This window comes from Phaethon lepturus, unplaced genomic scaffold (genome assembly GCF_000687285.1).
Source record: "Phaethon lepturus isolate BGI_N335 unplaced genomic scaffold, ASM68728v1 scaffold15548, whole genome shotgun sequence".
NCBI classification, from domain to species: Eukaryota; Metazoa; Chordata; class Aves; order Phaethontiformes; family Phaethontidae; genus Phaethon; species Phaethon lepturus.
The window spans coordinates 10611-73793 of NW_010559839.1; the positions used below are offsets into that span (position 1 = coordinate 10611).

The 63183-nt window shown below is 46.6% G+C and overlaps 2 protein-coding genes across 2 annotated transcripts in view; both read left to right on the forward strand.

The window, feature by feature from the left end:
• Positions 1-812, forward strand: part of NSDHL (NAD(P) dependent steroid dehydrogenase-like) — a 10145-nt gene extending 9333 nt beyond the window's left edge. The window contains exon 7 of the mRNA XM_010293512.1: positions 312-812. Within this exon, the coding sequence (XP_010291814.1) occupies positions 312-647 (336 nt within the window). The 3' untranslated portion in view covers positions 648-812. The remainder of the gene's footprint in view (positions 1-311) is intronic.
• Positions 813-33317: 32505 nt separating this feature from the next.
• ZNF185 (zinc finger protein 185 (LIM domain)) lies at positions 33318-60496 on the forward strand. Its single transcript, XM_010293513.1, is given in 27 exon segments — positions 33318-33343; positions 34003-34083; positions 35133-35216; positions 36391-36429; positions 37055-37138; positions 38731-38805; positions 39495-39575; positions 40022-40090; positions 41641-41724; positions 43344-43392; positions 43765-43907; positions 44736-44822; positions 45311-45409; positions 47027-47125; positions 47785-47898; positions 48553-48639; positions 50259-50339; positions 50548-50649; positions 51206-51361; positions 52695-52808; positions 53075-53170; positions 54349-54450; positions 55916-55984; positions 58087-58167; positions 58503-58605; positions 59174-59272; positions 60099-60496. Coding segments are annotated over 26 exon segments (2304 nt in total). The 3' UTR covers positions 60099-60496.
• Positions 60497-63183: the final 2687 nt, after the last annotated feature.

Here is a 63183-nt window from a genome sequence, read left to right on the forward strand (position 1 = left end):
CACGCGCTGTACATACAGCTAGGATGCTTTAATGTGTTTGCGTTGTGTTGTGTCATTCAGTTTGTTTGACCATTTATGAGTAACGTTAACCTCTGGCGTGTCAGAAGTACTGGCTTTCTTAGCAGAGAAGGGGTTCATCACTTTTCAGACAGAGGTGGTTGGTGCAGAGCAGTTTCTCACGAAAATGTGTTCTCAGCCAAGTCAGGGATGTCAGTCTCCTCAGCATGAGCATGAGATGGGCCATCACAGGGACAAATTTGTGAAAACTCTAATGACTTTATCATCTGGCTTTTTGTCTTCCTCTCTTTCAGGCATTTCATATCACAAATGATGAACCAGTTCCTTTTTGGGCTTTCATGTCCCGTATCTTGACTGGCTTGAACTATGATCCTCCCAAGTACCGTATTCCCTACTGGCTGGCATATTACCTGGCCCTATTCCTGTCTCTAGTGCTGTGGCTGCTAACTCCACTGGTCACCATCAAGCCCACTTTTACCCCTATGCGGGTAGCGCTCGCTGGAACGTTTCACTACTATAGCTGTGAACGGGCCAAAAGAGACATGGGCTACAAACCAGTGGTGAGCTTGGACGAAGCAATAGACAGGACTCTGCAGAGCTACCCCCACCTACGCCGGGCTAAGGCCTGAGAAGTCCTAGATGGATTTTTTTTTTCCTACTTGATATTCGTGATCGCTTTGACATCTTAACATGAACACTGAAGCAAATTTCACTAATCCTTTGGAACAGAGAGTTTTCCCCGAAGTCCCCCTTCCTCCTCACCATTGTCAAGACGGCTTTATCTGGGTTGAAAAGAAACTCACGTAAGAGCTGTGCTAACAGTTCTTTTCTTTGATGTGACTTCTTGTTTTGAAACAGCTGCTAGGACTATGAATAAACACCCTGCTGTGCCCTCTTCAATCCCAGCCCAGCACATCAACATTCCTTCGTCTTCTCTCTCCACCCTTGTCCTCTGTTTTGTTGCTCTGGTGATAGCAGCCACCTTTTCTCATAGCTGCAGACTGGTTAATGAAATACTTCTCATGACTGGTTCCTCTCTGTGGTTTGGATTTTTTCTATACAAGAGAGGCTCATGTCAAAAAGGAGTTCTGCCACCATCTCTTGAATCATTGAAGCTAATTTTGTTATTCCCTCCATGATAGGTGGGTGATTTGGCTTCTTACTGAAGCATCAGAAGGAAACCTGAGAAAGGCATGCTAGGCCTCTCTTTGTAAGGAAGCATGTGCCATTGTTTCTGCAGGAGCCTACTTCTATTAAAAAAATAACCCAAATCAAGAAGAGATGACTTCCTAATTTTGTGTTCCACCTTTGAAGCGGCAGATCCCATTCTGAACATCTCAGCATAAACAGGGTTTTAATCATTCCCTTTCTGAGGGGAAGAAACCTTTGCTGTGGCCGTTGTTGGTCAGCACCTACTATTTTACTGTAGCTTGCTTGCTTCCCATAAGAACTACATTGGTTGGAATATCGTACTGCACAAAGCTCTCATCTTGTCTGACATGTTATTTCTGGTAACGGTGGTTTTTATTGCTTTGACCACTTAATACATGAAAAAACCCTCTTTTCTACTAGAAAATGGTTGTCATAATACTATGTTCACCAGATGGCTTAGTCTGACATTTATATTAAGTGTACTTTACCCTATAATCTTTCTAGAGTGCTTCAGTTCTGTTTTGTTTTTAAATTAAGAGTTTAGATTAGAGTTAGAACTTCCCTCTGTGCTGGTTCCTGGCTCCCCAGGAGTTTTGGTGTTTCAAATTTCAGAAGTATGGGAAGTGCCTCACTTAATGAGCCTTAACCTCATCTGGGAGCTCCATATGCTGCTTCGAAATTAGTTTTATTTTAACTTCTGATTATTTTCTGGAGAACTTTATGTTGTGTTTTTTTTTTTTCCCCTGGAAATTTGTATTTTCTGCTTTAACAGCTACCTTGTTTTACCAACCTTTGCCTTGCCTGATCTTGAAGTAAATACTAGCTAGTTGCTTGGGCCAGTTCACAGAGTTCTGGTTTGCACCAGTCAGCCACCTCGGCCTTTTTTTGTGGTTTTATGGTTTTTTGTGAATTCACAACCCCCCATCTTGTAGGGTTAAATATTTAAAGCTTGATTTCTAGACTGCAATTCTTCAGCAGTGTGGTGTTCAAAAAAAGAACCCTGTGGTTCCTAGGTTTTCTGGAATCTGCTTGTGTCATCCCACATCCCATTTCAGTGAGAGACAGATGCTGCTTTCAAAGACCTAAGCTGTGTTAGCCTCCATGTGATGCATCAATGTGCCGGCACGAATTCAGTGTTAATGGAAAGACCCCTTCTTCCTGTAAGTGTGTACCAGTGAGCCATCTATATATAAAAAAAAAAAAAAAAAAATTGTGATGTCTAAAAAGAACACTCATATGGTGAAACCATGCCTGGCTGAGAGACATGACTTTATTCTCAAGGTTCTGTAAAAGGCCAGGCATCTCACCTGCTTCAATGGGTGAGGAAGGACTGGAATATGTTTGTTCCTTGCTTCTTTCCACAAACCTGGGCCCACTTCTAGTTTTTGTAATGTAAGTCGGCTGCCACTTTTCATAGCTGAAAATGGACAATTCAGACACACCTCTGCCATGTGCCATAGAGGTAGCTGCTAAACCCAAGCTGGTAAGTACAGAAAGCCCCAAGGGACAGCATGTGCTAGCTGAGATGCAGTGCTGCACAGAAAAGATGGTACTGCTTTTGGGACTCGTGGTGCAGCACAGCAGAGAACTTCAGCTCCTCATCTGTGAAGTAGGGCTAACACTGCCCTCACACAGAGAAGCGGTGAGGGATTCGGGTTGTACCAAAGTGAAAGGAGCAAGCACTACGATTATTTCAAGTCAAAAATAAAAAATAGGTAAAAGCACATTTTTGGCCTCTAGATGGCATTTCCCAGCTAGATCTGCCTTGCAGCTTCAGTCAGTCACAAAAATGTGCCCTCTCAGTCCTTGGACACAGCTCCAGTGGAGGTTTACTCATCTCCCTGTGTCTTTAGAGTACTGACAAGGTAGGAGGTGAAGGTAACAACCAGAACGTGCTACAGAAACAAGAGGCACTGGAAGTTCAAGTCTGCTGGATAAAAAGCAGCAGGCAATATGGTTTCCCTCACGTGTCTGGTTAATACAAGAAGGGTAAACCAGAGGTTTGGTTGTATGAGGGCGAGCAGTTTCCCAGAGATGGGCATGGAAAGAAGCATTGCATCATGCTGAAGTTGGTTTGACTTGGTACTCTCTATATAATTAGGTCAGCTCCCAGCATTTCTTCTGGCAGGCTGACTAGGTTCTGTTTTCCAAAACAGAAATAAACAGGCATTGCTGCTGTGGTGGAGCCTGACGTTGCTGTGCCTGTACCCCTGGCCACAACAGAGGAGGAACCTTGCTTTATCCGTAGCCTCTTCTATCCCCGATCAAGCCTCCTCCTCTCAACTCATTTTCTCATCCTAATAAGCACCTGCATAAGTCCCATCTTTTGTTTTCTGGGCAAGCCAATGAGATCCTACTGTACTTTCCTGCCTGTGATTTGTCATGCCACCTCTTCACAACCTGTATCTTGTGTGTGTCAGCAAGAAAACAGGAGCCTACAAAGCAAAATTGCCATTATCAAAATTTCCTTCCAAATATCTAGGGTCAAATGCAGTTGCAATCTGTTGTTCTTGGTAATGCTCAACAAGAACTGCTAGAGACTTCAAAGACTTTCCTAGAAAATTCTTGTCAAGCTTCTTATCTCTCACTTTGCTTTCCTGGCTTTTTCTTGCTGCAGCTCCTAGTTTTGCTGACCTGAGACTGTGTTTGGTTTGACAAGCAGTGGCAGAGATGGAGGAGATATCTTGTGTTGCTTAGCCTAGAGAAAGGAGAGGGTGAGAAAGAGAGAGAGGAATAAAAGTGCTTTTCTAGGTGGAGTAAAGGTGACCAAGAACCTCATTTCCTCCCTTACAGATTGGAAAGGGGACGTATGCACAGGGGGAGTCTTACAGTCTATGAAATACCTTTCAGTCTTGCCCTTAGAGTGTGGGGGAAGCTCTTACGAAAAAATACCAAAAATGAAAAAGGGTGGCTTGGTTGTAATTACTTGAAACAGGTAAGAGGAGCAATTGATGAAAAAGCAGGTCAGAAATTATCTTGCATGTCCAGCGAGCAAAAAGCCGTAGAGGCAAACTTAAGTCAAGCCTGAGGTGGATGTGTAGGAGGTTTCAGATGGAGGATAATGTTTGCATCAAGTTTGCTACCACTGTGGAAGCTCAATACCTTCAGTGACTTAGAAATACAGGGACCTGCGATGCATTGCAGCGCTCAGATGCAGCCTTTTGTGAAACTGTGAAACAGGGCACCTTCTGACTCAATAGATCCTTGCATATCTTATTCAGATCCGCCGATGCTGGTGATCACCAAGCGCTAGTATGAGTTGCCACACCTTTGAGCACTAGGGCCAAACGTGGCATCAGTGGGCTGGACTCTGCTCCATGAGAGAATTGTTTACCAAGTTTCGCTAATGCTTGTGCAAGCCTTTGGAAAGTGCCAGGTCCACAGATGTAAGTGATGGTGCAACTTGGTCCTTATTATGGGAGAAGGAAAGCAACTTGTTTGCCTCCGAGCCCAGAGGAAGCTTGCTGAGCTGGTGATGAGAAATAAATAGGCATCTCCCTACTTGCAACAGAGCATGTTTGAGGTGTTTCTGTTACCAGATTGCACATGTTTTACTGTCTTAGCAATGCCATCAGGCTGGCACTTAGCCACAGCCTCTCTTTTGCCCCGTGTTTGCTGACAAGATCACTTCTGTCTCAGCCCTGAGAGCTCCTGACCTAGGATGCAGGTGTGTCTTCGTGACCATGGGTGAGATTATTGTATTCTAGCACTAAGCAGTCAAGGATATACGATTCTATTCTGCTACCTGCTATTAGGAAGGTGAGGTCTGGCATTTTGGCAGTGCTTTGTAATGACACCTCATGAAAAACCAGTTTGATTCCCTTGTAACAAATGGGTGTAGTGGTTTTACACCCTTCTACTCATCAGAGCTCTGCTCAGTCTCTACTGAGGCTTTGATTTTCTGTCACCTTGGCAAAGGCCCAAAGGATTGATGGGTTAGCTACCTTCCTTCCACCATCAGTGCAAGGATGGGGACTAGATAGTTACACAGGAGAGAGTGTTATCAAAAAACCAGGAAATGCTCCAATGGCGTTTGGTGCTCTGGAGTAGTGACTCAAAATCTTTTTTGTTACTACAAAATATATTGTAGTAACTGTTCAGATACAAGCTGGACTAGTGAGGGAGGCTGCATGCCTCTGGGCAGAAGTCCATGGCTGTCATAAGAACGACAAGAATTGCTATTCCACTCGGTACAACCACCTTCCCATAAAATTGCTGCCTGGATTTCGAGAGTTTAGCAGGTTCCTACCTCGTAGACATCACTGTTTCTAAAGGTATGTGTACCGCGCCTCTGGAAAGGAATGTACTGTAGAGTTACGCAAACTGGTTTTAAACTGCCTGTTTCTGGAAGTGGTAGCAGTGTGCCCATGGCAGCAGAGAGCTTCGCGCGGGCTGATTTACCCTAGCAAGAAGAGACTACAGCGTAGGCATACCTGCAGTTCCCAGCCAGGCAAACCTGCCAGCCTGACCTTCTGCCGTGCTAGCTGTGAGCTTTCCTGCACCTACCTCTGTCCTGGGGCTTGGCTAAGGGATCCCCTCTGGGACAGCTTCTGGGCTTCAGGAAACAGAGCGCTCATCTGTTGACGTTTCAGGGCACTGGCAGTGTTTAATGCTCATTGCTTTTCCAAAAAATCCCTGAACCAGCCCATCCCCAAACACGAAACTCTCATTGGAAAGTGTCTAGTTTGCAGCTCAGTCCTCAATTTTTCTGTTTTTATTTCTCTGATGCAAGTGCCCTTCATACTTGCCACATTCTCTACTAGACAGTTCTCTTACACTATGTTCAAGTCACTTCTGTTTCTTTTTTTTTAATTATTTTTAATTTTTTTTACCTCAACGGTCTGAGTCCTTTAAATCTTTTGCTGTTAGGCATTCTCTCTGGCCTGCGAATGGTTTCTGTGGCTGCAGCTTCCTTGTGTGATGTAATTCTCATGTCTCGCTGATTCCTAATGATCTGCTTTGCAATGCACTGAGAATATAAAGGAGGCAGATAAACACCCGTGAAAAAGCATCAACCAGTGCTAACTGTGAAACATTGGTACGAGAGGTGCTTGTGCTTTTCTCGTAAAGGAGATTCGGGGACAATCCATCGCCTGGTAAAGTCAGGTACTCCAGGCTGAAATTAACCTACAGCTTTTACAGAAAAATAATATTTCCTAACTGGAGATGGGGAAAAAAGGCTCTTGCGACCTGCTCCTCTCTCCTTGCCTGCTGCAGGAGCGTGTGTCTGTCCCTGGAGAAGGTTGGGTTGTTGAAACAGTGATGGGACATTCCTCCTGCGTTGGGCTGGGCTGGCTGCTCTGGCACACCTGGATGGCAGCCTTAACGGCACCTTTGGCCCGTGGCCTGAGGAGGGAGTCCAAATCTGCAGCAGGGTGGGTGGGGGCTTCAAGCCAGACTCTCTTGGTTTTAACCTGGTACAGAAGCAAAAACCATCTCTCTTGGATTCTGCTTCCGGACTGATGAAGATAAGGGATATTTTGGTTTTGTTGACTTCAGTACGTGCAGGGTTTGCTCCAGAGGTTAACTGTACTGTTTCCAGCTGAGGCTGATCTTCGTGGTGAGACTGAGTTTTGTGGCTTTCTTCTGAAGCATCATGAATTTGTCAGTATTTAACCTGTAGCTGCTAGCTTGGAAAAGCTGTTACTTCTTGCAGTGGTAAGAGTTACGCTTTCGCTAGCTTCAAAGTAGTATCGGAGTGTAGTTGTCCCTATATATATATATATGAGCAAAAAGACCCTGTTTCACACACATGTGCACACACACACTGCATATTGAATGGATTCCTAACAGAAATCTAGAGTCTTTATCGCTACACCTCTTCTAGAAGCCAGAGATATGATGTTCCTGATCTGATTGTCTCAGTTAAGTGCCTAAAATGGAGTAAATTGACTTCCCTACAGACTTACTGGCCTCTGGTCTGGAGTGACCTGGTGGTGCTGCATTTCAGTGGCCCTGTGGTGTGTCTTCTGGTGTGGCACACAGGCCTGCCACTTGCTGGCAAGAAAACTTCTGCCTCTGGCCACTGCTGTGATTTTGAAATGTCATGTCATTAAAAACTGAATATGCTCCTCTAATTATGAGGAAAAAAACCACTCATCAGGGTTTCTGTGCCTGCTGGTGTGAGTGACATCCAGCTATACTTTGGAAAAAGAGTGGTTTATCTAAGACCTTAATTGGGATAAAACCACAAAGACTTGTTTGGGACTGATTGTCCCTAACTCTTTGGCTTCTGAGCACTATAGATGTACTTGCTGAGCTTTGTTTGGAGTATGGGAGTACTGTGAACTGTGGCGATACAACAGCCCTGGAAATCTCCAGTTCAAGGTGAGCTGTCTGCATGGCTGGCCACAGTTATTTTCAACTGAACAAAGAGTATGAAAAGCCTTTTCTACAGGGGGAAAAAAATGGAGGAGGGGGGGAAGTCTGTTCCTGTCCTACTTTCCTTACTGGGAAATAAAATGCAAAGCTGTATTTTACATTAACATACTTGTATACTAACATGTATATATATATATACTACATTTCCCATGGTATCTGTTTCTGACCCTCTGGTGTTGTCCTCATCCATGTGAGAGAGAAGGTCCCTTTCCAGTCCTGGGAGACAACTACTCTTGAGACTTCCTTCTTTCCAGGCTCTTTAAAGTGCGTTCTGTCTTGCTGTTCATCGAGAAGCCCACTCCCTGAGAGGTCCGTGACGTTCATGCTGCCCTTGGAGCATCCACTTCTCTGCTCCTTTTTAGCAACAGCCATGGCTGGAAGAGTTTCCCTGCTTTACTCTTTCTGCAGAAAGTGGTGTTTGGCAGCCATGTGCTAAATGGTGATGAGGGTGCAGTGTTTTAGGGACAGGATGTTGCCCTTGGTGATCCTTCTGTGCAGACCTTGAGCCTCTGAAATGCATGAGCTTGATTCTCCTTGCAGTTACAGTACTGCAAATGAAAGTAACTCCCCTGAAATAAAGGGCTACACTGCTTCAAAACAGATGGGAGAGAGACAACTGGAGCTGCTGGGTAGGTCTGAGGTTTAATCGCCATGATAAGTCAGCACCTTTCATGCAAGGTACCAGCTGAAGCGCAGGCGTTGTGGGCGCGATGCTCTTGCAGGAGGCGTGGGTACCTCAGCGCTGGAGGGACCGTGGACGTAAGGGGAAGCAGCTGTGTGTTGCTGCCCCTCCCTGGGACTGCAGCTCACGAATGTGTCATGGCTTCTTAAATGAAACTGTACCCCATTTAAATGGGAAATTAGCTGAAAGGGGGAGTAGATATAGCAGATAAAGTCCCTTTTATTCTGATGTAGGCTGTCCATATGTGGTAGTTGCAGTATCACAGTTCTCCCTTGGCTTTCCCAGACAAGCCTTAACTCTCCTCTTGCTTTACTCCCAAAAAGCTGCCTGTGGCCAGCGTGATACACAGTGGTGAGTAGGCAAATGCTCTCCTTCACTCAACAAGTGCTCCTGAGCAACAGCCTTAACACCTCACAATGGTGTTATCCAGAAGCTGAAATTACACAGGTAGTGTTTGCACCAGAAAACCATGGTTAAATTAAGTGAAATAAAATGTCTCCTTTTGACCCTTCTCTCGGGAGCATTGCCACAGGATTAGCACAGCGTGGATAACCCACTATGGGACTGATACGGATTTCAGACTGGAGTAGCAAGGGAGTTGACTCTTGAAATAGAGGAAAGCTGTGTAAGGTCAGTGCTGAATCAGCAGGGCTTTGGATGGCACCAGGAGGTTGAAGACAGAGGCTGAAGATTGAGGAGACTTTAGAGAGTCGATTTTGACAGGGCTTGAATGGCATTTCTCTGTATCTCACTAGGCTACGTGCTGTGCAGCGTGTCTTTCACTAAGAGCTTGCACATCCAAGTTGTTGTGATGGAGCTGCCAGCTCGGAAATACCTTCTCTGCTGTTCTACCTTGCCACCACACCCCTGACTTTAAGACCTGTCTTTGGATGTTTTGTACATATGCTTGGACCTGTATTTTCAAGCTAATAACAAAATGTTACTTAATACTGCACCTATCTCCTCTTAGTTAATTAGCAAAGCAATTCTTTGCTGTCTTCCTTTCCTCTGAGGAAGAGAGCAATGCTGATAGGCAACTAATGTTTTAGCCTGAATATGTGCCAGTTCAACAAAGTATTTGTCTGCATCTAGTAAAACAGCACTCAGCTTCTGTGAGTATTGTTTTAGGATCTCCTTATTCATTTCTTACGGTGTTTAATATTAAGGTGCTCATAATAAGTGGGGCTTTTTGTGGGTTTTTTGGGTGGTTTTTTTGAGCATTCGTTGTGGAACAGTGTGTTCACACTGGGAAAAAAAAAGCATAGTCCTTAGACCCTGGTGTGTCCCTTCTGCTTGCTTGGCAGAGGACCTATTGTACCCGAAAGGCTGGCCAGGCTGTTAGTCACTATTATTTCAGGAAAGAACCTGAACGAACCTTCAGCAAATGATGGGATGACTCAGGGGTTACTGAAAATAAAGCTGCACTGTCAGCTGGAGCCCTGAAGCAGAGGATGCTTTACTGAGGTAGGGTCTGTATTTTAAACAGCCCACTTTAAACATTTTAAATTTTCCTGAATTGGACACCCCTCTGTGCCCACTCCGAGCTCAGGGTGTGGTTTTGTGAACGTTACATCTTCTGTCCTGTGCTTATCTCCGCTGGGATCACGAGCAGCCCCTGGGGAAGAAAGCTCAGCTGAGCCTGCGCCGCTGCTGGTGTTGCAGCATGAGGAGATCAGAGAGAAAGATCTGGGATCGGAATAACAACGTTGACATCAGGGCTTTTCAGGCATTATCTTCGCTGTGCCGCTGGGAGCCAGGGCTGGGTTATTAGCCCTGTTACAGCACATCCCAGCCCGCTGGTGGTTTGCCCATCATCCTACAGCAGAGCTGCGAGGAGAGTGCCCAAGCGCGGCTCTCCAGCAGCTCACCTGCTACAGGCCTGGCGTAACTTCTGATCGGTTCATAGGGGTAGGAGAAGGTGTGTGCTGGTGGGCACAGAGGTGGGGAGAGGTCCTGATAGATGCTTGGTCAGGGCTTCATCACCACCTTCTTGCCAACCTGTTGCAGTCCTGGGCTGAAGCCCTGACTTCTCAGAAGTGCTCTAAACTCACGTCCCCAACCACCGGTCTTTAGGAATTGGCAAAAAGTGTATCCAGGGGTCTTGCTGTGTCCATTCAGAGACTCACCAAAGCTGGGTCTCGGGGATCTTGCGGTGACCACAGCAATTAGAAGGGGAAATAAACTGAGGAAGATGAGAGTACGTCGCAATTTCCTCTGCAGTGAATAGCGATAATCACACCTGTGTACCTCATATAATTAGTTGGAACTAGACAATCACTGTTAAGTGCTAACTGCAGTGCCAGTCCTTGGTGCTACCGGGGTACCAGCTGCTGTAAGTGGGGCTCAAGGGCTTGCTGATGCCTGCATAGCAGTGGGGTGCCCGCCCCCCCTTCCTGCGGGGCAAGCCTGTCTGGCAGTGCCTGGCTTGCTGAGAAGAAATTCAGTGGGGTGAGAGCTGGGGGGCTGCTCTCTGCTGTCCCATTGCTGGGACAGGGCTGGGGAACATGGCATTTTCTGGAGAATGCGAGGAATGTAGAGGAGAGCTTGCAGGGAGGGGAGACCATGCCTCTGAATGGAGAAACCTGTTTGATTCCCCTGAAGGGCAAAACACACCCAAGTCTCCTCCTCAAAACAAGGCTTGGCTTCCAGGAGCCAGCCCTCGCTCCGCCTGGCAGGTAAGCGCTCAGCCTCGCCCACAGCCGCCTGTGCTGCCAGGGAGGATCCGAGACACCCGCTGCGAGCCCTTGGCGAGCAAAAGTGCCAGGAGATTGCTTGCAGACTGCTCCACATCGGTCTTTTGGGGGGAAGCCACAGCTGAGGAGCCCCTGCAGGTAGGGCTGGGCAGGGAGGCTGGTCCTCTGAGCCTTGCAGTGGGGCAGCTGGGGTGCTGCTTCTCTCTGTGCTTCACCTGCTCGCTCTGCGTGGGGAGGAGGCGGCAGAGGAAGGCTGTCCTTTCCTAACCTGTTGATGCATGGACGTGGCGGGGATGAGGGAGACCTGAACAGATACCTTAAATCCTCCTCCTGCATGGGAAAATGAAGCTCTCTTCTGTAGTGTGTTGAACCAAAGTGTGGATCTAAAACGGTACGTGAGTACTGCAGGGATGGTGTTAGTGCAAGTACACAAATGAAGCAGAAGAGGGGAGGTTTGGGTAAGGGTCTTTGTTGCTTTCCTCTGTCTGATCACTGAGTTCCCTCTCTGCACATCTCTCTGAAATCTGTCCCCCTCTTAATTTCCTAGGTAGAGCAGAGGGCATGGCAGTGAGCTTACTGGGGAAAAGTCTGTGTGTGGGCAGGAGCGAGCAGAGTCTGGACACCACGGGTAAATTTGAACCTGTGACCCCTGACGGCCTTTTGAGAGGCTTGGGGTAAGCTGCACCATGTCCTGCCTCTCCAACCCCACCTCCCCAGGACCCGTGGGGGACAGAAGGGGGTCCAGAAAGAGATCTTTCTTTCTCTCCTGCTCTGTTTTGTTTCTGAATTAGTATGAAATCAGCACCCTGGAAAGGAGGGGATGGCAGTGGTAAAGCTGGTGCTGAGGAGACGAGCTCCTCCTTCACGCCTTGCTTCATCCTACCTCCAAGCCTGGGGAATGTCTTCTCCATTTCGCCGTCCCCACCCCTCTGCTCAGCCCTTGGCTGCTCCAGAACAAACCCCTAACAGGAGGATGAGCTGGATTCAGCGGGACAGGTTGCTCCACCGCAAGCTGGGGAGCAGAGATGTCCTCTCTCATCAGATTGATCAGGGTGTTGTACTTAGGCTAGTTTATTTTATTCATCAATTCAATTTTTCATTTCAATTATTTCATTCAATTGCAATTCCAATTTAATTGTAGAATTTAATTTAATTCCACAAATGACAGATTTTAGTTTTCTTTTACAAAAACATTGTTTTTTCTTGGCAAAGCTTTGTGCTTGTTTCTGTGATGTCATGAAGCTTCAATGGGATTTTCTGTCCTGCTCTGTTTGTGGGTCTGTGATACAAATGCAAAGCTCTGCCTTTGAAAGCAAAACGAATTTTTCTTTCCTTCTTGCTTTCATCTTTAGACATCAAGGCTTAAGGTCAATGGCATGTGGGTGCGGTAAACACCCTTTACATCCTTCTTCCTTTTCAAATACAGAAATTAGTTGAGCAATTAGGAATTAATGCCTTGTAATTAGAGTAATGAAACTGTATACCCAGTATAGTGAAAAATGATCCAGTAATTTTTGGCAGTAACAGCAGTGAGTTTTTGTGTTTGGGGGTTGTCATGCTGTGTAGGTTTGTACAGCTCCTAGCACAACAGGGCCCCAAGATGATTTCTCGGGATAAGCAGGTTTGTGTGCTGCTCTAATTAAGCTTATGCCACACTTTCCTGACTTCAATAGCTCAAGTCTTTGCCAACTTCATCTGGTTGGACTGAATTTTTTTTTTTTTTTGTGGGGTATGTGGTTGCAAGTGAATTAAAAGAAATTATAATTGTGCATTTATAGCTTTACAGCTGTTGTCTCGGACACGGCTGAAATGTGTCTGTTGCTCGCGTTAATGAGTTCTCTGCAGGCTTCCCATTGCAATTGTAGGTTTTCATCTCTCTTTTTCCCCATCCTCGGGGAAGAAGAGGTGTTTGCTGTCCCCAGGTAGTGGTGACCAAGATCCTAAGGAGCTTTTGTGCCGGGCTGAGGCTCTTCACAGAGATCCTGCAGAGCCAGCCAGGCTCCGCTGCAGCTGCAAGTGCTTGATGATTTTGCGATTCATATTCAGGGTCATGTTGGCCGCCCTGAAAAAGGTGGGTGCACAGTTTGATGACCGTGATGCAGTTTAAATTATTTGACTAGCGTCATGGAAGAACTGTGGCAGGGGCATATCACCTGCAGCAGAGTAACCATCCATCCTCTCCAGCTGACACCCGACTCCTCAAACACCTTGAGCAGTGCTTTCTGGGGAAAAGCGCCTCCTCTTGTAGCCTGGCCTCTCCTTAGGGTGCCTCTGCATGGGCTGAACAAAGTAGTGATGAGCTATTGTATTGCACAAGCCTAGAAGGGTTGATTTAAGGTTGCCTGGAAATTCCTGATCGTTCGCAAGCTTGACTTTAGAAATCTCCTACTGCTTCTTAAATATCACCAAGTGTGTATGTTACAGTGTCACTGTTAAATAGTCACTGCATGGAAAAAGGGGAAGGCAAGAGTAAAAAGCTGGTCCTTCAGAGAAGCTAAGTATCGTCTAAAATGTGAGGACTTACCGCCCTGCCTGTATGGATGGCCGTTCAGCTGGGGTTTGGCACTTTAAACCTTTCTGCTGTTCAGAGGCGGTTATGTGTGTGTTTATCTCCATTTGAAAGCCCACGGCCATCCAGTTGCTCCTAATACTGAGCCAATATCAGGACCATGAGTGATTTGCCATTGAGGCTCAGTCCAAGTCCTGGAGTGTGCCTTAGGCTGGGGGTCTGGACTTTCAGAGACCGACTGACAACCTCCCACTTCAAACACATTCAGCCACCTGCATGCGTGAGGTGGGATGAGATCCTAAATTGCAGGTTGTGAGTTCACAGTGTGAAGTCTGAAGTGTAATTCCTGTTGCTGCTCATTTCCCCAAGTGCAGACAGTGGGATGGAAGTGTCCGTCCTTCCCAGGTGTGGAATGTCATTCGGGTCAGAGTTCAAAGGTGAAAAAACCCTAGTCTTAAGAGTGCTGGCTCAAAAATGTCATGGCCACTGGGCATAAAGTGCTAATCCAGCATAAATTTTCTTTACGGGTTCAAATTTGCTGAAATGAATTTAAAGGGTTAACTTTGTTCTGGCAGGGTTTATGCTAGACCAGGTACAGTCTATCCACGCTGCTCTCACTGCACAGCAGATCAGGTGACAGCTGACATAAAAGCATAACATTGGCACAAAGTTTGCATTGTGTGCTCTGGCTAATGCAAGAGAAATGCAAGTATGTGCCCACGCCTAATCCAGATCACTGGAGGGCAGCCTGACAGTGCACAGGTCTGGATTAGCTGTCCTGCAACCTGGATATTGCCTTTCTGAGGCAGCATATCTCGTGGCTGCATGTATTCAATGTGGAGAAGCTTTCTCTCCCTTGCTGTCCTTCCTGTGGGTTTGTAAAAGTTGGACTTGATCTGCTGACTGTTAAACCAAGGCCCCACCTTTCACCATATGGGTTGGAGAGTAGGGACTTGGACCCTGATTAAGGTCAAGGTGACAAAATTCACAGCAGAGTTTAGGAGGTTCAAATGAAGAAGGTTCAAACCTTTTGCAAGCTTTAAATACATTTTAATTTGAGGACCATGGAGGTCAGAATAGGCATCAATTATCATTAAACCAGGATATTCTTCCTCATGACTGACCTCAGTCTGTTGGTGGCCAAGGACCAGCATTCAGGTCACTGGAGGTCACTGGCCAAGTCCTCCATTAGTTCACGAGTTCCTAGCTGGTGAAATGAGTTTTGTGCTTCTACCCAGGGACAGGAGGAGCACGTGAGAGCTCCTTGGAAAGCAACGTGACAGCATGGGTGGTCTCTGCTAGCAGGCAGCAGAGCCCAGAGCTGCTGGCTGCAGGTCCTGGCTCACTGGAGCTGGAACAGGATTGCTTTGCAGTTGGTGGCATAAGTGATGCCACGTGGGCTTTGGGGAGAAGGAAGGTAACACTGGTTTAGGACACGCTTTGCTGTCTATTAATGACCCTTCTGTGGAGGCACCAAGATTTTAACTCCCTGTTGCCTGGACTAGGGAAGGCAGCAGTGCGTGGGTCAGCTGTGGGGTACCTGTCCAGAAAGCGTCTGACTGATACAGCGTTTTCTGGCACAGAGCATCTCATCGTGCAGCTCTCGCAGGGATCAGCACAGTAAAGTGAGCCTGGTGCCCCGGACATCAAAGGGAGATCCATCCTGAAACCGGTGAGCGAGGGACTGGGAGCAGGAGCGCTGTAACATGAACTTGGTGGCTGGCCTGGGCTGTGCGGACAGTTCAAGAGGCTAAAGGCACCCCGTGGCACTCTCCAGGGAAGCTGTATTTACAGGATCAAAGCAGCTCTGCTTCCTTTCCCAGGGCATTCATTTAGTCCTCAGAACTAGGTCCAACGTCGGATCCAGCTCATCACTGAGATGAATGGAGGGCAAGGTGGCTATTAGGCGCAAAGGGGCTATTACCGCAAGTGCCCTACAAACTCCTGACAACAGCAGGCTAAAAAATTGTTATTAACATTTTAAAGTTGCAGTTGAGCCATCAAAAAGGAGGATGGCTGGCAGGTTTTTCTTCTGTGCGTTTGCAGGTAATAGGAGCTGCAGTCAGCTTTTAAAGAATAGTAAGTGTTTCGTCTCCTGAGGTGTAATTATATCTTTTTAAGTGGCTTACATGGAAAGCAGAATCATTCCCAATTAAGTGATGGGCTCCTGATTTCAGGTACTTGGAGAATTTATTAGCAAAGAGTGCTGGTCTGGCTGTACATCAGCTCCTTTGCAGAGGACTGTATGAGTGGGCAAGGATCTATCACCCTCTCCCTCCACCAGCAGCAGCCTCCGTAGCCTTGGGAAGAGCAGTGGCCATGGGGACAGACAAGAGCACAGCTGTAGTTACTCCATTGTTCAGCCCGCGGGCTGTGATCCGTAGGGATCGCTCCCTGCTAAGAGTAAGAGAGGAGTCTGTGGTGCCCGAGCCATCTCTTGGCTCCTCTGCTGGTACTGCTGACGATGGTGCCCACTGTCGTGGTCGTGTGTGTATATCGCCTGCCCCCGCGCAGCCAAACTGAGCTCTTCAGCTTGTTTCGCATAGCACAGCCGCCTGCTCGCCTGGCAGAGAGAGGGTCTTCACCAGGAGCCGCTCTCTGAAGCGCTGCTGAGAGACAGAGACTCTCTATCCCATTAGCAGCAGTGACATACCTTGAAGCCGCTTTAAAAACTCAAAGCGTGTTGAGACACCCGAGGCAGGGCAGGGACCACTGCAGCACCCGGGAGCGTGCGGAGGGAGAGCTGAGCTGGCTGGCTGCCTGCAGACGGACGCGCCCTGAAGATTAAAATCTAAACAAGGTTTCAGCTCCCCTTTCCTTATTAAATAGCTTGTAATTGCTTTCATTCACGTGATGAGCATCTTCAGAGTTAGTGTCTTCAGTGGGAGGCAGCATATTGGCAGGCACCGTGCCCTGCCTGCGTGCAGTCAGCAGATTGACTCCAAAGTGAGGGCTGTCTGCCTGTCTAGCTCTGTAGCAAAGCTGCCTGTGCACCCCATAACCTGTGTGTGATTTTGAGGGCCATGCTTGTCAAGGGTGGTGCTCCGTGCCTTTGAAAATCAGGGCTTTTGTATAAATAGTTATCATGGATTTAGCTAGCAGCTCCATTTGAAGCAAGCAGTCTCAGGACACAGTCCGATAGTATTTTGGTCCTGTGCAGGCAGAACATTTATTTCTTGTGCTGGGCTGCTCACATTGGATGCTTTGTCAAGAGGAATTTAGCCATTGTGACACCCGTTTTTATGGGTCTCCTGTTGCCTGATACATCCCAGTGTTTTATCGCAGAGGCTGGTGTTTGAAAATTGAGCACTACTTGCAACTAGCCAGCATATAGGCTTGAGGGACTTGAGTGAGTGTTTTGGCCATATTATACTAGAAGCATGAGTCTGAGCTGGGCTGTAAATCACAGATGATTTCAAATATCAGAAAGAGTATCTAGCTGCCATGTATCCTTGTTGCCCAGGGACGGGCATCCAGCTCCCTGTATCTTGATGCCACTTATAGGGAAGGGCTGGAGCGAGAAGTGAGATGAGGGTGAGGGGGGCAGGTCTGGAGATCCTTCTGGCTTGCGAAGTGCTCTGCGGAATTAAGGAGACTGTAAACTGTCATAACTGGGCCAAATTCCTCCCTGCTACTCCCCGAAATCAGTGCTGCACAGCTGACGGAGGAGGAAACCCAGCTTATCAATAGAGGTTCTCTCAGTAATATCACTGAGAGGATCAAGCTCACCTTCTGCAGCGTACTCAGCACATAGCTCCACCTGTGCTACACACCTGAGACCTGCTATTGTGGGGAGGGGAGAAGCCATTTGGGTTTAATTGCCTGGAACCTGGTCAGATCCTGACTCATAAAGGGCTCATGAGAACTTGGGGAGAGGAGATGAATTTAAAAATTGCTCTCTCTCAGAGGCCAGCTTGTAGCTTTTCCCCCAGGTAGGACCAAGGCATTGGTGGCAGTTTCGCTTGACCCTGTTTCTCCGCTGTTATGATCCGGGCTGGAAACCCCACATGAAGTCAGAGCCTCAGTAAGGTGCCAGCCTATCTGAATCTTGGCCGTGGGCAGATCCAGCAAGAGGGAAGGATGGGTCTGGGAAACAAGGAGATAACAGATGAAAGAGATGACAGTGGTATCGGGGCTAAGCAGCACACCAGCGGTGAACATGGAGCAGAGAAGCCTGCAGCAAGCCAAGAGGGCAAGGTGGAAGATTTGGAAGAGCAGACTCGTCTATTTATCCTGTTGTAGCAGGATCCTATTTTGGAATGGTACACTGAGATAAAAGGCTGAATGGTCCATGCTTGCTCACCTGGCATCCAGTGCTGGGTGTGAAGCAGGTACTGAAGATCCAAATTTCAACAGACTGTTCCAACTCTGCTCCCGAGGTGGACTTTCACCACAGGCACTAATGAGGGCGCAAGCAGGCCACCACTGGGTATTCCTGCAAAACACTCCCATGATGTGCTGCTCCTGGCCAGCATCTGGGAGAACAACAGTCCTGTAGCAAGGATAAAGCTTCACCTCTCGCCTAAGAGCAGAGCGCGGCAGGGAGACGCATTATTTGGAGGAGTGGAGCGGAGACCAGCTGCGTTGCAGCAGGTATGTCCTTAGGATCATGTGAAGGTATACCCTGAATTCAAAACGTGTGCTGTAGGTAGAGCATTTGGTGAATTTTAATAGGGGAAGGGTCTTCTCAGGGGCTTTCAGGTTGTTTTTTTGGCGAGGATCATGGTAAAGGAGACATTTGGAGTACTTTGGGAAGGCTGTAGCTGCCAGCTGCTTTGCCTTGTGAACTTGGACTGTCAGTGATTAACCTGATACAGCTCTGTGGTTAGACTTGCAGAGTTGTTGGTTGTGTTTTTTTTTTTTTTCAGAATTAGCAACACTGAACCCTTTCAAAAACATGCAAGTTTTACGAAGTTTTTTTTCCCAAGAGAAAAGAAGTTAAAAACTGAAACAAAAGGCTAACTTAAGCCTTTTGTAATGAAAGATTTTCATTTTATGTTTTGAAATAATATGGTTTTTTTCCTCAATCTTCATTTAATTTTCTTTAAAACATATATAGCAGCATTATATGTAACTAAATCCTTTGGCTGATTTGTCATGATCTCATCTGAATTTTTCTATTTGCTGAAAGCTCTGTTCTCATGTCAAACCAGAACAACTTTTTCTCTGCTGGAACCGATCAGCAAATAAAAACATCCTCCATCTTTTGCCTGTTCCTTGATGATGCCTGAGAAATGAGTAAGCCCATAACCCACTAACTTCCCACTCCTCTTAACGCTGCACTGCTACATTGAAAAAGCAGGTAACGGAGAGGGAAGACGAGTGCCCCCTCCCCACCTGCCAGCAGCGGGGCGTGACTGAAGACCCCCGAAGGACGCCTTTGTGCAGGGCACGAACGCGCTCTGGGAGCCGCGACGGCGATGCCACCGGCTCCGCTTGCTGACGCCGGCCACGTCAGCGCCTCTCAACAAAGAGGCAGGTGTTTTCTTCGGGCTGCGTGCGGCAGTGAGTAGCGTGTTTGGCCTCTTCTTTTATCCTCTTTATTAAATAGACTCCGGTGGCACCTGGGGGCTTGGTTTTCCTTTCCTTGAGCTAAGGCAGTCAGGAGTTAACCCCTCTTATAACAGTGCTGCTGCCTCTGTGACAGGCTCCCAGTCACTTGTCGTATGGCTCAGGGCTCTTCCCTTCATTAGAGAGTGAACCTGTAGGCTGGGTTGGGTTTTTTTTCCCCAGCTTTTTCCAGTCTGCAGACTGCCTTTCCTATGGAAACACCTCCACTGCTTAGGGACTAAATGTGGCTGCAGCCTTTCCAGACTTATTTTCAGTAAGGGCTTGCTCTTGTAAGCTGTCCACAGGGCCCTGGGGGTTTTGAGGATCAGAAGATGAAAACTCCTGTAGGCATTTATCCTGGTAAAAAGAATCACTTTGAGTCTGTTACCTCCCATTAAACCTTGTTAAACAGACGGGCTTTTGTGAAGCCATGTCTTCAGAAACTCAGTAGCTGGTTTGATTGAGCCCGTGAGGGGTCTTCTGCGGTTAGGTGTGTTTGCTCACCAGGTTTGGGATTTGTTTCTCATGGCCACAGGTGTTAATAACCCCTGTGTCCAGCATCACTGAGACTGGGGCTTACCGTGACAGCTCTTAGAGGTTCCCCTGGTTTCCCTTACTGTTCCCAGCTAAGGGGTTTCTCTCAGAGGCCTGTGCTTCTGCAAGTAAAGCACTTACACCTTCATTTTATTTTAAGGTAAAAAGTGTGGTGAAATTGGCACATTTTTACCAGTCTATTTTTTTTCTGAAAAGATTTTTTTTTTTTGAAGGAAAAAACCCCAACAAAACCAAAACACTCTCCAAATATTATTCTTAATGCTTGCTGGAAGAACACAAGTCCCAGTGTTGTGTACCATTTGAAACATCCATTCAGAGCTGCGTGTGCAGAAATACAGGTGTGCAGTGACTCTACTGAGTCCAAAGAAAAAGGAAGTATGTAGAACAGGAGAAAGTATAATGTCTTTATGCCTAACTACAGATTAAGGCACAGAAGGGATTCAGCATATATATTCTTGGTGTAAGGGTCTGTGCACTGCATGTGCTTGTAACCCAACAAACATTACCGTGAACGGGTATGAAAGTAGGTGGTATTTGAATTTTCACCCAGTTGTGCTCTGCATGAACGGTACACATGGATCTGAGAGTCATAGATGTTTTAAAATAGATGAAATCTAAAAAATAATTTAATTTTAGCTCAGGAGAAGTCTGTTAGAAGGTGCAGGAGGAACTGAATTCTGTCCCTCATATTACCTAGAAATTTTCCATGGACTTTGTATTTGACGTGATAGGTCATGGATGGAGGTAGCAATGCCCAGCTGTCCCTGCTGAGGAAGGAATCTCTCCAACAGGCAGGTTTAGGCACCATGGTCAGTCTGGGTTTTTTTTATTGCTTGTTTGATGTCTCTCTAGTAGGTCATGCTCACAAGTTCATGTTGGTCCTGTCTCTCTCGCTGCCCAGGTAAAAGACTTACTGTCATACACCACAGTTTCCTGTAAGCCCAAGTGCCAGGACTCCGTCCACACGGAAATCATATATATAATTATATATAATATAATATGTAATATAGTATATAATTCGGAAGAAATATAGCGCCTGCACTGGCTTTGCTTCAGGAAGGAGTTGGGGCATGGCAGGAGCACAGACCTGAACAGGGTACCTGGGAAGTCCCGAGGTACAGATGCAGCCTCAAGCTGCTCAGCAGCAAAGGGAATAAATGGACATCTCTCTGCAGCCAGGTGCAACCCCTCACCTTCTGCGACCGTTTTCAGAGGCGATCGCCTCTCGGAGCTGGTGTTATGCAAACCCATCTCGTATTTATTTCAGGATCCCAGGGCACTTTGCAAACATTAAGCCCAAGGCGGCTCTGTAAGGTTGTCCAGGGAAAGGGTGTTAAGGGAATCATCCTTCAAAGCGCAGAACTGGGCAGTGCTTAATGGTGCAGCAGAGCCTGCAGTAACTGTTTGGATCAGGAAATGAAGAAGGATTATTGCTCATTTACATAACGATGGCACCCAGGGGTGCCAATTAGGATCAAGAGCCTATTGCACTGGTGGTGTGCAGACACTTAATAGGAGGCAGTTGGCTCCAAAGGGCCCCCACTGGACTTCTGAAGGAAAACCTGCTGTATAAATAGGAAGGGAATAGGGATTTTTATTCAAATGAGGGGGTTTTTTTGTCTCAGATTTTATATCTGTAGTCCATGTTTGGGAGAAAAATGTATATTCCTGAACAGCTCTGGTGGCTAAACCAGAGTGACTTGGTTACTTAGTGTATATCCTGTTGTAATAGAGATGTTCCTAGTCACACAGCAGAAGCATTTTGTGTTGGGTAATGAATAAACAGAAGACACGAAGGTGTGTCCAGACCAGCAGAGCTTATTTTCTAACTATAAGGCAAGAGGGAAGGGATGGATCTAGTGAGGCAGAAGAGGTTTTGGTCTAGATGAGAGGTGGAGATCTCCATGTTCGGTCAGCATGGTGATGAGAGCTTGCTGCTGTGTGTTTGGAAACGGGTGATTACAGAGATGGGGAAGTCACTGTGGATAGGGTTTAAAAAAAAAAAAAAAGTGGAATTCTGTAGTGGTGGAGAGATGGAGAGAGGACTGTGGGACAACGAAGGACAGAAATGGTTGAGGGCTGTGTGGGGGCAGGAGTGAGAAAGGTTACAAACTCTTCAGCTGTACCTGTTGTCTTTCATCCAGTGCCTCAAAATCTGAGACCTGCTTGTTGGTGACTGGAGATAAGGATCCCAGAGGTTTTCAGGGAACAGCCACCTTTGCATACCAGTAAAAGAGGAAGCGAGTTGTTTGCTGTCCTAGTCCTCTCCAGTGCTACGTGCATTTCTGGGGGGCTACAGGTCTGGAAGTTCCTGTGCATTCTGTCAGCAATAGGATGCTGTAGACATGGGGACATGGAGTGGCTGAAATACAGAGGGACCCATTGCCATATTTCCTGTCATGAAGCATCATTTTTGGGCCATGTCAAGTCATCTGAACTGTGTTCTTCCCTTTTATGTCCCATTTTGCCACAAGTGTCAGGTGCTGGGCTAATGATTGAGTTGTGTTGGCAAGAGGAAGCGAAGGAACAGCATGTCTTTGCCATCTTGCATAGAGAAAAGGGTTTCTTCTGGTGTTTGTTTTTTTTTTTTTTTTTTAATAATCTGTCCTGAACAAATAGCTGCAGTGGTTTATAGCTGGAGACTCTGCTCAGAGCCAGCTCCAGAGATTCACAGATAACCCTCAGCACTGCCAGAAGAGAGGTTCTTCTTTGCTCTCAAACTCATGGGCCATGCTCCTAACTTCTAAATGACTCTCACAAGGTGGAACACTGCTTTTGGATCGTAAAACCTCCAGCAATACTATCCACTGCAGTGAAGCCTGGGACTTAATCCACTGGGAGAAAAAGCATTTGTCTTATTTAAAATCTGGAAATGCTCAGAGCTGAGGAATTGCAGACCACAGGAAGTTTTCTGAGTATCCATGCTCAGATATCACCCCTCACCTGCTGAGTTCAGATTACCAGGCTTCATTCAAGTGGCAGATAATGTTCTTGTTCCCCAGGTGGGAAGTGGAGCTGTTGGGATCAGCACTAGGCGAGTGCATGTGTTTCTGTACCCATAGAGGAAATTGCTATATCCTATGGCTGTAGCTAATAATTCCCAAGTAAGCTATACCAACAAAAACGCTTTTTGCCCTTGTAACTTAACATCAAACATGGAGGTTGCAGTAGCATAAAAGCATGTTTTTGAAGAAACACATTCCCTAGCAACATTTTGGTAAGGAAGATACCGGAAGTGCTCCATGTTGGCTTGTCACAACCTTTCATGGGAATAATGGTAGCCAAGCGTTAACAGCTGAAGACACCCCCTCTAAATGTAGAACTTTTGAAGTCTTTGAGATTTACTGTACTGCAGACTCAGAAAGTTTTGAATATAAAGGCAAAAATGCTTTGAAACGTGTTCTGAGGTCCTATAGCACGTGTTGAAGCCTGAACCCAAATTTTGCTGACAAGGGGAAGCTGTTTCAATTTCTAAGCCGTCCTTGGAGCGGTGAGAAGCACCTTCTTTCCCAGGAGTGTTGTATCAGTGTTCTAGAGCCAGACACCCTCTTGCTAATCCTCTCTGGCCCCATAAATCCTGTGCTGCTTTCTGCACAGCAGTACAGTTTGAGCAGATGGACTGGGATGTGGTCCTGTTGCAGCCCAAGAAGCTATGTCTGCTGTTTCTTACTCTAACCACCAACTGCTGGAATATCAAGATATGGACAAATACAGTTATGAGGAAGATGCAAGCATTTTTCCCAGCAGTAGTTTGCCGATCTGTCTGGTTTTGGTTTGGGTTAGTGGGTCCAATGTATCTCTCTTGTTCTTGTTTCTTCATCACAGCTACTATCTTGGCATCCGTAGATGTCAGTTTATCTGCCAGGTATCACTGCCAGATAGCTTTAAAACAAGAAAATGAGCTTTTCGTTTCTTATGCAAGAAATGCAGAGTTATGCTAACTGCAGGTTTCACAGTATAGCCTGGGTTGATTTATCTTTTAATGTTCTAGTCACTGAGCAGGCACTAAGCACACATAAGGTCAGCCCAAAACTATACCAAGCCCAGTGTCCTAAGTCCAACGGGAGCCTACAGCAAGTGATTAAAAAATATGGGCAAGAAATAGGGTACTTGAATTGCTCTTGTCTTGCTGAACCCACTCAGCTTCTGGTGATCTTGCTTAGGCTGTATCGCCTTGATCCTCGGGTGAAAGGTAAAAGTAGCCGTTTGATAGCCTTCGTTAATGAAAGAGAGAAAACTGTGTTATAAGGAAGCAAAGAGCTGGCTCCTCTCGCACCCCTGTGCATCTGTGACAGAAGGTTTGCCGAAAGCTTCATTCTGGACCCCTTCATTTCGGCGTGGGACAGGAGGACAGCTGTCTCTAACCCCCAGCGCTTTCTGCCTGTCAAGCGGTAACGACATCCCGATCTGTCACGCTGCGCGTGTACGCCGGCTGGGCTGCTGCTGCCGTCGCATGTTTCATAGCTGGAAAAAGCAGGCTGGCAGAAAACATCTGCCAGTCCCCCAAAGCCAAGCCCAGCGAGCACCACCAACGTGTTCCAATGCCTGTTTGTCAAGCCCGAAATATCGGTGGAGTAGGACAGTGTTTGCTGCGGTCCCTCCCAGCATGATGTGAGCCGGGAAGAGGGAAGGCAGTGCCAGAGGAAAAGGCTTGGCCCGCGTGTAGTTTCTGGCACGTTTTTATACACATGCTGAGTGCCACCCTTCGCGGCTTCCCTTCCTTTTGGGTGTATTTGTTAGGGGGATTGTGTGAGTAAGAAGTGAAGTTTCTGTTTAAGCAATAAATGGAGACATCGTTTCGCGCAGGGCTGGCCCGCAGCGCGTGACTGGGAGCAGAATTCGGCCCTGCACCTCCATGAGCTCCAGCCCTCGCTCCAGCCCTTCCCGAGAATCTTTCCTCCATGCTGCTAAACCTCTGCTTATTCCTGTAAAAGATCGGTGCCGGGGGCTAATCACCTCTCGGTTATGCTGCTAGATAGGTAACAGCTCTCCAGCTGTAGCCTATACCTGCTTCCACCCCTGATTTGCCCTGGATCAGGTCCATATCACACTCCTGGGATAGTTCTTTTCCACCGCTTCTCATCCTCCGCTTACTTCAGTTTTATTTTGTCCTGGAATAGGAAAGAATTTACTGTGTAGAAGAGAGCACCACCAAATGCGCCTCTGAGTCGCAGTTAGCAAGGTAGCTGTGGTCTGAATCCGCCTCGCTCAGATACTGTAAGTAATGAAGCCTCGTGGCTTCTCGATGTGCAGGTCCAAGATGCTGTGACTTCTTTTTAACCGAAAGTTGTCAGATTACAGGTCTGCCAGCTGTGCTCCTGCAGACTGCAGCCATGTCTCCCACCTTTATTGTAAAGATACCCAAGTATTTAGAGGCTCTTCGTGGACATCTAGGACAATGCTACAGTTTTCATTTCTCTCTAAATAGCAGGGTCAATGAAATCTGCGTGGGAAGGGGGATCTGGGAAGGATAAGAAAAGAGGTGGGCTGTCTGCTTATGGTGAAAGCTGAATTAATGTTTGGGAGTGTTTGCGAAAGGGAGAGGGAGCCTTGGGGTAATAGCAGAGGGCTTGTTCACGAGCTCGGTGCAAACTGGATGAGGAGTGGATATGCAGTAGTTAGATCTTTGGCCGAGACAAGCCAAAGGAGGAGATTTTGCCAAGAAGTAATGCTGTGAGATCAGTGCTCGGCGTTCCTTATGGGCGTGTGGCTTCACAGCAATATTGCAGGGACAAGCCCACCAGCAGATAATAACAACCTAATTTTAGATTCACAGGCTCCCGAATAGGGTTGGGCATTCTTATTCACGAATAGCATAGTCACTTAAGAATCCAGGTTCAGCAAATAGTTTTGGCAAGGAAAGAGGGGAGGGTTGTAAAAGCTGGAAGTTGCCCTTGATTTTCTCCTCTGAAACAAGGGCTCATCCCACAGCTTACATGAAAAACTTTAGAGGGTCAAAAAAGAAAAGAAGTATTTTTTCATAAACACATAATCAGGTGCTGAATTAACCTGGGTTCTACTAATCTCAAAACAGTGTGTCCCTTTTGAGGGGTTTTGCTTGCTTTTGTTTGTTTGTTTACAAAAACACAAACCACCTTGTCTTGGCAGAATCTGAAACAACCTATTTTTTTCTCCTGACTTTTAGTTTGCGGTTACTTTTGTTTTAGCTACAGCACTAAAAATCAGTGCTCTGCAAATTTCTGATCTGAGAGCATCTCCGAGGTTGTACATCCAGAAGTTTCTCCTTGCTGCTTTACTGTGGTCATTTGAAGGAGGGTCCCAGCTGCCATCAGAAGTAAGAACTAACTCTTGCTTCTGAGACAGGCAATAAGACTTGGGGGAATAACTGATATCTCTGCCAACTCAAATTTGTCAAGAGCCATTATGTTATACTCCCACTTGACAAAAATATCAAGGTTCCCCCAAGCAGCCTCAGCTGCTCCGAGTTCCATACACTCCAGAAGGTCTGTACCACCTGAGTGGCTCTAGGCACTTTTGCTAAGGTCTCCTTGACCACTTTCCTCCCAGACCTAGAAGGATGCATCTGTCATGGCCAATCTGAAGACTTACAGGTGTGGAGAACACACCCATTTGATTTTTCCTGTCCTTGATGCTGAAGGTACATGGCATGGGGAGAAATCACAACTCTAGTATATGTGCCACAGTCTCTTCATCCTCCAAGCTCTGTGACTGTGACACTGTTGTGATGCTCTCGCTTCCACGTAACTTCCAAGTTTTTTATATCAGAACTACTAATCTACTTTTCCCCTTTTTCATTTCTTCCAGGTGCTTGCTGTCTTCTAACAGTAACTGAAGGGGAAGGCGCTTCTGAGAACCATGATGTCCCTGGGTGTCAGTAAAGGTAATTCCTTTCTCCATCCCAAGCTGTTGGGGATCTGTCCACTGTCATGGCTTTCCTTTCCCTTCTTTGCTCAGTTGTATCTGCTGTAACGTCTCTGCTCAACTCCCCCAGTGTGGTATGTCCAAGGGTAGAGGACACCTCTTCTTGTCTGGGACCTGGTCCAACCTGCAGCTCCAAAGTTACGTGCATTTGGCTATAATTTCAGTATCCATGAAGGTACAGGGAGCTGGAGAGCTTATAGCCTGGCTGAGGTTTTAAGATGAGCAAAAGACTTAATAAACACCCACGTTATTCTCCCTTCAAGACCCTCCTTAAAATTCTGTCTTTGAAATGTCTACTGAAAATACAGCAGCAATTAGCAGCCAGTGCAGCAGCTGACCAGGATGGCTTCCCTCTATGTCTGTCTACCCACACCCTTCTGTTGTCTCTTCTAGAGATAAAAACCAACAGTCTGTGGGCTTGGAGACCACCCTTGTGCAGCATGCAATATCCATACAGTAATGAGAAGGCTGCCTTTATTAATAATAAACTCCTAGTAATGTCATATTAAAGGAGTGTGAAAAAATCATACTGGGGCTACAAGTTGCTCTGGGTTGTCCCAGGAACATGCCCAAGCTGTAGAATTCTGTGGCAGACTCTGAGATTTAATTTTTAAGCAACAGGTGCTCACAGGACCTTTAGGCGTGAATAGATGGGATGATGCTTCCAAATCCATAGGTGATCTGAAACAGTAATATGGAGAAGAGTGGAGATGCCTTATTTATTTCCATTAGGTAATAGATTTAGTTTTCAATTTGAATGCTAAGAAAAGCAGCCCTTCCCTTTCCAGGCGCTCTGCATGAAGAGTGTTACTGCTGGTCCCTAAACGGCACCCTGACGTAGATGTGGCCGTGCATAACTGTGCCTTTTAACTGCTACTGCTAATTCCACATGAGGAAGGACATTCTCTTCATTGCTGTAGCTGTGTTTTCCTTAGAGACAATCCAATGTGACCAGTTGTTTAAAAAAAAAATAATCCCACCCCTACAACTTAATGTATACTTGAAGCACATGACCGTGTGTCACAGAGAATCAATTTACTGCATGTCAGCTGCTCAGTGATAACTATTTCTAGGCAGCCTTCTAGTCCATCACGAGCACAAGATACACACTTAGTTGACCCTCCTTTCCTGGTAGCTAAATTAAATTATTTCATGTTTGCCATAGGCTAAGAGTGTGCAGGCAGGCAGTTTCCTTGGCTTGGGTGATAAGAAGTTGTAAAGCTGCAATAGCTTGTTGGTGTCTCTAAACCCCTGAGCTGTATTAGTCCAAGTGTGATGAGGAGAGCAGGCTTGATGTTTTCAGCCTTTACCAAGTCATTTCCAAAATGGCAAAAGATTGAAGATAGTCAGAAATACACAGAAAAGGAGATTTCCTTATCTGGTCTTCATCTAACAATTTCCCCATGGGCAAACAGCTATTTCCGTCAGAAGAAAATGCTGGATGGGGAATTTTCCAGTTGAAATACCTTTTTTTATAATATCTGGCTGCAATCAATTTGGTCCAGCAGGACTTTGTTACTTGGGGATGACTGAAGCCCTTCGCATCAGTCACCTGTGCATTTCCTTTCATCGTGAGAGACTGTTCCCCCTTTCCCAGCCTCCCATCTCCTTCCCGGCCTGCTTCCAACATTTTTGGCTTTAATAGTCCTCTCCATTAACCTGTGCTTTTTTCACACAGTCTTGTTCCCACTGGGAGGATTTAGCAACTCCTAATCCATGGCCGTCTGCAATTTCCTACATTGTAATTTTATGTTGTAATTGCCATTGCTGACTTTCTCAACCAGAGAATGTAGTTGTGGTTCATTGCCTGAACAGAGATAAGGAGCAGAATGAGGATGGTGGCAGAGCTACTGTTGGACAGCAAAAAAGGGACCATACAGGATAGGATGTTTCCAGATTTGGGCCAGATCCACACCCTTAGGCTTGAGATGGCTTGAGAATATGTTTTTGAAACATGGCTTGAGAATATGTTTTTGAAACATGGCTTGAGAATATGTTTTTGAAACTGAACTTTGTAATGGAAATGTGGAAATGAGGAACGAAAGGATGTGTCTCCTCCAGCTCTGACAAGCCACCAGAGAAAGCTGACAGCTGGGTAGTTTGCATTTTATGGCTTACCTCTAACCCCCAACTCTTGGCTCCGCTTCATGCTCCAGACATATCATCCTCTCCCACAAACCAAAAAAGCCTTACGCTAGAGCTGATGCAATGGGAAATGCCAGAGGAAACACTGCTTTGTAAACACGTGATTAGACCATCCACTGAATGTCTTTGGTTTTCCTGAGAGAAAATGATTCCGTGATGTTAGAGTCCTCTGAAAGGAGAGAAAAAACTATATGAATCTCTGTAGGTGAGGTGATGCATTAGGGTAAATTGATCCTGAAATTTGGATATCGGCTTGTTTCCATTTTTCACCAGAAGTGGCAAAAGACTCATTCAGTGTTTGAATCTCTGACTGAAAGGAGACTTGTGCTCCCTGCTGTCTGCAGTTTGCCCCAGCTCACCTGCTGATACTGTGAATTCTTGCCCTTTCTCAGCAACCCTTCTCCTCTCTCCTTCCTTTCCTTCTGCCTCTCCTAGGACGTGTCATTCCACCCACGGACGAAGACCGCAGGAGGATCATTAAGCAGATGAAGGTTCGCACCACCCTGAAAGGAGATAAGAGCTGGATCCACCACCATAACTCGGACTCTGAGGATGAGAAGAAGAGCAGCCTGCTGTAAGTGTGGCCACTGAGGAACACTCCTCCCTTCCCTCTCCCTCAGCAACCTCCCATGAGGGAGGCTTTACAGCCTGCAGAAGAAGCAAATGTGGTGCTGGCATGTTTTGGGGTCCCCACGATGCCAGGAAATGACACTGCCAAAGGGAAGTGGATAAATACAGGCTGGGGAGAAGCTCTGAGAAATGGCCTTTCCTGGGAGCTGGGAATCCAGCAGCACAGGCAGATTTGAAATCTCATGAGAACTCCGAAGTTTTTGAAGCCATATTGTGTTTCATCATCTCTGGAGTGAGAAAGGAAGGGGAAGACCTTGATGGGAGGGAGTTTAAGTGATAAAACAACCAGGTCTGCATCTCCCCGCCCCAGCTTGCAGGGCTGTGTCACGCAGCCACGCTTGTACCAGGGAACACCACAGTCTGCACCTGCTTCTCTATAATTATCAACAAACCAAGCCCAAATCGGTCTTCTCTTAGCAAGTCTCTCTGAAAACATCACTGCCACGTTCAGCAAGGCAGCTTGGCAAGATCAGAAGTTAATGACGTCATTGTGTTTTCTCTTTACTCAGGTCTGGACAGGCCAATGAGGGATCCCCAGCCTCAACACCTATTGCTCCCCAGAGTGACAGGTAATTTTGGGGACCCGTCCTGTTGCTTCCCTTCTGTGTTAATCTCATGGGGTCAGTGCAATGCTTTCACTGGTTCTTCACAGATGTGTGCTCTTTCTTTGCCTCCTCATACCTGCTCACTGCTGTGATTGTGTTAAAAAACACAGTCCTTGAGGAGAGCCTGCATTGTTCAGTATAATATCTTACAAGCTGTCTCCTTGTGGAGAGCATGGCTTACTTCCTGCAAAGTCCAGATGGGTGAATGGATGGATTGATGTCTTTAAAGCAGATGAGTGGATGCCTTCAAGCCCATGATCCCACAAGATTACTGGTGCACATCAGCTCCTGTGCTGGTGCAACAACTGTGTGCTCTGAGTCTGGGGGCTCCTCAGAACAATTGAAGCCCTGTGTGGGAGCCACATTTGCTTCAGGGCCAGAGCACGAGGGCTCTTCAGGAACCTAGGAGTTTGTAGGACTAGTGTCTTAAAATATAAAACTGCTGGAAAGGGCTTAGTCGTATGTGAGAGCTCTTTGCTAGCTGTAGTGCCATTGCTGGGAGAGCATTGTCCTCTCCCATCGGCCGTTTCCTGCTTCCTCTCTCTTTTTCTGTGCCAGCTCTTGTCACTTCTTATTGCAGTTAGACAAGATGGTTTTCCTGCCATGACCTACCTCTTTCTGCCTCCCTCTACAGCAAAGTGCTTTTATCAGACAAAGCATAAGTAAAAACAGGGACATTTGTGACATTGGAAATGTGGCATCTGAAGGGGTATCTTCACACAAATGTGTGAGGGCCTGAAGTTGACAGAACGTGCATGATAGGGAGTGCAGGACACTCAGGATCTCTTTATACTTCGAAGTGAGAACAAGCATTCATATGCCAAGCTGGACAGCTTCTCAGCCTCCCTGCAGCTCTTGTTCAAATCTCCGTGCTCAGGGAGCAGCTAGGCAATGGGGCTGAGACGAGCTATACCCTGCCGGTGCCTGCTCTGAAGACACTGCAGAAACAAGAGCTTGGGGCTGGGCTCAGTACTCATTGTCCTCGAGCTCATCCCATCTGGAGAGCTCCAGAGCTAGGCTTAGCCTGCAGTGAGTTCTCATTTATGTGTCTGAAGGCAACTGGATAAATTTGAGCTTGACAGCCACTCGAGCACATGGTGATGGGCAGTGTTAAACCTGCATGCCTGCTAAGCTCTGACCTGGTGGCTGACCCTGCTTGGAACAGGAGGTTAGACCAGACACTTGCTAAGCCTTCTTACTGAATTATCTTGTGATCCTGAGGGCAGCTGAACAGACAGGAAAAGAGGAGGTGGTACCTGGGCAGAGGTGAAGGGAGCCTGTCTGAGCTCATTTGATGGGAACCAGGTCCTTGAGACCCATCCTGGTCCCCATCTTTCTCTAAGGAAAATGCCTCCAAGACAGCTTGAAGCAGGTTCCAGAGATGCTTCCTCCTGCCCTGATGCAAGGGGCCAGATGCTCACTTGCTGGTATCCCTTTCCTTTCCCTCCAGGGGAGCTATGCCCTTCCTGAGAATGGACCCTTAGAGTTAGTGTGAAGATGATGTTTTCCTGTGATAAAACAACCAGGATCTCTACTATATTTAGTTTCCTTCATCAATCTAGAGACTTCATTTTGAGCCAGAAAACACTGTCAGCAAGGCTAATTTTAATTGCCTAACACTCACTTTTCGTATAAAAATCTTTTATAGAGCTTGTTCTGATGATTATTAATTTTTAAAGAATCTTTCTAAGATACAGTAGCTGAGGTATCACTGGAGGCCCATTTAGCTAGGTTTTTGGCTTGACAGCCACATGGACATTTCCCTTTAATATTGGTGGTGCTGCTGCTGTTGGTTTTCCCTGTATTTCTTAATTCACTAATGTCTGTTCTTTGCACAGGTCTTCTGCCTCCAAGCCTCAATCCGGATACCTCATCAGGTTGGTATAGAGTGGCATATATTTGGACTGTAGGGGCCAGAGAACTAGATCAGGAGCAACAAGCATAAAAAGTGTTACTATCTCTTGGGTTCTATTAGTTAGGAACATTACAGTGCTCAGGGAGTACCTTGGTGAAGAGATAGTCCTGAGTATTTTGTTTAACAGGTAGCTCGATGGTGATGTTAACAGAAATTCAGCTCTCCTCTGTATGATACAGTGATCATACATGGCAGGGTTATTGTGCTATGAAAATGTTCCACCATCCTTGTGATCAGCACAGCACCGGTGATGGGGCTTGTGTGCTTCTGCTTCCCCTGACACATGGGCTGTTGCCCACGGAGGCTCTGATGCCACCACAATCCTCAACAGGTTGGCAAGCCCTGTGATACCATACCCAAGCCTGTGTCCAAGCTGATTTTACTGCGTTGTCTCAGGCCAGGAAGTAGGGAAGATGGGACTTTTCTCAGGATGACTCTCCCAAGGAAGCACCTTCTAATTCTCAGTGTCCTGAACCAGCACCTTCCTCCTGACAGGACACACGGACACTGTTAGGCCAGAGTGGCTGCAAGTCTCTTAATTTTAGTTCCAAACTCTGTCCAGCAAAAAATTTAACATATCCCTTTTCTCCCCAGAGGGGTGTTCACAAGAACCATTGATAAGACCTCTTCTGTGCCAGATTCTTCATCTTCTAAGGAAGCACAAAAAAGGTATGTGTGTGTCTTCCTCCTCCTCATGGAAACGAGCTTTTAAATATTGTATGTATTCCTAGTCATCCTCTTACTTTGGCCAGTGTTTGTGGGCTTCCAGTGAGCTCCACTAAATCCCTGTTAAATGCTGGAAGACGTGGCTGTTCATTTAACAGCTCTGCTCAGCAGACATGAGAAAAAGTTGAGGCATCAAACTCCCTATTTTCCTCACAAGAGCATGGGATGGCAGTTGGCTGTGAACGTACTGACAGGTTTGGGTTTAATTTGGCAAATAGTTTTGAGTGGGGAACAAATCACAAGGAATCATTGCAAAGCTTTAACACTTCATTTTGATGTTTTTAATGTGGTTTGGCTTGGGTTTGGGGTTTGGGGTTTTTTTTTTGAAACCGTCCTTATGAAAGACACTTATGTTTAATTCTAGTAAGTAAGATCTAAGCATGGCTCTGATCTAAGCAGATGCTTTGTTGGACCTCAGGTGAAACCTTTTGAAACCAAATTTTTCCCCCTGTTTGATTCATCTGGGGAGAAGGATGATGCCACAAGATGTCTTCTTCCTTCTCGCTGGCTGATCTTGGAATGGAGTAGCATCATCCAACAGAAGAGTATGCCCATACCGGCCCTGACAACTCATTGTGGCCCTGGGGAAGCAAAGTAGACCTCAAAACCTAGTCCGAAGCTGTGAAAAGGTGGCAAATGCTGCCTGTCAATTAAATAGCATTCTCTGAATTCAGAGAGTGGATATTTGGGATCACCCTGTTTTCCCCCATCATGTGGAGCATGAGCTCACCTGGGGGAAGAGGATGGCGAAGAGTGAGAGCACAGGAGGGTCATGGTAACAGATGTGATTTGTACCATCTGCAGCACTGCCGCGAAGGGGCGCAGCCTGTGCCGTTCTTCCTCTGGCTACAGGATGACTACTGAGGATTACAAGAAACTGTGAGTGTGCAAAGGGGAGCAGCACTTTCTGTCCGTGCACAGGCTCAGCAGCACCTGAGCTTCGGTGATGAAGCCATCTGCACATGGATACCCATGTGCAGGGCAGCCAGGCACACCTTCATCAGCTGAGCACTGCAGAGCTTTCACTAGAAGCTGAAGCAGTTTGCGGTGCTACCCCCAGGCCTGTGTGGGCCATAGGGTGTTCCTTGAACTGGTGGAGTGACTTTTATCACTTGGTAGTAATTAAGGCAGAAACTGGAGGATGCAGCCTGGGGACTTGGTTTGCAGCATTGCTGGCCTTTCTGAAACCAGGAGAAAGGAGGGGCCTTGTGGCAGAACAACACTGCTGACATTTCCTACACAGCTTTTCATGTCACAGGCTGTGGCTGTAATCTGAAATGCAGCTGAGTATTTATGCTGAACCAGCCTCTGGTCTTAACCCCTATGCTAAGAAAACAAAATTCTATGGGGACATGCGCACCCCAATGCTCATGAAAATTATCAGTGTCTTCCACACTTGTGTGCAACGCTTCTAGGGTCTGAACCATTTCCACGTGCCCTGCCCTTGGATTTAGCTTGGGTTTTGCTTGTGCTGCCTCTGCAACAGTCTTCAGAGGCAGTTCCCTTACCCTGGCTCTCCCCTTCCCTTTCTATTTCAGAGCTCCGTATAATGTCAAGCAAAAATCAGTGGACTTGGGTGAGGAGGATGTGCCTTTTACCCCAGATGAACATAAAAAGAGGTATGTCCTCCAGGTAACCACCTTTTTCTTGCAGGGGCGTGGACAAGTGGACTTCAGTTTAACTGTTCATTACTGGGAGGGTCAGTTCAATGATTATTACAGCTGAGCCATTAGGCCTGATTGCGATAAAATAATAATAAGCAGATATTTCTACACAGAGCGCATTTATGCCCACAGGCGTCTGCGCTCCCAACAAAATATAATTAAAAACCTGACATGATTCAACCCGACAGCATACCCCAATTAATTTGGCAGCTGGAAATGGGTTGTGGAATCCATCCGCTGCATACTGTCTATGTGAAAAGATAGAGATGTACAAATAGCCTGACAGTAAAGGGAGGAGCCCATCTCCCACAGCCTACACGTGCACCTTTGAGTCTGGACCACCTGGGGACTTGCATCTAAGTCCAGATCCAGACAGGACTCTCATTCTTGTACCAGGAGTAGAATGTGTTTTGTCTGTGTGGTAGATCTGCATCTGATGCAGCCAGTATTCTTGTTGCTTTCAGCTGAGTCTCTGAAGATACGTTTCCTCAGATACAAGACTTTCACAAATGCAAACTTGGTAATTTGCCTGCTGGGGCTGAACCAATAAAAGTCCTTTCAGAGATCTGCACTTCTCCCTTGGTACATCTGGTGGTACTGATGTCGTATAGACATGTGCAGTCCATGTAGCATGTCAGCCACAAAGCCTGTGTCCCATTTTTTGTCCCACGGTATGCAATATTGCAACAGTCCAGGTCTTGAAAAGGGGAACTCCCTCTGCCCTCCTGCAAGAGGAAGTTTTGGGTTTTGTTTTTTTTTTTTTTTTGTCCTGATGCTTCACATCCATGTGAAAGTGCTGTGGCCCAGCATGAATGATACTACAGAAAAAGATAAGACATTGTTATTCCTCTTAGCTCTGGCTGGATTTCTGCTCCCCAGAGTGTGGGAGCTCTGTCAGGGTTAGCACAAGCCTCTGCTGGGTTATTCACCTATTGCCTCTTCAAGGCTACAGCCAGCAGCCACCAAGAGCATGAGCAGAATGTGATCCCTTCCCTCCCTTCCAGGACAGAGGCGGCCAACAGTGTCCTGAGACGCACTGCCAGCAGGGAACGTGCTTACGTCCTCTCAGCAGCCAAGAAAAGCAATGGGTGAGTCTTCAGCGTGCGGGTGTGGGGCAGGAGACAGGGAAGGGGCTGTTGAAGGCAATCTCACAGGGATGGTGGCCTGACTCAAGGCTCTCGGAAGGTGATGCGTACCTTTCCAATAAGTGGAGAAGACATAGCTGCTGTCTCTCTAGAAGTGCCAAGGATATCTGCAGGTTTCTGCAGAACTCGGGAAATCCTCCAAGAGTCTTGGGAAGTATTCCTTACTGAGAGGGATAAAAATTCAGGGAAGAGGAAAACCATGCTAGTCCCCAAATCTCTGAGGCATGTAATCAAGACATCAGTTTTCAGAGTCAGTTCTTGATACTGCTCTCTCCAGGTTTTTTTGCATGCAAGGGGAAAATCAGAACAAATATAAACTGCCTCCATCCTGCTGATCAGCTTCTTGCAACAGAGTTTGCCTTTACATTGTGTTTGAACAGTAGCTAGATTTAAAAGATCGTGATCTTAGTTGCAGCTTCAAAATAGGTTCTTTTTCCCCACAGAACTAACAGGAATGTGTGGATATGTAGCAGGAATGGTGTTCAAGGCTCTGTTGTCCGTCTCTTTCCTGGGAGGGGGAAAAGAGCAGATTTCCAAGGTCTCTGATCTCCCAGGACCCATGGTAGCGACTTTTTTGCAGCTTGCTTTCACTATAAATCGTTTTGCTCTTGACATAACTTGGGATGACACAATGAGGCACCAGGAGGTTGCTAGTGTGGGAGGAAGCAGGGAGGGAACGCGCTAGCAGCACTCAACTGTGTCCAGAATGAGAGAAGTGCTTGGATGGGGTCTGTAAGGACGCTAAGGGTGTTTGCACTGTCTGCTAGTTCCTCCAGTGCGCTGAGTATCGTGTGGTATGGAATGAGGCAGGTTTGTATGCAGGAAGAAAAACAGCCGTCAGGAAGGTTTAAAATTAAAAGGGCCCTTTGGGGAAACTTCTTTACCTCACATGTCATAACTGGCTGCTCTTCCTATTTTTATTTCCTCTTGTCTATAATTTGCACAGGTTTAACACACCTGGTCACTGTCAGCTCTGCCCAAATGGTGTTACCTGACCCCTTAATGCCTTGCACCGTATGGGTCAATTATGGGTCAGAAACTCTGTGGGAGTTGCCCCTGCCCAAGGTGTGTCTTTACCTCCAAACTCTTAATTGTTGCCCTTATGCTTCCTTTACAGCAGCCCAACACAAGAATTTCCACCTTTGTTCGCCAAGAGGTAGGTCACTGACCCTCTGGAAGTGCGGCTGGGGTTGTGTGTCTGTGTACTGCACCAGGGCTGCTGTTAAATGATGGGATAGGAGCTCCCCAGGTGTTTCAAAGCAGAGGAGGGACACTTCCCTTAAAAAAGATGCTCTCGGTTGAATCATGCTGGCTTTTGAGAGCCCACGGTGTTGTAAACACTTATAAATACAGTACTGATGCTTTGGGTTATGGGCAACCTGAAACAAGGAGAGACTTGTTCACTGCCTTTCTTCTTCCAGGGAAGGCTGGCTCCAACCAGCAGGGTGAATGTTCTTCAGACATTTGACTCCTAAATCAGTTGATATAATAGGGAAATGATACCTAGGGTGCTCTCTGGAATTTAAGCATTCAGCTGATGCTATTTGTAAAGTGACTGTGACAGCAAAATGCTGCTGATTTGGGCTGAAGATCTCGCTTCATTCAGCCAGTTGAGATGCTCACCAGTAGCACAGCACAGGGAGCATGAGGAGCAGGAAAGATCTGCCTCTAGGGGAAACAGGGAAAACACAGCTTACGGTAAAACAAGAATAAACTGCATTAGCTAGCAGTGGGGAATAGGAAACAATATGATATTTCTCTTTCTCTTTGCCTTTTGAAAGAATTGAGATAGAAGAAGAAGGCGGCCAGCAGAGGAGGAGTCCAGCTGTGTCTGGTTCATGCAGGTTTGCACAAGATGACAACAGGTATTTACCCCATCCTGGAGTCATGTGTTGACTGTTTTTGATTTTAGGGCACGCTGATTTGCCATCTCTGCAGATAACTGCATTTATCTGCAGAGTAGCAGCTATCTGAAAGACACTTCTCAGAAAATCCTGATTGCCCCTTTCTTGCAAAAAGGGAGAGATTCAAAATGAAAAATGAGGTCAGCTAACTTGGTGAAACAAATGGGCAGGCATGGGGACAGGGCCAGAGTGTCATAAAGTACCCAACTGACAGCCCTGGAGGGTGACAAACCGCATTTAACTACAGGCCAACTCTAATGTGAGTTGTATGGTGTAAACCTGCCACTGAGCCCCTCTCCTGATGACACGCCACAGCCCAGTGTATTCACAGGGTGCTCATATGCCACAGGAATGAGCCTGGCGGCACTTCTGGAAAGACGGCTCACAGGAGGAGTCAGAGCAGCCATCAGATAGCAATGATTTTCTTTTACTAGCAAACTTGGCTGCGTGAACTGACCCCATCACCTAGACGAGAAATACTCGATATCTCATTATTTCCAGTCCCCTGAGCCAGCTCTCTGCTTTTGTTAGACTTTAGATTTAATTATTCTACCATGATAGCAACAGATAGGTGTGACTGGAGAGGTTTGAGAGGTTCATTATCTTTAAATTGATCTTTGCTCTGATGGGAAATGTTAGCCTTACTTCAAGCCCCCAGCCCCAGTTGCAGGCTACTGTGAAGCTCAGGTATATGCAGAGCCGTACGGAGCCGTGGCAGACAGGCTGGAGCGTTCTTGCCATGGTAGGTGAGGCCTGGGGACAGCCTGTCCCCGGTGTAAAGGGACAGCAGTGACACCCTTGCTCAGTCCACACTGGTCAGGAACAGCTGGCACGTGGTGTGGGGCTGAGTGAGGCCAGTATGCAGAAATGTTTGGCTGAAATGGAAATGTTTGCCTTAGGAGGGAGAATCCTTCTCTGTTTTCAAGCAGATTCATTTAATTTGGGATTCAGCTCTCTCTTCCTGCTCTTGAGGGGTGGCTTGATGCCAGGCAGCAGCATTATTAGCTTCTCTGCCACTCTGGTCCTTAGTGGACCCAGCAGGGAGTACAACAAATGGGGCCTTTCAGCCTGAAATGTTTTATTTTCAGGATGAAGGAACTGCCTCATGAATTTGGGTAGCAATTTTGTGCCGTTGTGGTGCAGGTTTAAGGCAGGGCTGGGAAGCAGTTACCCTCCTTTCCTACATATTACACACGTGCACATAATGAAATCAATTTTGTGAATGTACTGAGGAAGTTGGTTTTTAGTGCAAACTCAAACATTGGGGCTAGAAACAGCTCCAGCTGTGTTAAATAGAAAAAGGCAGTTTCTATAGGCTGAGTATTTCAGCAGAAAGGCAGATACTAGTCACATCAGTGCAACAGCGCATAGGGAATCCTGCGTGGGTGAGTCCTTCCTTGCACAGCAGGGTTTGGCCTCGCTGTCCAAAAAGCAGACGCCAGAGCTGTGGGCCAGAAAGCAGGATGTGTGTCCCCACAGGAGGAGGCACCTAAAAAAGAAAAAAAAAAAATCTTCTGTTTTAATGCTTTGTTACTTGTTGGTTTTTTTGTCAGTACTAACGGGCTAAGAAGAACCACCGCTGGGTCTTCTTGGAATGAGCCGAAGACAACGGCAATGTCTCCCTGCAGGTAAGCGTTACAGCACAGCCAGGATGTCTTGGACATCTTCTGCAGCTGTATCAGCCCATGTGTAGCTGTAGGTCACAGACTTCTGTGGACACCCCTCTGGGAGGTGAAATGAAGCAGATTTGTCAGCCTTGTACGTGGGAGTCCAGTAGTATATGGGAGACTTTTCTCAGATGCAGGCAGCTGTTTCAAAAAAGGTTTTATGTCTGAAATCCATATTATGTCCATATTATGCAAGGATCTGACAACATCCTGGTAGAAGTGCTTAAAACCTGAAAGGAAAAAAAACCCAAACATGCTTAACTCTTTCTCTCCAAATATGTGTAGGGGAATAATCTTCATTTGCTTTCAACTTTGTCTGATTGAATTCATGACTGTAGTATGAAAAATGTTGAAATGGTTTTCCATAGCAGTGCAGACAGCGCTTTAGTTACTGACCTTGTTCTGTTATTTTTATTCTTTGTGTATCATTGGCAGAAGGCAGATATTCCTGGTAATATCGGTGTTTTTAATTTAAAAACTGCTTTTGATAAGATGACTTTCTAAGTGAGTGTATTGAAAACAGTTATGTTTGTTTTCAGTCTTATTTATTGACATAAAGGAACACTTCAGTGTGGGAAAATTTTGGCCAGCTGCAGTGGGGAGCTGGTTTGTTCAGGAATGACAGCTTTTTTTTTTGCCTTCTCTTGCAGCCCTGAAACAGGCAATAAGAGCCAACCTCCCACATCTTTGAGTGAAACTTCAGAGATAATCTCCACTTCTGCTGAAATCAGGTAGGTCTGTTGGTCCTGCATGATCCTAAAGCTCTGCTAAGGATAGCAAGGGGCATGCTGCCCTGGAGAGTTTGGCTCTGCTTGGTGGCATTTTCCCAGATACATGTGATTGTTCTGGACACAGTGCAGTCATGGAACAATAAATGCTATAGCATAGGGAATCTAAGAAGGGAGCACTTTACAAAAGCATTAGCAATCTGGGAGGAAATATACCCAGATGGAAGCTGTGGGCCTCCCACAGCTTGAACATTACCCAGTTCTTTATGATGAGAATGAGAGCCCAAAAACTGCAGACCTTCCTAACTCCTAAACTGCCCAGGCTTTCATTTTAATCCATTCCCTGGACTGTCACACACTTCCAACAAGCACCTTGCTGTACAGTTCCTATGCCTCACATTGTGTCCCCTCATCTCCCTACCTAATCGTTCTTGCTGTTTTGCTTGCAGAAATGGTGAAAACAGACAGGCCCTTAATGGGAAGTCCTCATCTGAAACTGTGTCACAGCATGGAGACGGGTAAGAAGTTCAGAAAGGCTGATCTGTGCTTCTGAACATAAGGCGTGACCCTGCTTTTTTCTCAGAAACAGTATATACCCGCTAGTGGTCTCAAACAGATGGGATCTCTCCAGTCATGGTCCTGGGCTGCACTCCAAGAGCATCATCTTCTGGCTAAGCTGCAACTTGTCAGTTTTATCTACTCTTCCTTCACCTCCCTCAAGGATTCTCCTCTCTGGCTCAGTCCCTAAAGATTCTATTTCATGCTTTTTTTTTTTTTTTTTTACTGCCCCAATTGCCTTCCCATTGCTGTTTCCTGGGGAGCTTCTCCCACCTACGAGGGATGTGTTGAGCTTCAGTTGCTGGTGGCTCCTGCTAACATTGGTTCTGGTCCTCTGCTCCTTGTAGAAGGTCTGAAGGGGTGGCTGAACAATGGGAAAGTGTAAAAAGCTCTGTTGTATGGAGGAAAACCTAAGAAAGAAGGGCCTGATTTGGAACCCAAAGGCATGGGTACAGGTGCTGGACACATTAAGGGGCAGAGCCCTGACACTGTAGCTGCACAGGTGAGACAGGGAACTTGCAGTTGAGGGCAGGGAAGCTTCTGGCCCTCCTGAGAGAGATTGCTCCCTCCTTGTATGCCTATCTCCAGTAGTCTTTATCCTCTGGACTGTACATAGGAGCATTTCAGATTTTTTTAAATATACCCCATATTAGCAGGGTTCTTTTTGTTCTCAGTGTTACCACACTGAATTTTTGTCTGTGTCTAGACTGAAGTAGGCAGAGTTGTACATGTGGCCTCACCTTTCGCTCTGTTGTACTTAAACAGCTGTAGAAGGCTTGGATTCACCAGATCCATTTATTCAGATGAGTTTCTGTAGCATAAACAGTTAATTGCAACTCACTCTCCACCTCCATCAGTGAAGATAAAGCTACAAATGTTCCCAAACCAATATCTTAGGCGGAAGCAAAGTCTAGAGTGCTTGAGAAAAGGTAAGGGCTGGACTATTGTCATGGTCATTCAACTGAGGCCAGTAAATATATCCTTTATGTCATTGCAGGGACAGGCTGATTACAAAGCACTCATTGTGCTTGGGGTCATTTGGGTCACATAGCTGCTCCTAATTGTGAGTCTGCTCCCAGAGAAATTAGGGGATGCCTCATTACTTAAGCCACCTAAAACTGGAGAGAGAATAATTGGCAGGGGAGGAAGGAGACAGACGCGCCGCTTGACAGGTCTGGGGGAGTGAAAGATGAGCGTAGGATCTGGCTGGTGGACCTGTCGGAAGGCCTTTCTGGCCCATGAGCAGAGAGAGAACAACTGTTGTAGCGTACTTACGCTCACCCGAGCGAAGGGGTTGGCAGTACCTCATTGCAGGGAGCAACATGTCTCTCTAAGTAGCCCATGAACCGCGGTTAAGCCCACTGTACTTAGAAGGTTGGCCCTTCCTATCCTGGTATATTGAGTTAGCACCATTTTGTGCTCCTCCTAACTAAATGTTAGGAGACTGTTCTAGGATGATAGAATATAAATGCTGTCATGTCATATCTCACTGGCATTTTCCTTTTCCCAGTGACAAACCGCTGAAGGAAAAGTCTGAGCCATTCCCATGGGATGAACTGGCCCCCAGAGCAGCTGTGGTTTCCACAAATGGAAGGTAGACTTAATGTGAAATTCCTTTATTGACTTGAGCATTGTGCAAATCACAAACTCATAAACTGCTGCTCTTGAGCTCTCTGGAAACTCTGAATGGATATTTACTGATGGAAAACCACAGTTCAATCTGTGCTTTGCAGAACTGCAGCAGTTTCTCTAAAACTTTATTTAAGAAAGGGGGGAAAAAAGAAAACACTACTCTCTTCAATAAAATGGTTTGATTTTTTTAATTACATTTTTTTTCTTTAGTTTCTATGATACAAAAAAAAAAAAATCATTTCTGCATTTTCTGGATTTATTCCCAAATGTAAACCAATTCTGGAATGTAATTTATTTATTTTTTTACAGTATAGAGAGGTTCACACTCCATGTCTCTCTAGGTCTCTAACCTCCACCTGCCTCTTTACTTTTGCAACAAGAGACCCCCTAAAAAAACCCAAACCCCAACCCAAACCCCAAACACAAAAGGAAATTGCATGTCCTATAAACTCTCTGGCAAACCAAAAGGTTCAGTGATGAGTTGTGTCCTGGCTCTAAGGTATTGTGGAAAGTAGTTAAAGATTCCATAATCACAGGCAGGACAGTGTAGCTGAGCTGGTGGTTGTCTCCAAATGCAATCCACCGCCACCGCTCTGCTTGCCCTTGGCAGGACCCTGCTCCTCCTGTGGGCACCAATGTTTCTGGCATGCAACCAGGCTGATAGCCAGTGGGTCTCCTTAGCCTGGGCTCCACACTGTGCTGCTCTTCCCCCGTGTCAGTGGGCCTTGTTGCAGGCAAACCTGCCTCTCTAGCAAACACTGGTTTAATTTGATCTAGAAACCTCTCTGAGTCTGGGAGTACTTCTCAGCGATCCACTGAAGGTGACTGAAACAACTCAGTTTCTGCCTGTTCTACGGCAGCGTGTGGCAGTCTCTATGGCAGTCCATTTCACAGGTTTCCTAGGGAGTCTGCATCCTCACTGGAAAAAAATTAGATTCACAAATCAAGAAAGGTTGCAAACTGCAAAGAGCAGTGGCTGTGCTTCTGTCCTGCCTGAGAAAGTGGAGGTGAGGGAGGAAAGGCATTGCCCGTACAGTATACAGAAGGGAGTTCAGTGAGAGCCATTCAGCCACGTGCTGTTCACTGCTCACAGCCTGGAAACAAGAAAACAGAAACATATGATCTTGGATTAGACACCTGAAGTTCCCCATTTTGTCAGCTCCCCTGAGAGGAGCTGGAGGATGTCAGGGCCGTGCCTTCCCTTCTGCGCGTGCAGATGGAGGTGCCTGTGTTGCAGCTGTGGGCTGTAGGACACCCCACTGTTTTTGGAAGAGTCCTGGCTTGAATTTTCAGATGACTCCATACCACTGGCATCTGTCATATGTTGATGATGTTTGGAGTTACTAAATGCTCCTTTGTACTTCATAGGCACTGAATTTCACCAAAGTTTCTTGCCATTTTACCTGTAGAAATATACTGAGGAACACCTCTGGGTGTTTTAGAGATGTAGCTAGACCCTACTCTGGGAAGTTTTAGAGATTTCCTCCTCTCTCTTTCATTAAATGCATATGAAAATAATTGTAGAACATTACCCAAACCAAACCAAAGATGCTTTCTAAAGTTGGTGGCTCTCCTTTTCAGTTATCCTGAACACACAGAAGCCAACAATGGATTTTGCCCACCAAAGTAAGTGTAAACCTATTAACAATGCAAAATTAACTTTTTTCTCCTTAATTTTAGAGTGTGACCTAGTATGGCCCTAAAAAATGTGTTCTGGGAACAGCACTTGCATGCGCTTGCAAAGGGGAGGGGTGGATCTGATCCACCAGCTCAGAATGGACTGAGATCTTTCAGCTTCTTCCCTTGCGCTAGCGTGAGTTGGTTTGATTTATGTCTCTGCCCTTCAGGTCTGCTCAGGAAATTTACTGAGCTAAGCAGGAAGGAGGAAAAGATGTTACGTTTGAGACAGGAGAATCTCAAGTTTGATATTTCTGATTCTCGCTCTGTTCTCCAACTTACTAAGCTTCGTTCTGTGACCCACGAAACTCCCTCTCTTACCAAGTCCAACTCTGGTTGCAGGGACAGGCCTGCAGAAGCTACAGACGAGCTGCACCGTCAGTACGAGACCTCTCGCTACCTGGACAATGCAAAGTCTGAACCTGCAAGGTCAGGGCCTGGTGCTGCTACTCACAGTGCTGCCCGCAGAGGGGAGGTGGGGAGGGGAGGATAAGCAACTCATCCAGCGTAGAGTTGGAAGTAGAATCCAAATTGGGCAACAAAGTAAGGGAGGCCAGAAAATCCCAAGTGGCTAAACAATGGGAACAGCATTCTTTCTGTTCACTATTGAGCATCAACTTCTTTCTACAGAAGCAGCCTGGGAGCAGGTACAGCAGCTTTATCATTGCTTTTAGCACTGACCTCAAAAGTGTCTCCATTCCACATGCTTTTTAGAGTGTGCTTGCTCCCCTGACAATGTCAGAGGCACAAAGTCAGGAAAGAATTGCTGCTGTTGATACCAAACACACTAATCTCCCTGAAGCTGCTTTCTTCACTTACTTTAGTCCATTGTTTTGGGACTTGACTCCGTGTATTGGCTTACCAAAGGACCTGAGGTGAGAAAATGATGTCTTAAAACCTCCCAGCTGAGGTGAGGAGGATCACAAAGTTCCCAGTAAGATGGTGTAAAACCCAAGACCTAGAGCCGCTAGCAGCAGTAATGTAAGAATGTCTTCCCCAAAGTTATTTGTATTGTGCTTTGTCCCAGGTGCATGATCCTGTGACAGGCCAGAAAAGTCATGCATCCAGCCGAAACGTGTGTGAATTGAGGCCAAGTAACTGCATTAGTTCCACTAACAGCCTCTATCCTTCTTGATTAGAGATAATGAAAATGTTTTTTTCTGAAGGAAAATCAGTTCTCTGAGCAAATTACTTTATATGAGACCAGAAAACAGAAAGTGCAGTGTTGTTATTTCACACAAGTTCTCCTTGAAGCCTCTGGCAAGCTACCAAGCTGTAGATTCCTTCCTTTTGTTTTGACAGGTCTAGCTTGCAGTCTGATGTCCCTTCTCCTACTGAGAGCGCCCCTGTTCACGTAGAGGACACAGAATATTCCTTTAAAGGGTAAAAGTGGGGTAAATTTGGCGGGTGTGTGAGTAATACTGAGGATTAAGGGAAATGTGAATGGGCAGGCACAGAAAGAGGTGGCTTTTCACAGCTTTTGTCCCTGTGCTGAAGTTTAAAGCGCAGCTTGCAAAATAAACTAAGAGGTTTGCATTGTATCCCTCCTCCACCTTCTTTGATATGAGCCAAGCACCCCAGCTTTCTTTCTCCTCTTGGTGCCTGTGTGCTTGGTGGGGTTCAGTCATTCGCTGGTAATCCGGTGAAATGCTACAGTGATGCTGGAGTGGCAGCAAGGGAGCTGAAAGGCAGCTGAAATACATTGAAATGCAACTGTAGTCTAAACATGGTTCCTAGAGAAAAATCCTGGTGTGGGACAGTGAATGGTAGAGATTGACTCAAGCCTTGCCTGGTGAGTAGATAGTATTCACTAGTGCAACGATTCATGTGCCAGTTGTTAAAGATGTAATGGGCCTTTCTTTGATTGCCAGATCTGTCCTGGGCTACGAGGAGAGAAGCAGCACGCAAGAGACCAGATACACGAGTCCCGAGGTCCCAGCATACAGCAAGCCTTACTGGAATGAAGCAACGTAAGGACCTGGGGTGCTAACCCCATTTTGCTGTATGTTCTTTCTCATCGTTGAAAGCCTTGTAAATACTGATTGCTCAGGAAATATCGACCACAAGAACAACAGCATAATAAGGGCCATTTGTCTAAGCAGCTCTAAACTGCTCTTCTCTCTGGCATCCATTGAAATAGTAAATTTCCTGCTATGTTCACTGAAGACTAACAGTACAACAAATGCATTTCACATTTCCCAACTTCATCTCTTGCTGCGTGCGGCACAGTTCAGCTCTGATCTCCCTTTGGCTCCACCTGTCTTGTGCTTATGAGCCTGGACAGAGATGTTGTCTGCATCTTGTACCAGTCCTAAAAACCTGGTAAACAAAAACCAGCAAAACAACTATCATCATCGTCACTTCTACAGCACTGTATGCCCTAAAACCTTAGTGGAGGCAGCCCACGGAGGGGTTGCTATCCCACTAGATAAGCAAACAGAAACACAATGAGCTAAAAAAAGTGTTTTGCCAAAAGACTTGCAGTGAGGGAGGAGTCACTTGACTCCCCCATCAGGATTCTGCTAAGGAAAGAGAGGTCTTGCTCTGCAGTAGTTGTTCAGACTCCCTTTATTGCCACAGTTGAGAATAAAAAGGTCTTTCTAGAAATGCTGAGTACTTCATCCCACCCCTTTTAGACAGCTCCATTGAATGCCTATTGCAGATGCCAACTGTACACGGATGGCTGAATTGCATCCTGAATTAACAGCAGGACTAGGAATAGGCCACATTTCTCCTCAGTCCAATGTTGTTTGGACATCCCTGTCTTTACCATCCCTCCTTGCTGGCGTGACTTAGGTCAGGTTTCCTCGTCTGGAACAGTACTGTCAGGCTGAAAGCTCCCGATGGCCCTTCCTGTTCCAGGGGAAAAGGTAGAGCTAAATGGAGCTGTTGAGTCTCATAAAGAGCAGCTCCAACACAGCTGTATCCCAAGCGATTCCCTCAGGGTCCACCTCTGTACTTCACATGCTGGAATGACCCCTTCTCCAGTAGCTCCAGCTCTTCCTGGAGAGACAGCAGCATCGTTACTCCAAAGGTCCAGTGCAAAGTCAACATGCACCCAGAGCTAGGAAGGCAAGGGGAGATGAAGCTGTGTTGAGTGGTATCATTGGATACACTGAATGAATGAGTCTGGCCACAAAAAAACCTTCAGAATATTGGACAGGGAAGAACATTTCAAATTCAGCCTCAGGTATTATCAGATACTGTATGAGATGTGATGCCTGTCCTGGCATACACATCCTGATTTATGATATAGCCACAATAAATAATCCGATACCCTGCAGGCCTATTTTCATCTTAGAAAGCAGCATGTTTGTCTACAGAAAACATAGCTTGGACTGGTATTTTAAAGAGCTAATTTCAGCGTGTAAAAATGTTGCCGCTTGACCCATCCATTGAATTCCAAGCAGTTAAGCAGTGCTTTGCGCTGTGCTGAAGTCAGCGCTTCATGGTACTGGTTACAGCTTAGCCCTTGGAATATCCTCCACCAAAGCCTTGTGACTTACTTTCTCCCCAGTGTGCGCTGAACTCAGCTTTCAGGTGTTTGTGCCTGGCAGCCACGAGGGGGTTTTCTTTTCCTTTGCCAGGTCTTCCCAAGATTTCAAAGAGGGGAACAACCCTAGAGGAAGGGGCCATGAGAGCACACAGGCCTCAGATGACTATAAAGCAGAGCTGATCCAAGAAGGGTAAGTGGTCAGTAGGACTCACCCACAGTATCTATTCATTTCGTAATTCTCTGTGTCCTATTCTGTTCCCAATGTAACGGAGACCACAGAACAGCTCCTCTGCTTTGCACCCAGGAGTGGGGACTTTGTAATGGCACATTGCAGCAGGTAATCCCACCTGTACTGATGGGAAGAGCCAGCTGGAAGAGATAAACAGTGTGTGAAGTCCAAGAGACAGTTTCTGCCCTGACAGCATGTATCATAGGTCCTTCAGCATCAGCTGAAGGTGCTACAGTGACAGGCAGTAGCTTCTGCTGCCCAGATATCTCGGCAAGTACTATCCAAGCATTTATGAATGCTGCAAAACCATGCATGAGAGTGTCCTGAGGTGTTAGAAGCATCTGTAAGTCCGAGGAATTCTGACATGAGTGCTTTCTCCTGTGCCTAACGTTTTCCTCCTGTGACAATCTCGGATTAAAGGCCTTTAGCTGCAATCCTGCAAGCTAGAATGGGATTTGTACGCATGATTCCCATTGGATCAGGTACCAGGGCAGTTTGGAATAGCTCTGGCCAAACAGTGTCTCCTGCTCCCTGCCTGATGGCTCCTGTCTAGGGAATGCATGTCTACTCACCCCGGCATGTTTTTTCTTCACTGCCCTAAGTGCAGATCTTTATTTTAGATTTTCAGACTCAAACAACTATACGGAGAAGGGACAAGAACCTCCTGACCACGATGGAAACCCAGAGCCTCCCAGGTCAAAGGAACATACTGAACACGAACTCAGCATGACTAGGTAAGGAATCGGATAATTATCCCCCTGCCTTTTCCTGTAGGATGAGGGTCAATTCTTTGTATGTCTTCCTCCACACACACATGCTGATAAAATCTTCTCCCAAGTGCCTCCTTTGTGCCTGATTCTAGTGCTGCTTCTACTGAGTGAACCTTTTACCATGGTTTTATACGAAAGCATCCTTATTAGCTGGAGGCATTGAACACAGTCTGGCTGGACTGCCAGGAGTTGCTACCTAGACCTTAAATTCAGAAGCAGAGACTGCCTTTAGAGACATATAAGCAACCCAATCTGGCATGGGTAACACCTCCATGGTAACACTGGGTCTCATTTCCAAACTTACCCAGTCAGTGTCAGGTCTCGGGCTGCACTCTGGTCACCCTAGCACTGTACCATTTTCCTTCCCGCTGACCTGTGACTCCACTGGGTTTGCAGTGGCTGTCTCGGTGCCCTCAGCCTGCCCTCATGTGAAACAGTGCAGGGCTGAGTGTCCAAATGGAAGGACTTTGTGGACTGATTGCTTTTGTCTGTATTTTCCCCCTAAATTTGAAGAGCTGAGGCTCTTGGTCAAATTTGGCTTCCTCACACATGTGTTTCAGTGAGCAACCCATCTTCAAATCAGCTTGTAAACCAGACTGCTCTTCTCCTCAAAGAGAGGAGGCCCAAGGACAGCACTAGTGGGAGCGTGGACATTAACAAGGGGATATCACCCTGTGTGCAGAATGAAGAAGTCACTTCAAGAAGGCAAGACAAATAATGGGCTTGCTTTTTCTGATGAGAGAACATGGGCAACTTACTGCAGGTGGTTCTGGAGAAGGGACTGAGAATGTTTGGGGTTAGGACTCACCAAGCTGGGCTTTCTTCATCAGTGCATGGAGATACATAGTGAGTGGTGGGAACAGCAGAGTGTGTGGTTAGTAAGGACTGTGGAGGAGGGAACTCGGGAGGGGGTGCTGGGAAGAGCAGCAGAGAGCGAGCAATGGTGTCAGTGTCTGTTCTCCTGGGTTCTTCTGACAAATGGAGCTACCCTGGATGTAACACAAATACTCCAACTTGTAGTTCTTCATCATGCAGGGAGGCAGAAGGAGCTGTTCCCAGTCCCCAGGGACATGAGTGGAAGTTAGACTGCTGAAGAAAAAAGTTACAGAGAGAAAACTTTCCCTTTCTCTCCAGTACCCTCCAGCAAAGTAACCAAGATAGATAAATCATCTGTTGCTCACTCCATGCCTCCCCCAGTCCACAGACTTCTTTTGGATAAGCCCTCCAGCTTACCACGTTACTGAGAGAAATGCAGAGTCCTGCTCAGAGAATCCCAGTGCTTCCAGATGCAGTGACTTTGGCTCAGACTTGCCAAGGGAGCAGTCAGGAGTGCTTCTGCAGCATCACTCCATGAACGACTTGGAAGTTCTCTCCTGCTCTTTTCAGTATATCAATTTTGAGTCTGAGCTCCTGGACAAACAGGTCTTCTTTAGGCACATGGAACATCTCAGCTTGAATGGGAATGTGTAGCTCAGTGAACATTAATGTTTTGCTATAAGTAAGAATTTAAGGTATCTACTTTTGTTGCAAAGGAATCAAAATAAATTGATCTTGCTTTCACTTGGGTGACTGTACCAATCGTTTTCTGGCTTACCCCCTTGCCAGACTTACAGGGATCAATTTAATGCTGGTGGAGGGAAGCCCTCAACTAGTAGCAAGTGTGAGGGCTGCCTCCTCTTTCATCAACCTTAACATTTCAGGGTAGGATCTTTGAAAGCATTTTGAGAATTAACTCCTTAGAAGCTAATTAAATGCAGTTTTGATGCAGGAGTCCAAGCCAGTTTCAGATTTTCTACAGGGTATCAATATTCCCAGGGGGGTTGGTGTGCACAAATGTACAAAACCAGACAGAAAAAGTGAACAAACTTTTCCCTAGATTAATGTAGACAGATATAAACCCAGGACGGCTCTGCAGTGGGTTTATCTAGTGGATACATTTCTGAGTATTATATTTCTGAGGTGGTACCCAAATGAGGCCAGCTCATGCTCTTAGCAACCTGAAATGTGACATAGAGGTACTGGATAACCCATACTGGTCATAAATAAATGACTGGAGTTAAAATATCAAGTTTGGAAAGAGTAAGCAGCCAACTGATGCTCATCAGGAGCTTTATTTTTCTTTCCCTTCAGCCTGATTTTTTAAGAGATCTGTATTTTTCCCTCTGGGTTTTTTCACATCTCTTTGGAATATCTGGGCGTATTCCATGCAGGGATATTGTACTTTTCTTGAGGCAGGACGTTCACCAGGGGTTACATCTACATCCTACAGTGATTCTACATGCAGTGGCACTTCGGCAGACTATAACGGTCTTCTGTCTTGGCAGGTCCAACTCTCTACCGACAGAAAGCAGCATCACTGCTCCAGAGACCCAGTGTGCAAATGAATCTGACCCATGCCGGGAAAGGTATGGAGCCAGGAGACCAGGCATGCTTTCCTGCTCCCTCGCACATCTTCTCCCTGTTGCTCTGTTCAAAGGCATTACAAATGCTCATTTTTTGGCTAATGAATTCTGAAACCAACATAATCATGATGTTACTGCATTTACTCACCACAGTGGACAGGTTTAGACACAAGTACTAAGCTGCTAACAGGCTTTTTTCCTCCCTGACCAGGATCACTCTAGCTTATGAAGAGCAAACCTGCCCCACTACAGATAGTCACCATGAGAGCCCAGGAGACTGGAGACACAAGGATCCTAATCCGGTGGCAGCCAGGTACAATGGGACTATCCCTTTCTTTCTCCCCGTCAATGGCTCTCAAATCCTCATCCTTTGCCATAAAAAAGTCCTGCTTCTTGATACAAACCTGGCTGAAGTCCTGGACCGATGTATATTTGCCCAGTGTATGCTAATCAAATGATACTGAGAAAAGGACTATCAGGTTTAGGATTCCTCCCACGTGTGGTTGTTTATATTTCATTTCAGTTAACAAATTAACTTAGACGACTGCTGAATCTTGCAGCATTTAATTGTACTGGGAATTCAGCTCATAATTTGTTAACTGAAATGAAATATAAACTTAGACGACTGCTGAATCTTACAGCATTTAATTGTACTGGGAATTCAGCTCATGTAGGCGAGGGGGAGTAGTATAGACCTCTGCCATTCCCCTGACCTTAAGAACCTGTTGAACATGATGTCCCAGGTTTTCCTGATTGCCAGTAGAAATAGGCATGATCCAGCCTTGGCAAATTCTGAACACTTGTGTGAGCTGGTCATAGCAAATACAGTCAGTAGCTTTATGCTCAAATTGGCTTTAATTCTTTAGCAGGCCTAACTTCAGCTCAAAAGAGAGCGTGCTCAGCGCGTATGAGACCCAGCATCCCATGCCACTGTACACGGACCGCCAGCCTTTTAACACCAGCGTGGCAGCACCCAGTCACAGGATACCATCCTATGCAGACAGCCAAGTATTCAGCACCAGAAGGTAAGGGTGTGGGGATGAGATGCAGAGACAGGGAAAGCTGCTGGCACAGAAATACTTGGCAGAAACTCTGGTCTGGGTTGTACGATGACCGCATCAAGAAGCAAGAAGGGGATTTTGTTCCCAGAGGGAGCAACAGTGTTGCCAGGTCTCACAACACATGGAACAAGATCATTTTTGGACCTGAAGGGCTGAAAAAGGGATTCAGGAGATAATTGCTCTGTAGCACTGGAGAGTTCTTGGCAGGTTGTAATCAGACCACCTGCACAGTGCAGTGCCTGGAAACCCGACAGATGTGTGGAGACCACATCTGCTTTTTCTCTGTAACTGCAGAGGTGATGATTCAGGAGCAGCCTGTTTTTTATTTCTCATGACCCTCAATGACATGAGACAAGTTGTACACTTACAACTATTTTTTAAATATATATATACATCTATATATATCTACGTTCATGTGATCTGAATGTAACCTTCAGCTCTTTTAGTATTTTTCAGTAAGTTGGCATCACAAAGCTCTCATTTGTTTTTGGAGACATCTGCAGACTAGAACTAGGAAAAAATGGGACAGACCTTTATTGTATTTCATAGCCTGTTATCACCCCCCCCGGCACTGTGAGATGCTGACATGTCTCCCTGCAGCGCAAGAAACCTGCGCTTCAGCCCTGCCCTTGGATTTATATCATAGACCAAATGCATGTCTTGCCCAGAGCAGGGTTTTTCTCATCTTATGATGAGCTTAGCCTGTCCCTTTTTCTCTGTTTAATGCAGCATTGATTTGCAGTGTTTTTCAGCATTGTTTAACATTAAGTTATACAGTTGCCTGAAGCTTTAATCAGGATCAAAGCGCTGATATACAATATGAACATAATCTGTGCCCCAGGGCACTTGCAAGAAAAGAATGACCATAAGCTATAAGCTCATTTTCTCTATTGAAAGAGCCTGAGCTCTGCCCACAGGTTAAAGGCATTCTGATAATAAGTTCTGTCTTGGAAAAGTGGAAATGTGCAGGTGTGACACCCGGATGGCCCAGCTGGTCAGCAGTTCACACGTGCAGACGGTGGTTTTGGTGAGCACGGGGGAAGGAAACAATATTGAACATATATCCATTTATGAACTGCTTCGGCTTTACTCTCAAGTGTTAGATTTTGAGTCTGCTTTCCTGGCCTCAGAGCTTTGTATGCACGCTGCAGCTGCAGAACCAGCACGGGTGGAAGGGGCAGAGCAAAGGGGGAATGCATCATGGCAGTGTCTGCTGAGACAAAATAGTAGTTAGCCAGTGTGGGGAGTACAGTGACTTCTGGTACAATGTAACTGGGGCTTTGTCCTTCCTTGCCAGACCTACCCCAGATTACGAAGGGAGAGTTTATGATGGGAGAAGCAGCCCTAGGAGCAGCAGATATGACAGCGCTAGTGCCAGGGGCCACTCTGAATTTAACCCCACGGCCGGACGGTAAGAAGTCAAAGGGAATCCAGACTTGTTAACCCAAAGAATACCCCACTGCTACATTTGTTCAGTACCTGGAGTGTCCTGACCCACTTCATACGAATTCCCTGGATCTACGCATGTGCAGCAACGTGCTGTTTGCGTGGATGGCTGTGGTGCGTGGGTGATTTTGATGCTAAGCAGGGAGACATTTAGCCAAGATTCTTGCCACTTGTGACAATCCCTCACGTGCTCAAGTTCAGCGCTTGAGATTATATCACTTCCTTTCATAGCCACGACTCCCTTCCCAGAGGTACCACCATGTCCATTTCCCAGAGAAGCCACAGGGTGCCGTTCTACATGGACAGCTTAAACTGTAACAGCACCAGGTAAATGGGCAGTCTTGATGGTTGTGAGGGAAACCTCCAAGAAACTGTTGTGGAAGAGAAGCTAGGAAGCATAAGCCAAGAGCTGAAAGAGAGATGAATGGTTTCCGGGGAGTGGACGTGTGATCTAGAGGCACAGACCTACTCTTAAACCATTCCTAGCAAAAGCTACGCAGCACAGGGTCTGTGATACATCCATCTCTGGTCTCTGGAGATTTTTCGTCATTGAGGGTGCCAGAACAGAGTGACAGGAGAATGAAGGGCTGGTTCCTGCCTACCCTCCCTTGACCAGAAATTGGCCTTTGCAGAGACTACACAAAAAAAAAGAAGAAATAAAAGCAAAGAGAGATGTAAAGAGAGAGGATCACTATCTCCAGAATGTCAATGATTAAATGACTGAACTGGTCGCAGAACAAATTGGAAGGGGTAGGAGGTATCCAATATGGAATATCATTACCCTGGGCTTTCTGCAGTCCTTCATGGCAGTGTCAGTCCATCCGCATGCAGTCTGACACCGTATGGAGGTGCATGAGCATAGGTCCGAGTGTTGGACCTGTAAAGGGGAGGACACTGTGGGTGTGAACAGTTAGCAAAAGATCCTTGGATAGCCTAGGACTGGTTCCAGGCAAGATCAGCTTCACCCCTGCAAGGCAAACTTAACAAGGTCTCACTGCTGAGTGGGGTAGGCAGAGCTGTTTTCCAAAGGCATTTTAGAGTAGCCATAGTTTTGCTACCTCCTCCTTTCTGCAGCTTTTGAAATTATTAGGTTGGGGATAGTTATGCTGGGGATAGTTATGTTGGACTTTGGCCCATATGTCCCTATCTCCTCCTCTCCTGCAATATGTTGTGTGCCGTTTCTCTCCATAGCTGCTCCTGTTCAGGCTACATGATTCACTTAAGGTCTGTACTTATTTGAAGAGCTTGTCATGGCCCTTATAAATGAGACTTTTCCAAACCACTTCTCTGGGGAGGTAGTACTGTTATGTGGCAGATGTAAAAAGAGAAAGGAGCCTTTTTGGTCTGTGATAAAGATAAATTAATCTGGATGGTTAAGGGCCTTAATATTGCACCCTCCCAGACTATCCTCCTAGCAATAGTGGTAGGTCTTTTCTTGGCTGCCAGCTTGGATCACATCACGGCTTGTGTTTCCAGTGCCCACAGACTTTTCTCTCTCTCTCCAGGCTTCTCTCAAGTTCGAGTGAGAGGATCTGCAGTCCGATCGCCACCTTACCTCACAACAGCCCAGCAGCCTGCGGGTACCAGCCCGATTCCAGCACTGCCGGGTAAAGAGCAATGGGTGGTCGTGATCCTCCTGCTGCAAGACAGGCTTTGCATGCAGCCATCCTGTTTGGTAAAGACAAGCCAGGCTTTGCTGCTTGGCATCTGGGCCATGGGACATCTCTCAGCCACTTCTGGCTATAAGCATGGACATTGCCACAGTGGCCAGAGCCCCCCACAAGGGAGACATGGGCTGGGTACTTTTTTCCAGGTGCCCCTTTCTAGAGACCAGGATGTAGCTCACTGTCTGAGTTGTGTCTTCTCTCTTCATATGGCAAAATCAAAAATCCTCCATAACACATTGTAGCTGGAAGGGCACGATGGAGCTCCTCATGCCATATACACTCCTCACAGCTGTGGGGCTCTTGGAGGACTCTTTGCCTTGTCAACCACGAGCAGTCTACAGCAAGCGTATCAGATTTTGGTGGGGCTGGCACAGGACCCTGATCTGTCATGTATTACAGAAGATAGCATCCCATCATGGTGCAGCTGTCAACTCAGAGCTGTATTCTGCGATTGGTGGTTTCTGCAGCCTCCACCTCAGAGGTGAAAACTGCCGCACAGGTTTTCACAATTTAGAGTAGGGTTTCAAAGTGGTAAGAGGTCAGCATAGGCTTTGCTGGGCAATATTTGGGTCCTCCTGGCCTTGCTACACAACACCTGTCGAAGTAGGAGACTCATCTGAAACACTTGATGTGGGAATTGTCTATGCTAAGGTAAAAAAAAAAAGCTTTTCTTTTCTTTCCTTAGCTGTGACATGGCTTAGTTTGCTCATATAAGAAGAGAGTATTAATCGTATCTTATAGGCAGCAATGAAAATGCACCATGGAGAAAGAGCCTGATTAGTTCATTTCATGGCTCTGGGAAGAGCCGGTGGGCACAGTGTCTCCCCTCGATCTGTGACAGAGCTACAGACAGACAGACAGATGGGGGCATGTCATTTTGAAATCAGAATTTTAAAGAGGGAGGAATATGTAAGAAAGGTCAGCTCTGTAAGCAAAAACATCCCCAAAAAACCCAGTAGCAATTTATAATGGATAAAAATGCTGGAGATATTCCAGTGACAAAACAGTCACTGTAAGTAGTACTGTGCCAGTAGGGTTTTAACGTTAACAGGCAGAACCATGAGCTCTCTAAATACTTATTGTGTGCATAATCCTGACATGATGTGAAAAAGACTTATCCTTGCAAAACAGAGGATAACTGGATGAAAGAGTTATATTATCCATCCCATTCTTTTTAATTAACTTGATTTGTTTTGGTGGGTTAATTAGAGGGGTATATTAGGTGTTATTTACCAACAATGCTTGATATTCAGTATTTATTCAAGAACAACAGCATCTCACTCTGTGCCTTTTAATGCACGTGTTACATGTCTGAGTGCACACATGTGGTCCCCTGTGCTGTCTCTCATTAGCTCCAGTCTTTTCTGATGCAAATGCTTCTTGTTCTGTTTCCACCCGTTCCCAGAAAAGGGGTCCTCTTTGTGAAGGAGTACGTGAACAGCAGTGAGTTATCAGCCTCCCCACGCTATGGCAGGTATGAGGAGCGCGTCCAGAGACAGTCATGCGTCTACATACATGTGCAAAGCAACAGCATTATGGCTTTGCCAGCTAACACACACTGAGCAAGCTCCCGAGCTGGAGCAGTTAGCACTGGGCCAGCATGCCATTGTGCCTGAGCTAATGAGCCCTGGAGGGATTATTACATTGGGTCAGCAGAGAGTTTTGCTAAGACAACAGTGCGGCTTTGGGGACCCAGACAGATCTCTCTGCGTCCGCTGGGCTGTCTAGTCCCGTTGTGGTGACAGGAGGACCTCTGTCCCATGACTAGAGGAGGGTTAAACTCCCCTTCTGAGTGGGTTTGCCTCTAAGGTGGGTGACGGGATGAAAACTCCGCACCGCAGTGTTTTAAGCTGCATATTTGGCACCGTCAGGCTTCACTGGGCATTGCACGCATAAATGATTTGAACCGGTGAGAAAAACGTGGAGGTTGAGGGTTCTTGCTCAAAGTTATTTATGAGTTAGAAAAAGTTAAAAGATGTAATTTTCAGGCTTAAGTCTTCAGTCTTTTGTATTCTTCTCAAAGGCAACTAAGTAAAGCTCGTCCAGATTGACACCAACGTGACTGAGAGCAGAATTTGGCCCCAAGTACCTCATGCTTACATTGATGTGGCAGCCAGTTAACCCCCAGGTTGATGCCTCCCTGCTGGCATTTATCCTCCCTCAGTGCTGTGTTGGCATTACTGTGGTAGCTGATTACAGACTCCATAAATCTTCAGCCTTTGCTATAGGTCGGCAAAGCAGATGTCAGCAACCAAGGATAAGCGTATTGCTGCAGCATCTAAAAAAACCCAGGCAAACAGAAGGCAGAGAGGCAACACTCAGCTAGGTGAGACTAGGGATGTGTTCCATGCCTTTTCCTGCATAATAGTGCAGGGTTTGGGAGTTTAGCAAGCAGTGAAAATAGCTGCGATTTATAGTGTCCATATGTAAACGTCAGGACCCCTGTGAGGCCAGAGAAGTTTTACTGATGAGTGACTGGAGACAGGATTTCACGGGTTGCCTGTCCAGCAGCCAGCGCAGGGTTTTGCCAATGTTGTTGAGCAGCCAGTGGAAAATATGTTGGTCCCCATAGTCTGGGTCACAGCCTGGGCCCGTCCCAACTCCAGACCTGCTGGACGGCATGCTGTGGGCCCCAGGCAGCAGAGCCAAGGCAGCCGTGGCTGTCATTGACAGCGGAGCCCTTGCTCCCCCTCCTCCTCTTCTGCTCCCCCTCTTTTTATCCCTGCTGCCAGCCTACCCAGTCTTGCATTTTCTGCTGTTTTAATGAGACAACCTGGCTCACAGCGGGGTCTGATGGCTGGCAAGGGGTAAGGAGGTGGGAGAATGTGCATGGGAACATACTGGAGGAGGGAGAGAGCAAGAGAGAGCAGTATCTTTCCCTTTGCTTTGGCGAGGTTGTTAGGTCTTCTCGGCCCCCTCTTGAGCTGCATTTGACAGACCCTCGCGTAGGACTAACAGCACCGGCTTCCTGACACCCCCTGCTCCGCCGGGCACCGAGGGGGGCAGAGGGGGGGAGCCCGGCTGCTGTGTGCCTGTGCCACCTCCCTGGGGCTCAAAGGGGCCCCATTTCAGGGTGCGTGCCCTGGTTTCCCAGCCACGCTGCCCACATCCTGCCTCTGCCCGTGGGGACGGCAGCAGCCAGACGTGTTTTTCAGTGCTCTGAAGTTAGGTGCTGGGACCGCCAGCTCTTCACTGTCTCTGCTTGCCCTTGGAGGTCCCTACTCCTTGCAAACCATACCTGCCAGGCTGAGCCCAGAGTCGGCTCTGAGTCTGACCTGAGGCACAGTGATTGTGGTATGGGGCAGGGAGCAGGGTACTGCCACCCCTGTGGAGAATCTGTAGCGTGAATGCAGCAAAGATGGAGATGCTGCTGACAGCCCCGCTCCGTCAGTCAGTGCAGCCCTCTCTATTAGGCAAATGCCTTTTCAGAGCTGGTCAGGAAGGACCAACCTTCTCTCGAAGGAACAGGCAGCTGGGATGTTGCAGTTAGGACTTCAGGTTAATGATTAATGATTCCATCTGAGTTGCTCTCCCCGTATATCACTGTCAAATGCTGATATTTCCTTCTGTCTCCAGTGGCAGCCTTGTGGATTTGACCGATTTGGAGAGAGCAACCTACAGCCAGCACAGCTACCTGTCCAGTGCTCCCCTGCAGAGGTAGGACAGTTTGGGGCTGCCTTGGGGGTTTCAGCAAACTGTTAAACAGAAATGATGTTAAAGTTTTGCTTTTTTAGAATATTGGTGCGTATTTGGTGAAATAACAGCACGAAGCATAAATGGTCTTTGGAAAATACAGCAACATTGACTTAAAGGTCTATACTGCCCTGCTGTTGTGGTCTCTGTGTCCCTGGACACATGTCCCACTGTGCTGTCACTCGACACAGCAAACAGATGTAGAAGCAGGTAGCTAATGGAGAGCAGTGCTGGTGTTAGGTAAGAAACCTCTGGTACCACCTTGTGTTACAGAAGAATTTACTCTTGTTCTTTCACAGGTCCATTGAACCTGTTTGCAGTTACTGCAGCCGTGAGATCCGAGATTGCCCTAAGATCATAATAGAGCATCTTAACATCTGCTGCCATGAATACTGTTTCAGGGTAAAAAAATCAACCTTAACTACTGACTGCTACTGTGAAATGGAGTGGTGGGAGGAGGAATCTTGGTGCAAATCCTGTCCTCAGACTTTGAGTAATATATATAGTGTATGCCAAATGCTTGCATCCACATCAAGACAAAATGTCTTGCAGTCACAGGTGTTGGTTGTGTCCCCAGCAGTTTTTCAGCTCCTCAACTAAATGTGTATTAGAACAAGGAGAATTCTTTATTGTCCTCTGGTAGAATAGCAGCACCCTCTTTCCTCATGTCCCTGGCCTTGTGGTAGACTTGCTGCTTTGTGGCCTTTGTGTCCCAGTGTAGATCTTGCTGAATCTCTCCAACTTTGCAAAGTTTACAAGTAAAGCCTATGGAAATGGTGAGTGTGGGAGGAGAAAGCCTGCAGTGGCATTTGTCTGTTGTAGAAAAGTTCAGCCTCAAAGGTCTCTGCTTTGGCATCTTCACACCTTTATAAAATGATACAGAGACTGTTCATTTCTCTGCCCCCTCCATGCTGTTGTTACTGCGTGGTGCTTTGGTTACTGTCCAACCACCTTGTTTTCCCTTTGGCAGTGTGGAATTTGTCACAAGGCAATGGGAGATCTTCTGGATAAAATATTCATCCACCGGGACATTGTCCACTGTGACAAGTGCTACGAGAAACTCTTCTAGGTGAGTGCCCCTTTACAGTGGTGCTGGATGAGAGAGCTCATGGAGTTCACTGAATGAAGGGCATTTAACCCTCACATTTACTGAGTGACCTATACAGGGATTTTGCTGTGGCTTTTTAGTGGGAAGCAGTGACCCTTGTTGCAGAATTAGCTAGATACAAGCTAGAGATGGTCCCAGGGGTCTCAGAGCCAGAATCTCTGACCATAATGAGATAAACAGGCTGTGTTAGCTTCACCTGGTGGAGACAAGCAGAGGGCTGGCTTGAGTGATGAGAGAAATGTCCCTCAGAGGTTGAGAGTCCTCTCTAAAGGTAATTAAAGAGTTCCTCCTTGCGTCCTGGGCTAACCTGCTGCAGGAGGCTGAGTGCTGTTTGCAGCCAGAATGTTCCTCCAGCAAGGAGGCAGCATGTCAGTGGCAGGTGCAGTTACTGCTTTACATAAAGATCCTTTGAGATGAAAACCACTGGGAAAACTAAGGAGTTGTATGCTTTGTCAACAGATCAACAAGGAAGTAGGTTGGATATAGTTTTTTGTGATTATCTGGATGGGGCAGGAGCCACCACAGTAGCAACCAGAAACCCTGTCACTGCACTGAGATGATAAAAAGGGACCTCCTTTCCTCCCTCTGCCTCATGATAGAGAGAAGGAGGGAAAGGAGCACCTGCCTCACTGTGAACACGGCTGCTTTGTTTGCCTCTTAATGCAATGTGACTGGCTAGCCTTCTTCGTCCCTTTCCTGCACGTTCGTCTGCTCCGCTGACCTCTGTAATGCGGTGCTTTGTGCGGTACCCAGCTCCTGTGTTCACCTTCTCTTTATTTGCTTGCAGGGTTTTGCAAAGCTGGAGAAGGCAGCCAGCGGAAAGTCCTCAGCAGCATGTATCAGAATATGTCTAGCAGTTCCTGAATGGCTAAGATAGCGGAATTCCTGCAACCCCCTTTCCTCAAGTTATTTTTCCTCTCACTGCCTCATCACAATGAATGAGTTTAACATCCGCTAGTTTATGCTGTCAGCTGCATACAAGGCAAGTGCCAGTGTTAACAAGATAAGGCAGTGTCATCTACAGAGATAAGTGGGCTGATCTTCCAAAGGTGCTGAGCCCCTCCACCTGTTTTTAACTTCATTAAGATTCCAGAGTGCTCCCTGTGTTGGAAGTCAGGCAGAGCTCCTTAGGTCTGTCTAAGCTAATTGCAAGAAACCTTTTCTGATTTTTTTTTTTTTTCCTTTCATTTCTGCAATCAGGCTGCAGCTTAGTGCGTGTGAGCTGGCACAGAGCAAGCAGATACGAGAAGTGTTAGACACTAAATTTAGATTCTTGGTTTGAATTTGGTTCTTAGCAAAAGCCTATTTCTGCTTCTCCCCCCTCCAAATTCTACCTAGAAATAGCTTCTGCCTGATTTCCATTTGCTTTCCATGGGCTTTCAGGAGCACTTGCAGACTCCCTCTACTCTAATTGTGTGTCAGTTTTAATTTCCCTTTCCTGCCTACTCCCTAGTGGATTGCTGCAGCAGCATGTGTGTCTGCTGTCTGTTTGGGAAGATAACACGCTCTTTCACCTGGTAGTTTAACTTGGCTTCTGATGGCAGGTGTCCAGTGGCCATAGAAAATGTGCCAGAGAATGGGTATCTCAATTGCCTCTCCTGACAAGGAGCACTGCTTGACTGAGATCTGAATTTCCCCCCACCCCTCCGAGGCTTGCCGTAATGCCTCTCTTACTGCTGTAAATTATTTACATCAGAAATGCTCACTCACAAAATTGAACTTCTAGCAGATGCCATACTTACTAAAAGTCAGAATCACGTAATTTTAGCCCTTAATTCAGATGTTGAGAAGCTGAATACCAAAACCTGAAAGTCAGCCTCTATGTCTTAAAAGTACAGCTCTGAATGTCTCCAGAGAGTTATAGTTTCCTCTTTGAAAGCATCAGGAATGTCTGCAAACCATCCAAGTCAGTTCTGTAGTAGCTCTTACATGGAAACAGGTGATGGCAAAAGCTCTAATGCAGACTATTGTTAGCCAGATAATTCTTTATGCGCTTAGTGATGGAAGCTGGCATGCATGCAAAAGCTTAGCAAGTTAGTGTTTTACAGCACAAGTGCTACTTAGCTTTTTTTAGGCCACTGTACCAGTTAAATAACTGAACTATAGGTATGACCTTAGAAGCAACTCCATGAGGGGAACTCCAGTTGAAAGCAGTAACAACTCCGCTACTGGCAAGGTTGAGACCTTAAAGCCGTGTCTGCGACAGGGGATTAGGCAGCTCTGTTCAGAGGGTGCATGGTACAACCGAGGGGACCCTGGAGATCCAGGAGTCACGAAGGCATCATTTTCAAAAATGACTACTGATTTTGGCTGCCTACCTTTCTAAGTTATCAAGATGTTAAAGAGATGTTACTTTCTGAACAGAAGAGGCTCACAAAGCATTTCATCTCCCCACATGGCTCATTTCTGAAAACCACGGCCAGCAGTTCCTTACTGGTACCTGTTCCAGTGGTGGGGAGTGACTGGTACAGCAGCTCTTACATGTCTCATTGTGCCGTGTGGTCCAAGGGGGATTGTTTAAAATACCGAAGTAGAGTGGCCTGTAACGACAGATGCGCTTTGAGAAACTGATCTGCAGAAATAACGTATTCACAGAGTCCAGCGTTCCTGCTGTGGCCTTACAGGGAACGGGATTTGTCCGTCATATGTTTTGCACTGTCTCTCCTCAGCACTGCGTTTCGCTGTAGTGATTGTCTCACCTCAGTATACAGCTCTAATAAACAGTCTTAGCTCACGCGCAGCTTCCTCACCTGCGTCACCGTGTAACATGCTCCTGTTATGTGCTCTTTGATCTGATGGTCTGTGTCCTTTTTTTGCTTCTCAGTGGCCTCCGGGCATGACTGGTCGGTAAAGTCACTGAACACTTTGTGGGAGGATGTGGCAGAGAGAGAAGAAACGGTACCAACAAGAAAGAGTATTTGCCAAGGAGGGGGTGGGTTCAGAAAATATGCGATCTGATATTATTCTCCATAGGTTTTTTGCTCTAAAAACCTTCTGTTACCTGGGGAAAAGGGAGCCTTGACCTGCAGTGCACCATCCTACAGGTGCCAGCGGGCCCCAATTGGAAAAATCCAGTGTCCGGACAGAGCTCTGGACTGCTGTTCTTGGAGGTCCTGCCTGTCCCTTGGTCACCACAAAGGGTTCGATGGCATTTCCCCCCTCCAAAGACACGTTACCACCTAAAAAGAACCTGCAGCTATTCTAAAAATAATATGCTTTTATGGGTTTTGGTCTGAACTTTGAAGAATTGCTGACCTACCTCTCCCTGCTCCACCCTCCTGAACAGAAAAGAAATTGATTATTTAAAGGTGTAAATCTTCCTGTTTCCTGCTGTCCCCACCTGTTTGTGGAGAAAGGGTCATCTGCACCCTGATTTCTCCCACCTGATGGATGAGAGCCCGGTACTTGCCACAGCCACCAAGGAGATCTTTTCTCACTAGGGCTCCTGCTGCTTGTGGGGACACACCTGGACCAGGTTGTTTCAGGTGAAATCACATAAATGTATATAAAGGCTACCAGCCGTGACCTGTGCGGCTGAGCAGCAGCGGCGGCGAGCCCATCCCCGCCCTGAAGCCCCTGCGTGGTGGCGCTGAGCTTTTGGGGGTGGCTACCATCTTCTGGGCAGGCTAAACCTGCGCAGAACTCTCATGAGCATCGGTGCTAGACTTGGTGTTTGAGCCAACTTCTGAAAAAAACAAGATTCTGCTTATGGCACGTGTCCTTGATGACTGCGAGAAGACACCTCACGCTTCCCAGAAGAGGCCAGAGGGGGTATGTGGGTCCGGCACGCTCCTTTTGGAGGAGGAGGTGAAGAGAATGACGATGTCGTTACCCTGCAGAGCCGTGGTGCCTCCCGCAGCTTCGGAAGGCGC